We start from the raw sequence: 72,089 nt of genomic DNA, 5'->3' as shown, positions 1-72,089 counted from the left end.
AAACTATTGAACTTGCCCTATGAATGATGCTAGACACATTTAGCAAATTTCATAGGATTCTTTAAGACTTAAACTATCTCAGAAGTTAAATGCATATTGCGTTTTCATCGAAATTATTTACAAAATAAACGTTTGAAAAAGGGGTATGTTTTTTTACTTATAAACAATTGTAATAACTTTTATATTTTTCAAGCTACAGACTTGTACGTACAACCATTGGATAGCTAGTAAAAAAACTCACATAAAAAAAACCTTCTATGACAAATAGGAACGAAGTTAGGGACTATTTTTTTAAAAATCATATCTCCATTGTTTACAAACATTAAGAAGTAAAATTTGCACAAATTTTGAATGAAAATCTAAACTTTATATTGAAACTTATAGCTATAAAATTTATCCAATTTTTCGAAACTTACAGCCCTTCGAAACGAAGGTACTTTCGAAAGATGATTAACCGATATTTCTGTTGAATTGTAAGTATCTTAAATCATTTAAAGAAAGTGGATCGTTGTGTTTTTTTATAATTATTTATTATAATTAATTATTCATTCAATAGTTTTAAATATTACTTACAATTTTCAATCAAAAAGTCATTAAATACGTTTAGTTAAAACTTTTTTGTTCAAAATACACAAGATATTTTACTCAAAGAAGTATAAGTATATTGCTTTCTAAAGACACTACACTGGGACTGACACAATTTTGGAGCGTGGTACTGAAACAGTTTCCCCTCCACTTTCCTATGTCGATCCTTCAAAAGTACCTTCATTTCTAAAGGCTGTAAGTTTCAAAAAATTGAATAAATTTTATAGATATAAATTTTAGTATAAAGTTTAGATTTTCATTCACAATTTGTGCAAATTTTACTTCTTATACTTTATAAACAATGGAGATATGATTTTTTAAAAAATAGTGGCTAACTTCGTTCCTATTGGTCATAGAAGGTTTTTTTAAATGTGAGTTTTTTTACCAGCTATCCAATGGTTGTACGTACAAGCATCACAACATGGTGGCATCATTCATATGGCAAGTTCAATAGTTTAAATAATTAGCCTCAGGGTTATAAATAACTTTTAAACTATTTGACCGATCGGGGGGAAATTTCGCACAAATTTAAAAAAAACGTAATTCCTCGATGTTCAAATGTATTAATAACATTTTATTTTGTTAATAAAAAAATTAATAAAATTTATAAATTAGTGCAAAAAAACTGCTTTTTTGCAAATATTTCCGTAAATTATTTATCAATTTTAATTGAAAAAACGGGAAAATAAAGATATTCTTGATATAAAAAAATGATATAAATATTGTTTATTTAAAATATAAGGGAAAAAACTTATAGACAAAAAATCAAATTGTAACCATAAATTATTGTTTAAAAAAAACGCAAGGTAAAAATAGGAGTATCTTTTTATCTATTCGTCATCTAGTAACCCCCACCTATGTCTTAAAAGCTTCAGATATCTGCGAAAAATTTTGCCGTGATCTCGATGATTTTTGCATAACCAAACTGGGCTATATGTACTTTCTAAGACTCTTGCCCAAAAACAAACATTATCTTGTTAGATGTTTCTTGTTCTTGGGCATTCTTGACTGATAATAATTATTATACCTATTTCTATTTAAAATTAAAACGGCAGTTTGAATCGACTTTAAAAAACACAAAAAGTTTAAAACCTCATATTTGGTTATTTAAATATACCAGTAAATACAGGTAAAATAAGACAAAACGGAAAAAAAATTATGTTATATGTTTAATTCGTTAGGTGTGAAGGAGCTTGCCTTGATCCATATCAAATGTTAAACCAGATAAAATATCAACTATTGCCATGGCACAAAATATATTGTTACTATTATTATTTTATTGGGGGTGGAAGAAATCAAGTAAAAAACAAGTAAAGGGGAGCTCAATTTTTAAAAATTGTATTATTTTATAAATTATTCGCCTCTTTAGTTTGTGGTCAAAAGTCACTTGCAGAAATATTTGTTTAATAATGCATTGCATAAAACATTTATTTCTTGGAAAAGTCTTTTTCACTATTTATCACGAAATATTATTTGGCGTTTGTGTATTTATTTTTTACTTAATACTATTGTTTGCACCTGACAATATTGCATTTTCTAAAACATTGTCTTAATCTCTAGTAACTAACTTGCATCCAATCAAGTATTCGAGCTCTTAGACCAATACTATTTATTTAATGCAATGCTATATTTTCTGGTATGCTTTTGAATCACCGTAGCTATTGTAAAATATTTTTCTGTTAGTAGTCCAGTCACTGTGGAGGAAAAGAGGTCAATACCTCTAAATTTTTTATAACTGAATCGATTTTGCTAAAAATTTGGAATTAGGCTTATCTTACCTCCCTCTTCAAAAGTTATATATGCGCTAGGTGAGATTTTTATTTTTAAGGGGTGAAATCTCCCCTCATTGAAAATAATGAAAAAAATTTATATTAAAGCATTTTATGGATTTAAATCGTGTTAAATTAGGTAATTGAAATATTGTCAATTATAATAATGGATATTGTGTACATTCTCAACCCTTAAATAATCTTAAAAACCACCTCTTTTAATAAAAATAATTGTAAAAAATCGTTTAACAGGTTCAAACGCTTTAGTGCATTTATATCATCTACAATGTAATTATCTGCTTATATAAAATAATTTTGGTTGATTGCAACACTTCAACCCTTAAAAACTACCCCTTTATGTCAAAATATATAAAAAAATCTTTTTAAAGAACTTAAAAAGTTTTTAATGTACATTTATACTCAAAAATTCCTTTCTTATCAATAAAATATTTTTTGATTGGTTGCTTATTTTCAACCCTTAAAAACCACCTCTATGCTCACGAAACAAATTTCCCTTGGGTAAATGTCTAAATAAAAAAATTAAGTATACTCATGATGTTTTTATTGTAAAAAATTATGCATGAAAATACTTTACATTAGAAAGTATACAAAATATATTTACAAAAATAAAAATTATTTACAATATATCAAATTATTCATTGTCTGAAACGTCATTCTCGTCGTGTTCTAACTCCACCTCTTCGTCTATTGCAGGACAGTTTTGACAATTGTCGCCAGAGCATGTTCCACACGTAGCAGAGTTTCACATACAGAAAATAAGTTGATGCTCCAAAATATAAATAACATGTTCCAAAATTTTTTTAGAATAACTCCGTTAATTTTTAAGCTACAGTGTCCATTAAAAAAATATTTTGAAGGTAATTTCAAAAGCTACAAGACTAAGTAGATTAAAATATGTTAAAATTCTTTCTTTTTAAATAGTAAAGGGCCAAAGTGCTGATTACAGGTGTGTCAGCCGCTGTATCTCAAACTTCAATTGGCTATATCTCTATTATTTTTCGAGCTACAACAAAAATAAGAAAATCAAAATTTTTGTTAAGAAAAAAACTACATTTTCACGTATATCTTATAGTTTTAGATTTATTTTGAAAAAATGTAAATTTTTAGATAATTAAAAAAAAGATTTTTTAATTTAAACATGATTTTTTCAAAAAATACGCATTTTAAACAGTCTAAACTTTTAAAACTTATAAATAACACTAAAAAAAATGAATTGTAGAAGATATACGTTTAATTTCAATTTTGATCGAAAAAGTGTTACTTATACTGCTCGTTTTTTTTTAAAACGCTAGAGTGATTCAAATTCTTTCCTTCGTATTTCGCTTTGTTTTAATCGAAATGGCTTTTAACATAGCTCATTTTAAAGGTTTTTTCTAGCTCTTTAAAAAGTGTTGTATGAGTTTTTATCAAAAAAGATGTCCATTTTCCGATATTTGATTTTAAATGCATCGAGTATAGTATCCCAAAAGTAAAAAGTCATCTTCAAACAATTATAAATCGCTTAGTATTGTACTTATAAAACTTAATAAAAAAACAATCTCTTTGTTTTTTTATAAGCTTTATTTTTGTTCATTATAGATTTTTCAATAAAACGCTTTGTTTTTGAGTTATTCGTACAAAATCATTGGAAAACATGTTTTTTTTTGCCAAAAGTTTACTTTTTCAAGTGCGTATAACTCAAAAAGTATTAATTAAGAGAAAAAAATTTATATGACATTTTTTGTTTAAAATTTAATTCTCTATCAATTCCCGGAGTTATTTTGAGTGTAAAAAGTTCAACTCCCTAGATGGGGTGGCAACCACCCTAGGGGTAGAAGCACACATCGGCACCATGTAACTTATGTTTTTTGAGTAATTTACTACACTGTAAAAATTTCAGATAAATCGGTGCAGTTATAAAAAATTTAAAGGGAAAATGCCACAGTAACTGGAGTATAGTATAGTATCTCCTGTAAAATTTAATATTGATTGCACAAATTTCAATAAAATTCCATAGTGAACTTTGTTCGTGAGTTTATCTTTTATAATGTCAAAATATTTTCTTTACTTCCATAAACTATGCAACTACAAAATATACACAACAAAAATATACACAACCTCTTATAAAAAGAGTTAAAGCAACTCTCTTTATAAGAGGTTGGAATGTTATACTTTTTGTCCCTTTTTAAATATTGGTATTATAAGAGCATTTAGCCAAGCTGTGATGATGACTGCCAATGATTTTTATTCCGTCTTCATTTGGAGCTTTTTTATTTCGCTAGTGCTCATTGCGTTTCTTATTTCGTGTTCTGTATATTTTCAGATCCAACATTATTTTAAAATTTTTCCGTGTTTTTCCTCTTTCTCTGTTGGTGGTATTTCTTTTGACTCGTATAATGTTTGGTAGTAGTTTTTTATTATGGTGGTTATTTTTTTAATTTCGGCAATTTCCTTGTTTTCATCATTAATTAGTAAATCTTGTATTTCCTTGCTGAATTTTTGAACTTTATTTGATCTATTATGGATCAATTCTTCTGCTACTTATATTATAGCATTTGTTAAATTTTTATTTAGGATTTTAAGGTTTGAATCTTTGTCTTTTAGTACAGTGTCAAATCCCATGCCACTGGGATCAATCACACTATTTCCTATTCCCATCCATTTATTATTCCCATCCCGAAATCACCATAAATTCTTTCTATTCTCGCTCTTTCTCTACCAACATGTCCATTCACATATCCTCCAATAAAACACTTTTCGTCTACAGCAATCTCGAGCATCTCGCAATCAAGAGCCCTCCATTCAGTTTGACATTTATTATTTTATCACTTCTTCTGGTTACCCTTAAAAGATATTAGTTCCATCATTCGTTGTTAAAAATAGTACCTACTCCAGTTCTGCTGTGACTGCTTGAACTAATGTATATAAACTTGCATCCATCACCAAGATCTCTCGACGCAATACCTTTCGGACGAGTTTCCGACAAAGTACACCAATCCTTCTCCTCTGTATGAAATCGGCGAACTCTCTTCCTTTACCTGTCGTGCTTCTTACTTTAAGAGTTGCAACTCTCAGGACTAGCTTCTTTGACCTCTTCTGTCCTCTAATGGGTAACCTTAACCCACTTTTCGTAGGGGTCAGGCGAGGCCGCAACTACCCGTCGCTTACGGGGAACGCCCTAGCCTCTAACCTGCTTTCTATATTCCTTCTTTCCCTTAGATTAATTAATCTATGTTCTTTCTATAGTTTTAGCAAAGTTTTTACAGTCAGTAATATAATTTTTTAACATTTCATCGAAGAGAAATAAAATTTTAAAACTGAAACTCGGACACAATTTAAAAAGTTTATTCGAAACAAGTTGGGTTGGATGGTAATCCAGTTCAGATCTGGCATTTTACATATAACTGAAGCACTAACATCTGTCTCAACATAGAAGGACCCCAAGACTGCTACACTTGCATCAACTTTTCTCAATTCTTTATGCACATTTGAGTTTCTGTGTCAATGATGTCACTTATTGACATACTAAAATTAACATTGCCACTAAGCCGTCTTCTACAAACAAAATCTCTTGATGCTAACCTGGCGACTAAGACTGTTTCCAATATCATGTCGACTTTAAAAGATAGAAGATCTAACTGCGAAGAAAGTAAGAGCTTTACAGAAGGTAAAGAATTAGCAGACGAATTGGACATTGAAGTGAAGTTACCTAGATTTGTGAGAAGACAGACTAAGAGAGCCAATCATCCAGTTGGCCAAGAAGAATATTACGGACGTTCAATTTCCATTTTATTATTTTTTAGTTAGTGTGGCCACAGCAGAGAGGTCCTTCTCTACGTTAAGAGGAGTGAAGACCTGGCTGAAGGCAAGGATGGGGGAAACCCGACTTAAGGGTCTTTGCCTCATTCATGTTTATTAAGACATTGAAGTAAACACTGAAAAATTAATAGAGCGATTTGCACATCAGCCAGCCAGACGACTCGAATTTGTTATATGAGGTTTAGTGTATAGTTCCCGTAATATAAAACTGGTACACTTTTTTTTTCTCAATATAAACATGTGTTTAGATTTGTTCGTGAATCAATTCGATGTTGCCATCACAGATAACGAAATTGCACTAAATTTAAATAAAAAAGAACGTTCAAAAATATTTAAAGTTTTTTTCAAAAAACCGTATAAAATACATTTAATAACCAGCGAGAGGGTTGAGTTAATGCCTAAAATGTTTAAAGGATCTTTAAACGTAGCGTATTGGCACAGGGAACATTGGAATGCATCTACTGTAATTTTATAATGTGCCTGTCGCACAGCCCTCCTTTTAGCTGATTTGGCACAATATTTTGTTGAATTGGCAACGTTGCCTAGAAATTAAAATGACGTATGTGACAGGTACCAACTGAATTGCAGCAGCGCAAGATAGATCTGAATGGAGGTTTTTCGAGGAGGCCTATGTTCAGCAGTGGACGACTATGGGCTGATAGTGATGTGACAGGATCAGCTTACACAACTCGAAAAACACGATTTTCGGTTATAGGAGTTGTACCAGTTTTTATGACGCGAACGGTACAAGAATAATATTCTCCTTTTATTTATATTTTAATTCCATAAACTAAACTACATTTCTTTCTTTACACTTGTTGGGTTTTATGTGGTTCTACGTTAAAATTTTAAGATCTTTCGTTGCTATACAAACAAAGTCCTATATTTATCCAGGGAATGTAAACCAGTCACACAAACAATAATGGATTAAAACCAACATATTATAAATAACGAGAAAGAGATTGCGGAGGTATGGAGAAAATATTGGCAAAGTCTATATGTAGATGAACCCCAGAATGCAAATCACTCCAAGTATTCTAAAGTCATTCAAGTAATCATTCTAAAGTCAGAGGTAGAAAAAGCAAATAAAAAGTTAAAAAATAGAAAACCTCCTGGCGCAAACCAGATCACCGCAGAAGTTTTAAAAGAGACTGGAGATATTGCTGTAAATGTTATGCATATGATCTGCAAAAAGATTTGGGAAACCGGAGAGTGGCCCAACGACTGGACAACATCCACTTTCATCCCTATATTAAAAAAAGGAACTCCGCTAAATTGCAGCAACTACAGAACGGTAACCCTAATATCCCATGCAAGCAAGGTTCTACTTCATGTAATACATAAAAGACTAAAAGCTCTTCTATTGCCTTAGATGAATTAAATGAGTATTGAATTCAAACTCGTGAATTCAATACTCCTATGCTTATGTGCTTTGTGGATTACACAAAGGCCTTCGATAAAGTCAAATGGCAGCAGCTATGGTCCATACTAGTGGAAATGGGAACACCCCACTACTTAATTCAACTAATTAGAAGTCTATATGAAAATAATAAGTACGCAGTAAAAATAAACAACACCCATTCCGATCATTTCAGAACAGAGGCAGATGTCAGGCAGGGATGCATAATCTCGCCAACTCTGTTTAATATCTACAGCGAACACATTAGGCAAAAGGTACTAGATGGATGGAAGGGCGGAATATCAGTAGGAGGTCAAAAAATCAGTAACTTGAGATGATACTTTACTAATCGCGGCAAATCAAGAAGACATGGAAGACATAATGAGATGTCTGGAGGAGAAAAGCAAAACATATGAACTAAAACTAAATAGGAGTAAGACAAAGATCATGATAGTAGACAAAGCTCGAAATAATCTTTTCAACACATTAAAGAAATTGGGGGCTTTGAAGTAGTAAATAGCTTCATATACCTGGGGTCCCTAATAACAAATAAAGGAGGGTGTGACAGAGAGATACGTAGAAGGTTGACTATTGCTGGAAAAGCTATGATGAAACTGGTAACAATTTGGAAAAATTCTAGCATAACAATACACACAAAACTAAGGCTGATAAGGGCACTCATTTTTCCCATAGCCACATATGCATCTGAAACGTGAACCTTAAAGAAAGCGGATAAAAATAAACTAGACGCTTTTGAAACGTGGGTATACCGCCGCATGTTAAAAATATCCTGGATTGATTACCGCACTAACGGATCGATATTAGAACAACTTAAAGTAAAGGATAGATTGCTTAAACAAATACAACAGAGATATTTGCAGTATTTTGGACACATTGCTAGAAGAACAGGTATGATGGAAAAACTGATAGTCGAGGGTGTTGTTGAAGGAAAGATACCTAGGGGTAGATCTCTAAGCCGTTGGGTAGATCAAATAAAAATATTGATTAACCAAGAGTTACATGAAGCCGAATAACTAGCCCAGGAAAGGGAAGGATGGAGGGAAATCGTGAAAAACCTGTAAAGACCCGATGGTGTCACCACATCCCAAAAGGGATTAGAACTGAGGAGGAGGACAAATAAAATTATTTTAATATCGATAAGTTTTATGCCATTCGTGTGTGAAAAGTGCCTTTAAAGTCACCATTTTAACTTTACGTTTTAAATATTTTCCCCCAGACTCCCCCAAAAAAAGTTCATGTCGCCTCCCGAAAATCAGCCCTGGATCCGCCCTTGCTTGATTGATTAGTTATATTTTTTTTAATCATAGATTTAAGCCATCGTTTAATGTTTAGCACTATATGAAAAATATACACTGCAATGATTTATATTTATGTATTTTTAATACAGTTTTTAAAATATTTCATAAACGCCAAAAAATATTGCCTAAGCATAAAACCTTCTATTTATAATGTATTTATGTATAAAACGTTATATTTATAATATCTTAACTTTTTTATCGGTATTTACCAAACTAGAAAATGTACCTTAAATTAGAGACTGAATTAGTAAACATTGTTAACCGAAATTGTCTAGTCGGAATTACAATTTGTTATTTGTTTTGATTGATATTTATACAAATTAAACAAATGTAAAGTTAAATGTATTGTTTTATTAATACCAAAATTCCTTAAATTTCATATTAATAAATCCTCAAATTTACATAATGAAGATTCAGGAAGAGCAAGCTTATCAACAAACCTAATGTTTTAATTATAAAAAAAATATAAGATCACACTGAGGAGTCAAACATGAAGATGTGATATTATGATACTTAATTTAAGTAGAAATAATACAAACTATAAAAGTTAAGAGACGGGGGAATAATGTGAGAATATAAGAACAAATTTAAAGTAAAGACATATAGTCATGTAACCACTATAAATGAATCAGAAATGAAACGAATACTTACGAATACATTCATCGAAAATAATTGACGTAAGATGCCTCAACTCAGCAGTTGTAGGTATTAGTTCTAGCGACCATAACCTAATATTATGTAAAATTAGAACCATCTTGAAATACTTCACACCCAAGAGAGCGGCACCATCACAAACAAAAGTTCAAGTCGAAGGACTAAATACGGAATCCACGGAATACTTTACAGAAAAAAATATCAGAGAAGATCGCTAGGAATAAAATATAGAAAACGATAACATCGAGGAGAGCTGGCAAAAACTCAAAAATAAGATAATTAACGCAGCAACAGAATCACTTGGAGAGAGGAAAGTAACGATCACTAACATATCAACAAAAAAAACAACAAGGTTTAGAGAGGAAGTGAAGACAAAATGTGAAGAAAAGAAGAAAACTTTTTACAATACAGAACACAACAAATACAACAGGCATATAACCACTATAATCGAATCAAAAATGAAACGAATACTTAAGTTAGACAAATAAAAAGGGAACACTGGCAGAGCTTCTCAAAACAGATGGAACACAACTCTACGGAAGACAAAAAAAATATGGAGAATGATTAGAGGACCAAAAAAAGATATGAATGAACTAATAAAAACAAAACACATTCAGAAGGAAACATGGGTAAACTACTTTCGATCCCTATTTGCTAAAGGTGACGATAATGAACCACCGACACCAGAGGTGAAGACAAACAAAGAAATGCATATTGAGGAGGAAGAGGTAAAGGAAGCATTAAGGAAATTATAAAATAGAAAATCACCAGGAGAGGAGAGAATACCAAACGAACTCCTTAAGTACGGAGGACCAGATCTGACCAAATAACTATTAAAACTAATCAAAAAAATAACAGAAAAAACAGAATTCCTCAAGAATGGAGATCAAGCATTCTAATACCTTTTTTCAAAAATGGAGACAAAAGGGAACTGGAAAATTACAGAAGAATTAATTTATTAAACACAACACTAAAATTAACAACCAAAGTGTTATCAAATGAAACTGAATGAAAATATAACACTAGCAGAAGAACAACAAGGTTCTAGGTCGGGAAGATCATGCACCGACGCTATGTTTATAATGAGACAAGTGCAAGGGAAATCATTAGAATACAACAAACCGGCATATCTATGTTTCGTAGACCTTAAGAAGACATTTGACCAGGTCAAATTAATGGACGTTATCCACTTAATGGACTCAAGATAGATACCTCTTGGAATAATCAAAACGATCGAAAATATCTACCAAAACAACACAATAAAAGTAAAAGTAGAAGAAGAACTAACCGATCCCATTGAAGCTGGCAATGGGATAAGCCAGGGAGATTCCCTGAGTCCTCTATTGTTCAACCTAATTATGGATGAAATAATAAAAAAGTAAGAACACAAAAGGGATAAAAAATGGGAGAAAAACAGCTTAAAATAATCTGCTATGCAGACGACGCAATACTACTATCTCAGATTGAAGATGATTTACAACCGCCAGAAAATTTTACATGTTAATTTCCCCAAAAAAGAAAATGCATGATTATAACGGCAAATTTACTAAGATGTAAATTGGAGCTGAAAGGAGACCACTATTTAACGCAGTTTGTAACTGAAATGTGGATGGATAAATATAATTTAAATGCTCTTTCATCCAACTTCTCGGTCGACGATATGAAATAATTTCTGAAGTCTTTGAGTAAATGTTTTATTGATAACTAATAAGTACACTTGATGGAACTTCAAACAATGACTTCTGTATAATGTCAATATTGTGATTATAAATCCCGGGAGAAGATATCATAATCATTGTAGGAGATTTCACGTCCAAATAGGAAAAGAAAATTGCTTAAGAGAAGTTATTAATACATGATACAACAGGCAATAACGAACATGGATGCGACCAGGAAGTCTGGAAGGAAATCAAATAGACCATGTACTAATAAAAAGACATACAAATAATCGATAATTGACGTTAGATTTCATAGAGGGGCCAACATAAATTCGGACCATATGATAGTGTTTACAAAATGTAAAATAAAAACAACGAAGAATAAAAGGCGAAAAGCTACAGAGAAAATGGGATATAGATAAGTTAAAACAGAAAGATGTAAGAGAAAGATTTGTACAAGAAGTAACTACAGAGATGCAGTTCAAAGATCAACAAACGGAGGAACAGTGGAAAAAATCAAACAATGAATAAACAATGCAGCAGAGATAGTGATTTGCAAAATACAAAATAAAAGAAGAAATAATTGGTTTGACGATGAGTGCAAATTAGCAGTGAAACGAACGAAAAAGATGCTCCATTATGGTGGAAAAGTAACAGCGCTAATGCAGTACACTACAAGAAACAACCATATCAAAAGTGGCTGCAAACAAATGACCCTGATGATAGACGAGCATACCCAAGTTCAAACAAAGAAGTTAAAAATCTAGTGTGAATTTTCAATTTTCTCGGCTGAATCATTGGCCATACTCGAAGCTTTAAAATATGTTAAAAACTCTTATATTAAAAAATCGTTAATTTTTTAAGATTGTCTTTCAGTTTTACAGAACATAAAAAACACTTTGTTTGCCCAAAACATTTAGTAATCCTTATATTTTTTTAATAAAGGATCAATTAAAGCACTTAGCAGACTGTGGCTTTAATATAAAATTTATTTGGGTTAAGGCACATATTGGACTCAAAGATAATGAATATGTAGATTACTTAGCTAAAACCAGTATAATATCAGGCACTTTATTGTCATATTCTTTATGTGTATCAGATGCCATTACGATTTAAAAAAAAAACAGCTATCGACATGGAAAGATCAATGGAATCTTTACTGCTTTACAAACCAAACAAGTTACACCACTTTACAACCAGTTATTCCACAAACTACTTGGTTTAAGAATTTTAAATCTCCACGTAAATATATAACTACCATAAATAGACTACGCTTTGGACATGCGTGTTATCCAAGTCATTTATATAAAATAAATGTGATTGAAGATGATAATTGCGAACATTGCGGAAAACTAGGTGATCTTGATCACATCTTTTTTGAATGTCCTAAGTTTCAACAGCATTTAAACTCTCTCTACAAAAAATTAATTGAATTTAATATGTATGCACCATTCAATATCCAGTCGCTACTGGCTACAGGCTCACAACAAATAGAATTTGTACGCGAGAATGGAATTTTTCATGATCTTGTGGAAATTTAGATTTGTATCCTTTGTTTACCCTAAATGTTATAACACCTTATCCGTGGTCCAGTTTTGTTTGTCTACTAAGAATGTCTTGATGGGCCCCTAGACGAGAAGCAAGTGACCCTGTAAGTTTCCTTGTCGTATATTCTTCTATTAATTATCCGTTAGTTTTGTATTAGGGATAGAGTTGTGTATTTGTCTGATTGGAGAATCTATTGCAACTGGCTAAATGACTAATGTCTTCGCCATTAAAATAAATAAAAAATCTAGTGACTAAAATGTTTTCTGGGAAAATAAATGCGAAGAGCTCAACAAATATATATGGTCAACAAAATCAAGAGAAGCATGGAAAACGGTAAAAAACCTGGCATTGAACAAACAGAAAAGAATTGAGTGGAATAAATTTAATTAAAGGTAGATTTTCGATCGAACATTACTCACAACTTCTGACTAAAACAATACCGCAATTCAAGAACATTATTACAACAACACATGAAGTGTAATATGATGAAGACGATGAAATAACAGTACAATAAGTCGAAGATGTAATACAAAATCTAAAAAATCAAAAAGCATGCGGAACACAAGGTATACCGAAAGAATTACTAAAACACAGTACACCAGTATTCCGGGAATTACTAGCGTATTTTTTCTTCTTATTCTATAAAGGACTGACCGCCGGAGTGGACAAAAGCACATATTGACAACATCTACAAAAAAGGAGATAGAAAGAATTAAACAAACTGCAGGGGGCTAAGTATCATAAATTCACTCTCTACACTTTATGGAAAAATAACAAAGAATAAAATTGAAAAATAGATTACAGATGAAGAGTAGAAGAACAAAATGGTTTTTATGCAGGCAGATCCTGTATAGACAGCATATTTTCTCAAAAGCTCGTTATTGGGAAACGATTACATCTTATATATTATATTACATCTTACATATAATTACACCAAATGAATGGACAAAACATTACACAATGTTACTACAAAAAACTAGATCTGAATAGAATATAAGTATAAGACACATAATATGTTACGATAACAATGAAAGACGAAGTTGAAATCACAGAAGAAGATATAAACAGTGTATTTAAAAAGCCAAAAATAACAAAACAGCCGAACCAAGAAACAAAAATGAAATTGCTAAAATGTGGAGGAGAAAGGGTTGAATCATTTATTCGACTGTTATTTAATAAAATTCAAACCGGATAAGACATTCCAAGTAAATGAAATTTATCATACACGTCGTCCATATTTAGAAAAGAAGACCAAATATTGACTAATAATTATAAAGGGATTAGTGTAATGCCTTTAATTTCAAAAATCTTTTCCGTAGTAATTAAAGATAAAATATGGATAACTGCAATGAAGAACAATCTGGATTCCGGAAAGCCAAAGCATGCATCGACAATATATTTATCATGAAAGAAGTCATGCAGAAAAACAAAGAGAAAAACATAGAAACATACTTACATGACCTTCATAAATTTGGAAAAAGAGCATGACAAAACTATGGTAAACAATGAGAAGCGGAAAATAGATAAATATAACACAAAGATTATTAGAGGCGACAAAAGACAGATAAAAATAGGTAATAAGTTACAACATTCTTTCTTATGGTATGTCCAGCGAACTTCCACTTAAGTTTTGGACATACCATATATGTGAACAGTTCTTATGGACTAACCATAAGACAGAAAGACGGCAGATGGAATAAGATGATTATACACTGGAGACCATATAGTTACAAACGAAAAAGGGGAAGGCCACAAATGAGATGGTCAGATGACTTGAAGAAACACGCAGGCCCGAAGTGGATACAAACTGCCTACAATACAGAGACGTGGAAGAAGGAAGAGGAGACCTATGTCCAAAATTGGACAGCAAGGGCTGTATAGATACAACATACTTTATTTCCGTTAGAACTTTTTCTATTTGATCAGTGATTCTGTGGACTTGGTATAGTGTTGCGTGACTATTTCCAACACCTTCAACAATTTTGAAATCACTGACAGTCACGATATTGGTCGATATGATGTTACCTCACTTGATGATTTTACAGTTTTGCTATCATAGCTATTTCAGCTACCTTCCAGCACCTTGGGAAATATTTAAGTCTAATCCACGCAATTAATAGATTTGATAATTATTGCTTTTTAGAGCAACTTTTTCAAGATTTATTCTAGTATGAGATCATACCCTAATGCATTTTTTGAATTGATGTTTGTCAGTGTTTCAGTTTTAATTTCTTTAGGTGTTACTTATTCCATTATATCTCTAATATTGTCATTTATGTTGGAGGGTTATTAATTTTAAATTGCATATCAAGCCATTTACAAGTATTTTCCAATTAATCAGCAAATATCTCCGCTAATTCTTGTTTACTTTTAGCCAATGCACCATCAGATCTTCTAATTGGTGTTTTTTATCTTATTGGCATCTTGAGTCTCCTTGTGGTTGACTCTCCATAATGAGTAATAACTATCTTTTTATGTTATAATAAAACACTCAAACCTTGGTTTTCAAAACTTCCACAAAATTTATTTTTAACTCTTATCACTACAGCTGTTTCGGCTAATTGCCTTTCTCAAGTGATCTATTTTTGGCATGCGTTTACACTTTGTAGTCTCTAATGAAACATGTTGAGGACGGGAGAACTGTTTGTCTCAAGTTGGTCTATCAGAATTATATCTGTGTTTTTTAATTTGTTGATTTCCATAGATTCTAACAAAGATAGATTAAGGCCTTTATTTTGAATGTGAAGAATTATAAATTCGTCATTAAAAGAATGATTATGATCCAGAAAGTGAAGTGCGTATGTAGAATTTGTTTTTCTATTATTGAAAGCCCTTTTATGTTCTGCTATTCGTTTATTAAAATTTCTACTAGTTTGACCAATGTAAGTTTTTGGGCAGTCGCCACATTTAAGTTTGTACACATCACTGTGTAAGTGTTTTTATTTTGGCTCTTGTTGTTTTTAATATATTTGCCTAGGTTGTTATTTGTTCTGAAAGCTGGTGTTGTTCCTTTCTTTTTTATGTGTTTGGCTATTTTTGTTGATATTTTGCCTGTATATGTAATCGAGCAGAAGGTACTGGGTTTTTTCTTTGGTGGTGGAAATACTAATTTCACGGCTTTCGTGTGTAGTTTTTGATTTAACATTTTATTTATTGTCTGTTTGTTGTATCCATTGTTTACTGCTATTTGCTTAACGATATTTAATTCTGTCTCAAAATTGTATTTTGACATCGGAATTTCTGTTAATCTATGTAACATACTATGATAGGCTGCCAGTTTATGTTGTGTAAGATGGGATTGTATATAGTCGTGTCAGTATGGGTAGGTTTATGAAATATGGAGAAGTCATGTTTGTTTTTAAGTCTGATAATTTTTAAATCTAAAAAATTTATGGATTAATTTTGTTCTGTTTCTATTGTAAATTCAATATGACTATAAAGTGAATTAATATACGATAAAAATTGGTCGAGTTGCCTGTTAGTTCCTGTGAAACATACCAGTACGTCATCTACGTATCTCCACCAATATAAAAACTGTTTAAATATGGAATGTTTTGAAATCCTTGTCTCTAGATGATCCATAAATCTGATAACAATGGGTTTAGAGAATTGCCCATTATAAGTCCTGCACTGTTATTTGTATATATTTGATTATTAAATTCAAAGTAGTCCTGGTTTATGCAAACTTCAAGAAGATGTAAAATTTCAGATTTAATGATTGGATTTGCACTATTTTGGTCTAAAAGGCTTTTTACTAGAATAAAAGTTTCTGTAGGAGGGATACTAGGAAAAAGAGTTTTTACGTCAAATGAAATTAATCTGGAGTTGTTGTAATCTGGTAATTGAAAATGTTGTATTTTATTAACTAGTGCTATTGTATTTTTTGTGGTAATTTTAGGGGAAAATTTAGTGTGTTCTAGAATAATCTCACAGTTTTTTTTGAAAGTTTATATGACGGAGCTGTATAAAAAGAAACTACAGGTCTTATTGGGTGATCCGGTTTGTGTAGTTTAATAAAAGAGTATAATTTAGGAGGCTGTGGGTTCATGATATTGAGGTATTTCTGTTCTACAGAATTTACTATTGATTTTGAATTTTCTAACGCTTTCTTTTCTTAATTTGTTTTTGACACATTTCTGTCGGATCTTTGTGTAACGTTTCAATATTTTGATTATTTAAAAATTTTATTGTTTGGTATTATATTCTATTTTATACATAGCAATAGTAGTGTTACCTTTGTCTGCTTTTGTAAACACAATGTTGTTTTCTAGTGATTTATTTTTAATTGAAATGGCTGTTTTATTCTCTTTGTAACAGGAATTTTTGGTTTCACTACACACATCTGTAATAGATTTTGCAATTATACTTTTTCTGATATTGTTAGCAGTTTTGTTTAATGCTACTTTTCACTTTCTACACCTAAATATTCTAAAGTTTTCTGATTATTATGTTGGGACAAGTTGTGTTTAAATCCTCTCTCTAAAAGTTGTATCTCGCTATTACTAAACTATCTCTCCCCTCCTCAACCTATTTCATTAGAGACTATAATGTTAACGCATGCCAAAAATAGATCACTTGAGAAAGGCAATCAGCCGAAACAGCTGTAGTGATAAGAGTTTAAAATACATTTTGTGAAAGTTTTGAAAACAAAGTTTTCAGTGTTTTATTGTCACATAAAATGAATTTCCATCAAGTAACGAATCCATCAACTATCTTTTTCATAGCTAAGCTCCCTTAAAATTTTTTTACTGATTCGTGTTTAATTTTTTTAAGTTGTTTTGCATTCCCATCATTTTCTTCTTAGCTATCTTTCTTGCACAACCATAATTCTTATCGTTGGGTAATTATTTTCAAGCTGACGTTCAGTTTTATTCTGTTTTTTAATTTCCGAACGAAACTTATCCAATCCGTGGTCTTGTTAAACAATGTTGGGTCCTCTTCTTTCATAATTATTCTTTCGCTTACTATGATTATTTCTGAGGAGTGATCTGATACTATGTCTAATCCCTCTTCTGTTTTAATATAATTTTGTGGGATTTTTCTAGCATTATAGAAATCTAATAGGTCTGGTATCTTATTCGTATCTGTAGGTCAGTACGTTGGTTTGCCAGTCTAAGGCTATGGCTCCACGAGCGACAGATTGTCGCTGGCAGTAGCAGTAAAATTACGGCGGCAGTAAAGCAGTAAAATCATGGCTCCACGAGCGACAGTTTACACCGCGCATTTCGCCGCGTTTTGGTCTTGTAGTGACTCCATGAGCGTTAATATGACGCAGCTACAATCAGTGGTATCTTGTCCGTTTATATAATGTCCGTGTATATAGCAGATACAATAAATAAATAAGTAAAATAAATTCACACCGATAATACAATTATATAGTATGGATAATCTATCATTTTAACAAAAAGTTGCTTTAATATTGGCATTGCGCCGTCGACTTAGGGTTAAAAAACAACGGAAATGGTGGATTCACCCTGTTCTAGTGCCTAGACAGACAGAAGGAAAATTGTTTCTTTTACACAACAAATTAAAAGAATATCCTGACAAGTTTTTTGAATATGACAGGATGTCAGTGTCTTCTTTTAATTTTTTATTATGTGAAATAGATGTCATACGAAAACAGGATACGTCAATGCGTGATAGCCTAAGCCCAGAAGAAAAATTAGCAATTACCCATATTTTATAATCCTATACATGTATCTACCTAAAAATAAAAAAAAATAAAATATTTAACTATTTAACTTTCAGTAGAATAAAAAGGGGCCGCCACTACTTCTTACCTCTGCGTATTCTGTAATTCGCTACTGAATTATCAAGTAGATCGACGTGCGACGGCTCCCATATGTCAATTATATTTATTTATCATATGGGGTTGATGTAATGAATCTTCCTTTTCCAATATCTAACTTGCTTTTTTATGTTACAATAATTAAAAAAATTCAGATGCGACATAAAATCTACTTTGTTGCATTCCTTTATTTATGAATCACGCCAAGCTATCGAAAACGAAACATTAGTACTGAAGGATAATAAAATTTTACTATAAACAATAATAATTATTAAAATTTCATTTATATGATATGATTAGACAACCACTTATATAGAAATGAATCACCAGTTCGAAGAAGGAAATCCAAAAAATAGATTTTCGGGAAATCAATAAAAACTGTTTATTCTCTCTATTCAACTTTTTCTTATTTAATAATGGCATCTATTATAAAGTACAGTTTGATACGGTTAATTGGATTTGAAAAAAAAACATCCATTGATTTGTGTTATCTAGAATACTAATAAAGAAAATATTGGATTTATTTCTTTCCTAGAACTTATAATTTTTTGTTATGATTTGAGAAAAAAAATTGTATGAAAAAACTTTAAAGTAATTTATAAAAACAAAGAAACAACTTAACAAACAGAGAAATAAAAAAAAAAACAAGAACAAAAATATCCGATTATATGGCAATTACCGCTACAAGCGACAAATTACTGCTAGTGGAGCCACAAACGCGTTGCAAATTACTGCTAAAAAATAGGTCCGGATCTATTCGAACGCGACACGACCTTGACGACGCATCTTGGTCTCGAAACGAAGCGACAATCTACAGCGCGTGGAGCCACTCAGTATCACTGCTGTTGTTTTCATTTATCAAGCTACATTTTACTGCTACTGCTAGCGACAATATGTCGCTCGTGGAGCCATAGCCTAATAAACGTTACAGTTATGCTCTCTAGCTGCAGAATATAGTGCACGCCCCTTGGGGATGATCAACCTGGAGCTCTGGTAGGTGTGCTTCGCAGTAAAATCTCCACCTAAAATTGTTTGTCAAGGATTTGTTTAAGTTCGAAGTAATCTTGTTTTTTCAAATTATATTTTGGTGGACGTAAAAAGGAGTGTCATTATAATATGTCTAGTATAATTATAGTGTGGTTGCTAACACTACCTATTGGTTGTTTCTAGTTTCTCCCCAAATAACTTCAGCAGCTCACTCAGCTCAGTAAACTTCCTCTTTTAGTAAAGTCTGCTAGTTTAGTTTAAGTTAGTTATATATCGCATCTGATCCGCAAGAGTACTGAAAAATTTTTACTAATAACTATTACAATATCGTCTGCGAAACCCTGTATTCAGATTCCTTGCTCATAAACCAGATCATCAACGACTATATTCCATGTTTGGATAGTTATTGTACTGAACAAAAATATAGGAATGAGTCGTTGGTTTGACCCAGTGCCACAAATGAAACCATAAATGTGTGATTGTATTTTAGACGAACAAACAATGCCCCAAAAATCAATAAAAAATGAGGCTATTTTTAATGAGCATACTTTGTAATCAATAAATGAAACCCTAATAAAATTCCATACAGCTAATACGTTAAATATACTTGTAGTGGAAATTACGGAGTAACGGAAACTTAAAGATATCAGTGGGTCATTGGTTAGTCACTGCACAAGTTGGACCGCTAAAAAATTTGAATTTTTATATTTGGGAATAGACTTCGTGACATAAATAACTTATTCAACTTTTAAAGCTGAACAATTTATATTTGTAATATTTAAATATGTAATTTGAAGGCAGAATTTTAAATCATTTATGTAGATATGAAATAAATCGTATTTAAATAAACTGTATATTGATCAATGTTGCCAAATTTAATAAGTTTGGATAGACATATGGATATTTGCAGACGATATAATTAATGAACATTGAAAAAAGATGCCGATAGATCTTAGAATAAATATTTTAACTACGAAGATTCGGTTATCAAGAGTCGAGATCTGAATTTATTAAAATTTGAAAATGAGCATTATATAGCTATAAGTAACATAATAAGACTCAAATCATGAATGTGTTGCTTGTGTGAGTCCATTTTCAAAAGGTAAAAGAAATAATAAGTTAGACTTACTCACAATCAATTTAATTTAACTAATCGGACGACCGGTCCGGTCGAAAGCGGAACCGGTCGTCCGATTAGTTAAATTAAATTGATTGTGAGTAAGTCTAACTTATTATTTCTTTTACCTTTTATAATAAGACTCATATGTTTTCCTAAGACTCATATACCTTGCCCGATATAATCCAAGCATAAAGGTGTAGCCCAGTATTACCATACTTTGCCCTGGCTACAACCTTTGGACCGATCCTTTTTCAAATCACTTAAGTCCTACTTTCATGGTGCTTGTAATTATTTCATTACAAACAATCCATCCAGAAAGATCAATCGTCTGTAGTTTGGAAAACTTCTCAACTCTACATGACCAATGCTGCAGCTGTACAAAACGGTGTGAGTGGATTTCAAGCTTGTGACATAGTCCCTCTAGATATGTCTGTAATACCAGCCTACGCCTACCTAGAGCCCGATTCCTCCGGTGCAGTGTCCATTGTCCAAGTATTAGCGCACACTCTCGCTAGTGCACCAACCGGCGAGGTCGATCCTGTTGCCTCCAGTGCAGAACTTATCGGCCAACACGTCAATGCTGTAACTAGTGTGCCAACAAGTGACACTGTTGATTCTTCTGTCTCCTGTGCAGTACCAAGAGCTCAATTTGATCTTGTTATTATCTCCAGTAATTCTAGTAGCCTTACACCGTCAAAAATGGCTCCTTTTAAACTTCTAGAACATATATCACCCGCCCCTTCTCTCACGCAGAAAGTAACCGTTAAGAGATGTTTGACGACTGTTTCAAAAGTATTCAATTCAGCTCAGAACATTGCTGTTGTAAAAAGAAAGGCAGTTGAGCAAGCAATGAAAGATAAACAAAAAAAGAAAAAGAAACAAGATCAACTGAGAAAAAAAATTGAATCAAAAAAGAAGTTAATCAAGCCAAAAAAGGAACCATCTGGCATAGTGACACAGTTTGAAAGTTCAGACTCAGAAAGCTATGATTCTGCAGATGTAGTCCAAGATGACGGTATGTCAGTAGAAGAATGGGATGAAGATGAATGTGTGGGATGTGGAGAGGGTTGCAATGAAACTACAAAAAAAGATGACTGGGTGAAGTGTGTACAGTGTTCTCGGTGGTTTCATGAAGGTTGCTCTAGATTTGAAGTAAAATATGGCTTTTGCGGTACCAGGGAAATACATGATGGTGCACCACCACATTATAGCCTAGAAGTTAGAAATTATCTAGATGAAATTTATCCTCAAAGGTGGATTGGTAGAGGTAGTGTATACCCATGGCCAGCACGCAGTCCCGAACTAAATCCCCTAGACTTTCACTTGTGGGGCTACCTAAAGTCACTTGATTATAAAAAAAATAATAAATAACCGTCAAGAGTTATGGCAAAATATTGTAGAGGGAGTTAACGTAATTAGGGCCCAAAGAAACTCATTATTTAAAATGAGACAAAACTTACACAAAAGATTTCGATTATGTAGTTTATCTAATGGTGCACATTTTGAACACTTATTGTAATTTTTTTTCGTTTCGTTTTGAATTATTCACTTTGTTAATTGTTTTATATTCACTTCATTGTTTAATTTAATTTCTGATTTTTTTAAAATTTGTTACTGAGTCAAAGGTTTAATAAAAATAATTGTTTCAATCATATGCATTTTGTTTGCAAAAATTATCTACTACTAATACATTTAATATTCACTTTTATTTAAGACCTTTTGAATAATGTTTGAATTTACATAAGTTTTTGTAAAATTTTTTTATTTTATGCACGTCTCTAAAAAATACGTTTATTTCGAAAACGGTGTACTTTTTTGATTTGAAACAAGAATACCTTTTTTGTGTAGAATTGAATGTTATTTCATGTTTCTTTCCTAGAATGTTTATACAAGGCGGGAAAAAAAATTATGGCCCCATTAATGAACCAATGTTTTAGTAGGTGGCGCCACCTAGTGTCATCGGTAAAACTAATATCATTTTCATATTAAGCATACTAAATAATAGCAAGATGCCAAATTTTACTTAAATCGGTTGAATAGTTTTTAATATATCCCTAAAAATAATATAAAAAAATATTATTGAATCACCCTGTAGAACGAAAACTAGCAACATTTTGCCTAAGCAATTTGAACTCAAACGCTTTATTTTGATGTCAGCTATCACCCATTAGCTAATGTCCAATTAATTATGGGACACCCTGTATACAGCAAACGATGCAACATATACCTATATACCTAATTATGTTTCCCTTTCTGCTCTCCCTTACCTATAGCGAAAATTTGTAACGGCGAACGCGTGTATAGAAGTATAACTACTACACCCGTTTTTTTTTCTATAAAAAAAAATCAGGTCTGAAAGGGTTTAATAAAAAATCCACTATCGGATATACGTCTACTATATAAAAACAGTTCCAATACCAAACTCAGGGTAACTAATTTCACTTTTAGTCACCCTGTATACAAGCTGTAATATAATGTCAGTGAAAGAAAAATATTTACCTCTTTATGGCTTCTACGCATGCCTAAAAATCATTAACACAAAACAAAACATTAGTATTTGGTTAGTACTGATGAAAGATTTCTGTAAATAAATAAAGTATTTTTTGCCAGTAAATAAAATATATAACAGATTAGATAGATTAACTTATTTTAGTCACAAAATATTACGTTCAAAGTTACCTTTGTATAAAATACTGTAGTTACCTACTAATATCAATAAAATATTAGCATACTTTTAGTTGTAATGAAAACTCTTTTCAATTGAAAAAACACATTTTAACTCTATACAATGTTATTTAAAAAACCAACATCTCGTTTACTTCAATATATAGTACATATTTACGCCTATATGGACCCATTAGACTCTCATAAAATATAGTATATACCGGGTGTGTCTATATTCTTTATCACAGAGAGAATAGATATTTGATATAGACCTTAAACAGCTTTATTGTTGAGTTAAAAATTTTAAACCAAAATTAATATTTTAATATAGATCAAAAACACTAACGAATATTTTCTCAAATTTAGTGAACAATAAACTCTTACACTTATGGTACAGTATGATAAGCGAGAAGTGTCGTGTTGCAAACGATGCACCATTTACCTATATACCTAATTCTGTTTCTCTTTCTGCTCTCTCTTACCTATAGCATTACATATTATGTAATGATTGTGTAGATTGACTCCCAAATGAATTTGTAACGGCGAACACGTGTATACAAGTATAACTTCTACCGGCAGTCCCACTGAACTACCATACCCGTTTTTTTTTAAATGACACAAAAAATCATAAGTTGATTTCACTGTATACATAGCTAAAATAATTTACTTCTTTTTACGATACATAAAACTTAACGATATTGTTATATTGCTTAAAACCGTATCGTATAATATTTTAGAAACATATGGCAACAGCGAAATCTAATTAAGAACAGATGCGCAAAGCGAATTTAAAAAATTGTAGTGTTAATTATGGAATATTATGCTAATTTTTTTTTTAATTAATAATATAGTATCTTTTAATTTATTGATTACATCGATAAATTCGAGAGATTACTGATGCTTAAATAAATCTATAAAATTATTTGTAGAAAGAAAGTTGTGATGAATTATACACAAAAATAAGTTTAAATCTAACGGGACAGAAAAATACATAAATAAAATCCAACGGATTTAATTAGATTTTGTCCCATGTGTTTATATTAGAGATGCCGCCAATATTGTTTGGGTCGAATACAGGATATTCGGCCACACTCTTGGTCGAATCGCCGAATATTTGGCGGCCGAGTATTTGACAAAAGACGTGTACAAACGTGTGCCAAACCACAAACTAGTACAATATATACGCACACACTGGAATTCTACCTATTATTTAATGGAGCGATTATTACCGCAAAAGCCAGCTGTCTCTTTGTAGATAACAGATAACGAATCTTTAAATAATTTAACACCTCAGTGAACTCTAGTTGTCAGAGAAGAAAATGCAACTGAACCTCTAAAAATCATACGAACAAGACAAATTTTGCTGAAAATGTCAATTTTGGGACCCCAAAAAGGAATGCAAAAAAGTTTGCCACTCCTAGCGACTTTCTCCCAAAACTCTCCTTCATAGAGGGGAAAACGGAAAAAATGGATTTACCAAGAATCTGTACACCGCCTAGAAAAAAATGTTTCAAACAATAAATAGATGAGATTTTGCAGAAAGGATCCAACTGACACTTTGCTAAAACTGAGAAATTAGCCAAAAACTTTACGATCAAATTTTAAATTCCCTTTTAATAAGATGTAAATTGGAGCTAGAAGGTCAGATAGTAGAACAAGTGATGGAGTTTAAATATCTAAGCATCACATTTTCTAGCTACGGTAAGCTCAAAACTGAAGTGGAAGATCAAGTGAATAGAGCAAACAGGGACGCAGGTTACCTGAATGAAACAATATGGAGAAATAAAAATAACGGGAAAGAAATGAAAGGCAGAATTTACAAAACAGTCATCAGGCCAATAATGACATACCCGGCAGAAACGCGACCTAACACAGAAAAGACAAAAAGGATGTTAGAAACAGAAGAGATAAAAATATTAAGAAAAATTGATGGTAAGACACTATGGGACAGAGCTGCAAGTACAGATATACGACGTAGATGCAAGGTGGAGAACATCAAGAACTGGGTAAGCAATAGAAGAGTAGCATGAAACGATCATATAAGCCGAATGACAACAAATAAAGTAGTAAAGATGGCAAGAGACGGTTCCCCGATAGAAAGACAATCAGTGGAACGACCACGAAAACGATGGAACGAATACTTACTGGAGACACATTGAAAAACAATAATTTGTTCTATTTAAAAATCTGGAAGTCATGTGAAGCTACCCAAATCATCTTCCAAGTACACAATCTTCATGAATAAGATGCATTATAGACATGATGTCTTGTAGTTTTGGATTGGAGCTTTTTTTGCCGTTGGGCCACATTAAAGGCCCTGTTGCCCTACCGATTTGTTTTAAAAGAGTTTTTCAAAGAATACTTGTTTTTACACAAACATTTGAAATTTTTGAATTGCTTATTTCAAGGCTTTACCTTTATAATCATTATCTTGATTACTATTTCTGTTTTTCATATTTTCATTTTTTATCAAATTAAGTAACTTTGTTTCTCTACCTTTTAATGGCCTATCTTTTCTGTTTTCAAAATCTTGAATGGTTACTTTAGTTACCTACTCCACAGATTCTGAACTTCCTCATGAAGTTTCATGAAGAACACTTTCACGGAATTTATTATAATTTATTATCACTACAAGTCCAGTATAATTCCTATACACAAAAAAGGAGATAGAATTGAATGCACAAACTATAGAGAAATGTCCTTGTTAGAATCTAAGAGAACACCAGGGAGGATTTCGCAAGGGAAGATCAACAACGGATCAAATTTGTATGCTAAGGCAAATCCTGATCAATTGCTATGAATACATTTCAGCACAAGTAGTACTTTTCATTGATTGCAAAGCCGTATACCATACAATAGACAAAAACACATTAACAGAAACGCTAAAAGAATTCTAAGAACCAGAAAAAATAGTAAGATTGGTAAAAATGGCAATTAGACAAACCATTTGAGCTGTGAAATGCAACGGTATAGTCTCAGAAGAATTCGAAGTGAAAAAAGGTGTTCGCAAAGGAGACCCTTTGTCTATCTTGCTATTCAATATATTCCTACAAAAAATTGTAAGGGTTAGTGGAATAAAAAGATCCAGCACTATTCTATACAAAGAGCATCAATGCTTAGCATACACTGATGATGTGGTTGTAATTGCAAGAAATGAAAAAGAACTGGCAAGTATAGCAAAAAACTGATTCGGGAAAGCTCTAAAATGAGACTGAAAGTTAATATTGTTAAAGTATGGAAATCTTGAGCAAAAAGGTAGTAAACACCAAGCGCACTTTTAAATTGGAGGTTGAGAATTGATCAGTTATAGAATTCGAGAAGGTGGATGAATATATATACTTAGTACTCTTATTGATCACACATGTAAGGAAGAAACTAAAATCAACCTGAGACTGACCAAGAGCAACAGATGTACTGGAGCCATGAGCAAAATAATTAAGGCCAAAGATATATCTCGGAGTACAAAAAAAGGAGTATACAACACTATAATTAGACCCACAATGCTATAGGGTGCCGAGACATGGACTATGAACAAAACCATACAGAACAGATTGGAAGAATGGGAAAGAAAGATACTTAGTAGAATAGTTGATGGAAAAGTAGTAGAGGGAGAATGGAGAAGAGGAGCTAATGCCGAAATGTACCAATTGTATGCTAACTCTATAATACCAAAAGTGATGAAAAAACGTAGACTAGAATGGCTCGGACATCTAGATAAAATGCAAGGTAATAGACTAGGCAAGAATATTGTTTGTAGAGTACCTGAGGGCAAAAAAAGAGAGGAATACCAAGAAAGAAATGAAGAGATGTAGTGATGGAAGATGTCAGAGAGACGTGAATCAGAGATTGGAAACTGATAGCTAAGAACAGAAAACGATGTAAATGATCCATCCAGCAATGGGCCTAAAAGGCCTGCATTTTTTAATTTGTTAATTTAAATAGATTCTAATAAACATAGATAAAGACCTTTATTTTGAATGTAAAGAATTGGTCATTAAAAGAATGATTATGGTCTAGAACTGGAAGTGCGTATGTAGAATGTATTTTTTCATTATTTAAAACCCTTTTGTGTTATTTTATACGTGTGTTAAAAGTTCTACCAGTTTGACCGATGTAAGTTTTCGGGCAGTTCCCACATTTAAGTTTGTATACACCACTGTATAAATGCTTTTTCTTTTGGCTCTTGTGGATCTTAATATACTTGCCTTGTGGATATATGTAATATACTGTGGATCTTAAGTTGTTGCTTGTTCTAAAAGCTGGTGTTATTCTTTTCTTTTTTATGTGTTTGGCTATTTTTGTTGATTTCTTGCCTGTATGTGTAATCTAGCAGAAGCTACTCAATTTTTTGTCTGGTGGTAGAAATAATAAATTCAGGGCTTTCTTATGTAGGTTTTGTTGTATCCATTGTTTACTGTTATTTGCTTAATAGTATTCAGTTCTATCTCGAAGTTGTTTTTTAACATGGGAATTTCTATTAACCTTTGCAACATGCTATGGTAGGTGGCCAAGTTATGTTGTGTACGATGGGATGATGAATTGTCTATAGTCGTGTCAGTATGGGTAGGTTTATGAAATACGGAGAACTTATGTTTGTTTTTAGGTCTGATAATTTTTAAATCTACAAAACAAGTTTTTTCTGTTATTATTCAAGGTCTTGTAGATTTTTATTATTTGGGTTTTTCCTTTTAACGAGTCAAGTTCGTCCACTATCTTCTTCTTATGGTGTCTATCCATTACGGATGTTGAACACAACCATGGCTATTCTGACTTTGTTGACTGCTGCCCGGAAAAGTCCAGTAGTGGTTAAGTTAAACCATTTTCGAAGGTTATGCAGCCAGGATATTCTTCTTCATCCTGGACCTCTTTTCCCATGCACTTTACCTTGAAGTATGGTCCGAAGTTGGTCATATCGTTGTTCATTATATGAATACTATTTACTGTTTCTAAAAGTTCTTTTTTTCTTTTATCTAAATACCTCACTTTCCTGAATGGTCATGAATTCTTTCTTTTAGATTGTTATTTGCAGCTTAAGTTTATATGCTTCCTTCTCTATCCTTTATCCTTCGCAAGGATGTAGTGACGTTACGGTATTTGATGAATGGTTGCTATCCATTCTTCTCTCTCCTAGGCGCGGTGTGCTGCCTCAGACAGAGTGTAACCGGTAGCGCACTTTATTTGGTCTGACCATCGGAGTGGCGATCTTCCTCGGGTTCTTTTACCATCTACCTTGCCTTCAACCACTAACCTCTCCATGCCTTCCATTCATCTGGTAATGTGTCCAAAGTACCTCAATATATTTTGGTTGATGATTGTGTTAAGCCTAGTATTGATGTCGAGTTCTGTCAATATTGAGACATTTGTGCGATGTGCTGCCCAGGGTATGCGCATCATTCTACGATATACCCACATTTCAAAGGCGATTATACGTCGTGAGTCTGACTTTTTAATGGTCCAAGTTTCTGATGCATAGGTAGCGATAGGAAAGATAAGGGTCCGTACTAGGCGCAGTTTCGTGTTCTTGGTTATGTCCGTATCTTTCCAGATTTTAGTAAGTTTGACCGTTGCTGATCTGGCCATTGTAAGGCGTCAACGTATCTCTTCTTCGCATCCACCATTGTTGGTGATAACAGAACCTAAGTAATTGAAACGACTTACCATTCAAACCGCGCTACGTTTCGTATTTCCGGCTCGTTATTTCTAATTTGATCAATTATCATTACCTTGGTCTTCTGTATATTAATTTTAAGTCCATATTCACGACTAATAGTATCTAGCCTGTTCATGATGTATTCAAGGTCATTTTTGTTGATGATGCTAGAACTAAAGTGTCGTCAGCATAGCGGAGATTGCTGATTTTTCGGCCTCCGACTGATATTCCTCCTTGCCATTCGTCGAATACAATGCATATGAAGTGTTCGCTATATATATTGAATAACGTGGGAGAGATAATACATCCTTGACGAACACCGGCTTTTAGTTTAAAATTATCGGACTATATGTTGTTGAGTCTTACGTTTGCTGTGTTGTTGATATACAGTTGTTTCAGTAGGTATAATAGATGTTCGGGGGTACCCATTTCTCTCAGTATTCCCCACATTTTATGCCACTTTACATTATCGAACGATTTCGAGTAGTCGACGAAGCACAAGTATGTTTCTAGATTAAATTTTCTGGATTTTTCTATAATTTGTCTGAGATTGAGAATACGTGCCTCTTTCAGGGACAAATCCACATTGTTCTTGTGGGATCTGTGATAAAAGTATTGATTTTAATCTCTCGTTAATTATGTTAGCAGAACTTTACTTGCGTGGGAGATCAGGGCTATAGTGCGGTAGTTATTACAGTCAGTTGGTGAGCCTTTCTTATAAATGGGTATGAAAGTGAGCTTACACCAATCATCTGGCCATTGTCCTGTGTTCCAGATTTCATTGCACAGTTTGAACATTACTTCAATTCCTATGTCTCGCATTTCTTTAAGTGCTTCCGCCGTGATTCCGTCTTCTTGAGATTTTCCAGTTTTTCATTTTTTTATTGCGGTTTCTATTTCCGATTTTAAAATATGTGGTTCCTTTTCGTCATTAATTTCTTCTGGATTCACGTCTTTATGGTCACTATGGAACAACATTTTACAATATTGTTTCCATGTCGCTGCTATGCCATCTCTGGATTGATGATGATCGTTACCAAGTTATCTTTAATTATCTGCGTTAATGGTTTGAACTCTTAGGTTAAGTATTTTACTTTGGCAAACAGTTCTCTAGATTCTTGACGGTTTATATACATAGTACCTTTTTTACTAATGTTCTCTTCTTGTTTTTCTTCCTCTTTATAAGCAATTCTACTTGTTCATTGGCGGATTAATACCTCTATAGAAGGTTGTCACTCCATCTTTTGCGCATCATCCGAGACTTCTTCTGCCAAATGGTAATAATCTCTTGCTATTTTGACGACAGGTGTCTCCTCCATTCTGCTTATGTGGTTATTCCATTCATTTTTTCTATTTTGTGCCCATTCATTTATACACTGTACGTTACATTTTCTTCTAATGTCTTCACTTCTCTTTCGATCTCTGAGCGTATTTCCTGTAATTCTTCTCAGTATTCTCATCTCTGCCGTTTTCAGTAGCCTTTGCGTTGTAGCTGTGTCGGGTTTTGTTTCTGAGGCATATGTCATTATTGGTCTTACACTGGCTTTTTAATTTCTGAACTTCATCTCAGTGTTAATGTGTCTGTTTCGTCATATAATGTCATTCTGCCAGTCTATTTGCTTTTTGTACTTGATCCCTCGCTTTTTTGTCCAGGTCTCCATAGCTAGACAGTGTAATTCCCAAGTATTTGAATTCCATTAGCAAAGAACCTGGTTGGTTCTTTGCTGACTACTAGTGTTCTAGTTTTCTGAGATAAGATTGTCATATTAAATTCTTTTGCTCTTATGTCAAATCTGTGGACCAATCTTTGTAGACTATCTTTATCTTGGGCTATCAATATTGCGTCGTCTGCGTAACAGAGTATTTTTATTTCTTTGTTTCCCATTCTGTATCCTCTTTCTTTGTTAACGCTTTTGATGATTTCAATCATAATCAAATTGAAGAGCATGGAGCTCAATGAATCTTCTTGTCTTAGTCCGCTGCCTATTTCTATAAGTTCTGTAAGTTGTCCATCTATTCTGACTTCCATTTTATTGTTTTGGTAGATATTTTCGATAGTTTTTATAATATTTAGGAGAACTTTTCTATTATAAAGAAGATGGATTACATCTTTGACTCTTACTCTGTCAACCGCTTTTTTCAGGTCAATTAGACACAATTAATTCTATTATACTCTAGTGATTTCTCAGTAATTTACTTTATAACGAATATTGCATCTGTTCACGATCTTCCACTACGATAATCCTGTTGTTTATCTGCTCAACATATCCTCTGATTTATTAGCACTTGTAAAATTTTAGTTCTGAGTTTTAGCGTAGTATTTAACAAACTTATACCTCTGTAGTTTTCTGGCTGTTTTTTATCTCCCTTTTTGAATATTAGAATTAGTTCGCTTGTTCTCCATTCTTCCGGTATTTTGTTGTGTTTTATAATTTTATTAATTAATGTTGTTAATTATTGTTCTGTCATTGCTGCTCCACAATATTTTAGTAACTCGTTTGGTATCCCTTCTTTACCTGCTGCTTTTCTGTTCTGCAGGTTTTCTAGTATTTTCCGAACTTCGTGTACATTTATATTAAGTTCTTCATTTGTGGTAATTTCTTGTGTGATTGACTACCTAAAACAGCTCTGCATAGAGCTATTTTAGGTAGTCATATGTTCTCAACCTTAATAAATAACTACCCATTTAATGGAGGTGGTAATTTTGGTTATAGAGTGATAGTTGATGCTTGTTAAATATTGTCCCTACACATATTTCGCTGCTCACTAGTTGTTAAACACTCATTTATTAGATTTTTGGTTTAATGTTTAATGTGGTTTTTGTGGCGAATTATTTTGCCGTCTTTCTTCTTCTTGCTATCTGAGATTCTAGCTCAGATCTTTCTGTGACAACCAGATAGTAATCATATAACACTAATTGCTGCCCTATTTACATATTATTTTTTGCTCCTTATTAGGTCTTATTATAATATCTTCAGTTTATTTCAAATTTCTGGTATATGATGTACTTTGATTCCTTCTTAAGTTCATTTTGTGATTATTTAAACTTCCGTTTTAACAAACAATATATTAATGACCTACAAAGTCTCCGTATTTGTCCATACATGGTGTTCTTTTAGACTGTCATACAAAATGGATTATTTAAATTGCATAGTGTCATTACTACTTTGTATTATTTTTTTACATAAATCAAAATCTTCGTCCACTTAGTACCACGTTGTTCATGACAGACACGATTTCCGTTATACAGGGTGCTTCTTATAAATTTCTATTTTGTATAGAATTCACACTTCGGAAAAAAAGTTATAAATATTGTTTTACATATTATTTTACTTTAATAATTTTTGTTGTCTTCAACTTAACATACTTTAGCAGTTTTTCAGTCAGGATTTTGTTGTTTCCTTTTTTGAATTGATTTTCTTTTAAAACTTCTACCCTTTTTTTCAGATTCCCTCTAAACCCAATACATTTAAGTACCTAACAAAGATACATTCTTGATGGTCTTTTCTGTTTCCCTCTTTTTTACCATCATCAACATTATCAACCTACTTTAAATATATTAGTACATGTAGTAGTCTCCCTTGTTTGTATTCAAAGTGCTCGGTAATGTGCTGTGTGTAATGTGTTTATCTCTATTAGATAGTCCTACTATCTTATATTATTATGTGATCTTGTTTTATTTGACATTTGTAACGCGAATTTTCGTTCTTTCATTTGTGTTTCTTAGCTTGAGCTTTTAGCGTAACGGGCGTGCATGATTTGGACGCTAAATTTAAAATTCGATACTGAAAAATAAAATTACCTGTTTCTGCATACATGATTTGGACGCTGGGTGTAATTGAAATGTAAATGGAAAGTCAGGTAATAAAATTCTAGAGATTAAGCATGATAAGGTTTATTTGTCATTTTGAAATAAATACGTCATACATTTTACGAAATGGAATCGATCGATACAGTTAGTTTGGTACTCATGTATCCTATTTCTAACGAACATAATTTTTTTTCTACTCTTTGGATCTTTAAGTCTATTACTTTCACTATTACAGACACTATTAATTTTAATGTAAGTTTCAGTTTGAAAATTTTTTAAAACATCAATAAAGTGGAAAATATTTGGATGAGCATGGTAAAAATCATCAATTAAACGCGAGTGGAACGATTCACAAGCATTAGTTGTTAATTGTAAACTCTCACTCATCGCAGCCCACATCTCCGACGGAAATGTTGCGTGGTCGCCAATGTAGTTGTCCAATAAGTAGTCGGAAAACTTTTCAATTTTTGAATCCTTTGGTTGAATAGCCATAAAATCATATATAAAAGATTCTTCGACTTCTGAGGGAGGTAAAAATAGCAGCCCAAAAATATATTTCAGCCATTTAGATATTTCACTGTCTGCCAATTTATATTCCCGAATTAAGCCACAACCACCGATATTACGATACCAAGCTTGCATAAGATGAAAACGGCACCCTTTAATGTGCACATTTGGAAATTCAAAACGCGCAGCATTGTGGATAGCAATTTCAAAATCGGAGAAAATGATTTTTGGATTGAATTTTAGACCAATTACTTCACATTTGCGTTTCAAAACATTAAATAGTTTTATATAGGTTTGTTCCGATTTGTCGGGAAGTAAACAATAACACAATGGTATATAATGTCCATTGATAAATACATGTATGGTAAAAAATTGCTTGAAATATTGAGCACAGTAACTAAATGTACCGTCCATATAAATCGTTTCACTGCCGCACAGAAAACGCATGTTAGTGTTACATGAGAAGATGATAATGTTAGAACTTAGTTCAACCGCAAATATAAAATTCTCGTCTTTAAGTGTTTTGATATTCATAATATTTACCGCAGCAATAGTTTCTTCTTTACTTTTGGGCAGTTTCGGTTGAGCCATTCGCCGTTCACTGTATATTTGATTTCGTATTAAATTAACGTCTTTAACAGACATGTGGCTCAAGCAATCTACATTTTCTTTCAACGCACTATGTATGATTTCGGACGGCCTTTCGGTCAAATTATCCTTAGCCTTCCTTTTGGCACCGCTACGCACAACCTGTCTATTAAGCGTCTTGATATCACACTCGTGATTATGTTCTAGATTACTTCGGATCACTAACTTTTCTTGCCCTTTCGTGAATATTTCGCTTTACACGACCGTTTTACGCACCTTCAATACGTTTCTCCCGATTTTAGTACTTTATCTTGAGAAAAAGTAAAACTGTTCACTTTGAGCAAAATTTTACCACGATTACTTACTAACGTTGAAATTTCCATGTTCACTTTTCACTATTCTCTGACAAACTAATAACTAGTAACTAAGTAAATTTCAATGACCATCATTAAACCCTAATTATATCTAATATCTGGTACCTGCGATAATCCTTCCGGCAGCGTCAAAAACAAGGGTACTTTTAAGACCCTCAGGTACTTCAGCGTCGAAAACATGCCCGCCCAGCGTAACACCTACCTTCGATCATTCGATTCTTCTAATTCCTTATTCCAAATGAACAGCTTTTTCCACAAAAAAGATGAACTTTGCAAAGCATAGTAATTCCAAAAACGAAATAGATTATATAATTGACACAAAAGAGAAATCGTCCAAGATTTGACTATCCTAAACAAATTCTATATAAGTAGTGATCATCGAATGGTACGCGCTAAAGTTAAAATATGTCTGGCAAGGAAAAACATCGATTATTGAGAAAAAATGAAATATACACATGGACACAACCCAGTAACGTCAAAATATTCTAACAAGACATTAAAAACATATTAAAATCAAATTCAAGGACACCTCCTACTGAAGATATAAGTGTTCCTAATGAATGCATTACACAAGCTATCCGAGAAAGCCAAAACAAACATTGTACAAAAATAAAGAATGAAGAGAAGCAGTGAAACCAAAACCCTAACGAAATAATGCAAAAATATCTTCTTCTTTTTTTTTCTTTTTATGTAGACATGAGTCTATCTGTTTTTCAATGTGCCTCCATTAAGTTGCATTCTACTCTTCTATTTCTTACCCAGTTGTTGATGTTCTCCACCTTGCATCTACGTCGTATATCTGTACTTCTAGCTCTGTCCCATAGTGTCTAGCCATTAATTTTTCTTAGTGTTTTTATCACTGCTGTTTAAAACATCGTTTTTGTCCTCTCGGTGTGTCGTGTTTCTGCCGATAATGTCATTATTGGTCTGATGACTGTTTTGCAAATTGTGCCTTTCATTTATTTCCCGATATTTTTATTTCTCCATATTGTTTCATTCAGAAAGCCTGTGGTTCTGTTTGCTCTATTCACTTAATCTTCCACTTCAGTTTCAAGCTTTCCGTAGCTAGATAATGTGATGCCTAGATATTTAAACTAGATCACTTGTTCTATTATCTGACCTTCCACCTCCAATTTACATCTTAGTTAATTTGCTGTTGTAACCATGCATTTTGTCTTTTTTGAGGAAATTAACATGTTAAATTTTCTGTCGGATATATTAAATTGGTGCAGCATACGTTGTAAATCGTCTTCCTTTTGAGAGAGTAGTAGTGCGTCGCCTGCATAGCAGATTATTTTAAGTTGTTTTTCTCCCATTTGGTATCCTATTTTAGTTCTTACTTTTTTTATTATTTCATCCATAATCAGGTTGAACAATAAAGGACTCATGGAATCTCCCTGTCTTATGCCATTACCAGCTTCAATAGGGTCGGTTAGTTTATCTTTCACTTTTACTTTAATTCTATTGTTTTGGTAGATATTTTCGATCGTTTTTATTGTTCCTAGAGGTATTTTTCTTGCGTATAATAAGTGGATAACGTCCTTGAATTTGACACAGTCAAATGCCTTCTTAAGGTCCACAAACTGCCGGTTTGTTGTATTCTAATAATTTTTCCTGCACTTGCCTCATTATAAATATAGCGTCGATGCATGATCTTCCCGATCTAAAACCTTGTTGTGCTTCAGCTAGTGTTATAATTTTATTCAGTTTATTCGTTATCACTTTGGTTGTTAATTTTAGTGTTGTGTTTAATAGATTAATTCCTCTGTAATTTTCTGGTCTGATTTGTCTTTCTTTTTGAAGAGAGATACAGATGCTTGATCTCCATTCTGCAGGAATTCGGTTTTGTTCAATTACTTTTTGGATTACTTTTAATAGTTGTTTGGTCAGATCTGATCCTCCGCACTTTAGGAATTCGTTCGGTATTCTGTCCCCTCCTGGTAATTTTTTATTTTTTTAATTTCCTTAATGCTTCCTTTACCTCTTTCTCCTCAATATTTGTTTCTTCATTCGTTGTCACCTCTGGTGTTGGTGGTTCATTATCGTCACCTATAGCAAATAGGGATCGAATGTAGTCTACCCATGTTTCCTTCTGATAGTGTTTCGTTTTTATTAGTTCGTTCATCTCTTTTCTTTGTCCTTTGATCATTCTCCATTTTTCTTTTTGTGTTCCGAAGAAGTCGTGTTCCATCTGTTTTAGGAAGCTCTGCCAGTGTTCCATTTTTATTTGTCTAACTAAAGTATTCGTTTCATTTCTGATTCGTTTATAGAGGTTATATGCCTGTTGTGTTTGTTGTGTTCTGTATTGTAAAAAGGCTTTCTTCTTTTCTTCAAATTTTGTCCTCACTTTCTTTTTAAATCATTGTGTTTTCTTTTTTGATATGTTAATGTTCGTTACTTTCCTCTCTCCAAGTGATTCTGTTGCTGCGTCAATTATGTTATTTTTGAGTTTTTCCTAGCGTTTCTGGATGTTATCATTTTCTAATATTTCATTCCCAGCGATCTTCCCTGATATTCTTTTTCTGTAGAAGTATTCCGTGGATTCCGTATTTAGTCCTTCGACTTTGATTTTGGTTTGTGAAAAAAAATATAAAAGAGAATATAAACGCAAGCAAAGAAGAAATAAGGAAGATGAATCAAGAAGCATACAAAGCAATTAGAAAATAATATACAGTAAAACTTCTGTTAACGTACACCTCCTCACAACGGAAACCTCTTCTGAACGGACAGTTTGTAGGTCACTGAACTTGGGTAAATATTAAGACACCTCTGAACAACGTACCCTCTTCACAACGACTCCGGGCAAAATTTGCTTGCAGTTTTTCTAAGAAATTATTTTAATTTTACCATCCAACAATGGACAGTCAGGTAAAGGCGATTAAAACGAATTGGGGCTCTGGAAATCCAAGTATGTACATAAGTTATTGTAACCATAAAACTAATTATATACATTATACAAGTAGGTACCTACTTATAGTTAAAGTACTAGAGATACATCGAGTTTAATTTCGAAACACCCGCATCCTTTGTACACATTTCTAATTTAGTTTCTAATATCATCATCATCATCCAGACTTCATTTATCACGTCCACTGCTGGACATAAGCCTCCCTTAAACTCCTCCATTTTTTAAACAATCCCAAGGTTTTCATTAATATGTTTATCGTAAACCCACTCATACCAATCGTTACTTGCAGGTTAACTCTTAACACCTTTACAAAATAATAGTCATTAAGACCTTTCTAGATTAATACGCCTTTGCGATAGTAAGTAGACCGGCTGAGCTTAATTTAGACAACGCAATGGAGAAAATTTTGGTCAAATTCAAAGTATTTCAGTTTTTTTTTTATTTTAAGCCCTATTTTAATGATTTTTTTAGCACACTGTGTAAAAGTTTATAAATTTTAATTTAGTATAGTAAGTTTTTTAATAAAATTTTGTATTTGACTTATTATATGGGGTTAATCGAAAGGTGGTTTTAGCCGTTTTACGAAAATCCGTTAGCGGATTTTCGTAAAACCTTGTTTTTCGGTTGCAACCATGTCTTCTACGTATTATGTTTTTTGTTTCATGTGAAAATGTGGATTGGTTCATTTTTAGGACCGAAATGACTTTACCACCCACAATTTACGACTTTTCCTATTATTACCATTAACTTTTGTATTAATTTGTAATAAGACGATGGGGGCTTTCGTGACTGATATCAAAGGAATGTCATATCGACACCCCAAAAGTACTGTATTTAAATAATTATGAGAAGCAATGACATGATCTTGGTTTTAATGGACAATGATGATAATAACAAAATATAAAAAAACAACTTAAATATTACTTAACCTAAATACGTAAATAACAAAGAAAAACTACTAAGAAATAACTTAATACTTTGTATTGCATCCCCTAGCCGCTATAACTGCCTGTACACCTCGGCTCATGCTGTCTCTGAGATTGCGAATATTATCTTGCTGGATGTTTTGCCATTTCTCTTTTGAGCCAAGCGAAGCTCGTTAATTGAGGCTGGTGCGACTTCGCGATCTCTAATATTTCTACCAAGCATGTCCCAAACGTGCTCTATTGGGTTCAGATCTGACGAACACGCTGGCCAGTTCATTTTATTAATAACAACTTCCTCTAAATATACATTGCAGAGTGGGGTCGCGCATTATCTTGCGTTAATAGAAAATCATCACCGATATATTGAGAAAAGGGTACTACGTTATTCGCTAAAATTTCCTCACTCTACCTATGTGCAGTCAACAAACTCCCAATAAATACCAATTCAGTGTGCGCCTCTCGGGATATTCCTGCCCATACCATCACCGAACCCCCTCCATGGCTAACGCGGGGATTGAAAGCGCACTCCGCAAATTTCTCTCCAGTTCGACGCCATACTCGTTTTTTTCCATCTGATGAGTGAAGACAGTATCTCGACTCATCCGTAAAAAAACATTACTCCATTGTCCTGAATTCTAATCCAAATGTACCCTGGAAAATTGTAGTCCAGCCAATCTGTACCGTGGAAGTAATTTGGGCCCAGTTGCTGGTCTGCAACGTTGCAAACCAAATTCATGTAATCTTCGACGACCTGTAAATACACTTACATTATTGAATCGAACCTCTTGAAGCTAATTTCTTGTTTGCACAGCTGTTAAATGACGATCCCACAAAGCGTTGACTCGTATAAAACGATCATCTAAAGCGATAGTTTTGCGGTTCCTGCTACTTCCCGCTTTACGCTTGTTTGTTCCAGTTCGTATAAAATGTTCCACTACCCTTTGGATGGTAGCACGAAGAGTGTGTAGTACTCTATAGTGTATTTTTATGTATGAGAGAGTAATAAAACAATAAATTATGTATGCAAATCCCTAAACTGTTGATACGGGTGACTCAATGAAAAACAGATATTTGTCAACAAGTTTACAGAAGTATATAGGAAAACAATTTTAAATTGAGTATGACCACCAGGTATAAAGGTTGGAGCAGAATAGAATACAATAGTTGTGAGGATTACTAATCCCTAAATAAGGTTGCCAGTGTCGGAGTGATGGAAGTTAACAGGTACTAATGAATTTGCAAGAAATGTAAGATGTTTATTTTATTGGTTATATATAACCAATAAAAGTTTAATAAGTACCTACCTATTTGCAAAATAAAGTTTAATTCTTTAGATAAAATAAAACGTTTTATTTTATCTATTTGCAAAATAAAGTTTAATTCTTTGCCTATTTGCAAAATAAAGTTTAATTATTTAGATAAAATAAAACGTTTTATTTTATCTGAAATGAGTGCATTCCACGAAGTAAGGGTTTCAACAATCAAACATTTAATTCTTTAATTCCAGGAATCTACGACAGTAATTGACTAGATAATTACCTTCTAAACTTATTCCACAGAAAATGTGATAGTGGGTTTTTCCATTTTGTATATAGGAAGGTCCAAGTGGCGTATTCAAAATTCTTAACAGTTCACTAAAAGTAGGTACTTCAGTTGCAAGGTGCAGTTTATTGTGTATACTAGTGTTATGGAAAATTTTGAAGTGCCGTGTAAACGCCGAAAAATTGGTCCTCTAACAGTTAATGAAAAAACATTAATATTTAATTGTTTTAAATCATTTACAGACAAACGTTTATATGAAAGTGTTGATGAGACCGTTGAGTTAGTTAGCAGTACACTTGGTGTTGGGAAATCTACGATTTACAGAGCTTTTAAAGAAGAGAAATGTGGTAGTTTTCAAATGCCACGTAATGCTCCAGGGAAACCAAAATTTCAAATAGAATATCATTTTAAAGAAGGATCCCAGAAAGTCTATTTTATTAGAAAGAAGCGATATTGTCATATGGAGAAGACATTTTCTAAGAACCATAAAGGAAATGAGAAACCAAAAAAGAAAAATATTTTATCTTGATGAAACATGGATCAACTAGGGTCATACACCAAATAAATTTTGGCAGGATAAAACTGTTACAAGTCAAAGGCACGCTTTTGTAAATAACTTATCTACTGGTTTAAACCCACCATCAGGAAAGGGACGCAGGCTGATAATAGTACACATTGGCAGTTCAGACGGTTTTGTTGAAGGTGGTTTATTAACTTTTGAATCAACTCGTACCGGTGACTACCATGAAGACATGAACGCTGATGTCTTTCAAGAATGGTTCGAACAAATGATAAATCTTCTTCCTAAGAACTGTGTAATAGTAATGGATAATGCAAGTTATCACTCCAGACTTATAGAAGGACTGCCCACAACCAAGTGGTTAAAAAAAGACTTGCAGAATTGGCTGAGTTCAAAAAATATTACGTACCATCCCGGATCTATAAGAAAGAAACTTTATTCGTTGTGTGCCCTTCATAAAGAAAAATTTTAAAAATACGAAATTGATGAAATTGCCAAAAATCGTGGAATGACAGTACTTAGATCCCCACCATATCATTGTGAATTAAACCCGATTGAACTGGTATGGGCACAGATAAAGAGTGAAGTTTCAAGAAAAAATACCACTTTTAAAATTCATGATGTTAAACAGTTGTTTTTGGAGGCCGTAAATAATGTAAAACCTGAAAACTGGGAAAAGGCAGTAAATCACACTATTAAAGAAGAGGAAAAAATGTGGAAGCTGGACAATATTATTGATAAAATGATCGAGCCAGTTAATATAAATCTTGGTTCTGAAAGTTCATCTTCTGAATCTGATTTGGATTTGTAACAAGTAGCTGTAAGTTTTATATTAATATTTTTATTCGTCTATTTAACATACCTTAGACGGTTTTAAAAACTCTTTTTCTCTTTTGTAATTTTTAAAAATTAAAAAAAATGTGAATTTTTTAAAACCCTTTTTAATGTAGGCCAGTCAGTTCTAATATAGTGTGTGATAAAAGAGGTCACTTTTGTTTACATACACATAACACTTTATAACACTGAAATAATTCATTTATTTTTTACAATTATTCAAAGTAATTTTTCAATTAATCTTGAGCACGCGCATGGAGTGGTCGGAGCTACCAGTTAAAATTATACTAATTACTCTCTCGTTCATAAAAATAAACTATAGTCAAATATTCATAATTTCGCCCATCTTCAACCAGAGCAACGGCTTTCGCACAATCTTCGACACTAAGAACCATGATCAATCATAGATAAACAGAATGTAAGCGCCAATATGACATAATGATAAGAGTCACCAAAGCCACCTCGTCGTATTACAAAATAACTCCAAAATAATAATAATTTAGAAAGTCCTAAATTGTGGGTGGCAAATTCATTTGGCTCTAAAAAATGAACCAAGGCATATTTTGCCATGAAACAAAAAACACAATGCTTAGAAGACATGGTTGCAACCTAAAAATAAGGTTCTACGAAAATTCGCAAACGGAATTATTCCACAGGATGTTTTAAAGTTAGGATAATAAAACCACGATTTAATTAACCCCGTACAATAAGTCAAATATAAAATTTTATCAAAAAACTGACTATACCAAATGAAAATTTATAAATTTATACAAGGTGTGCTAAAAAAATCATCAAAATAGGGCTAAAAATAAAAAAATTGAAATACTTTGAATTTGAAAAAAATTTCTCCGTTGCGTTTATTTCGCATAAGATAATTTCACGACTATTAACCTGATCTTTTAGTAATCAGTTATTATCATTATTCATTATTATACACTGTGTATGTTGTAGTAGGTATATTAAGTAATTGCCTTGTTATTATATACAGTCGGCTTCATTTTCTTTCTCAAAGAATCACTCATCCTTTCTTTAAATCACTAGTAAATAAATGTTTCTTTTTTATTCATATCAATGTTTTTTCGTTTTGTTTCACTAAAAATTTAATTTATAACTTTTTGATTTCAAGTTTTTTATTTGAGGTTAATTGACAACGTATTTTTATAGCTGTCTTTATTACTTTATCAATCTTCTATTTTCTTAGATAAATTAATTTAAATGTTCTTATTTTGTAGTTTATGATATTATATTTCTTATAAGTTCGTAGAAATAAATTTTATTTGCCTATTAATGTATCTAGTTCTAGTATACTTTCGTTGTGGCCACCCTGTAGATAAAGAAAACCTAGAGCCTTTCGACAGGACGTTCGTTCTGTCTTTATTTCAATTCACCATCCTCACTACCTTTCTTGGATCCTATATAAACTATTCAACCATTACAGTGTCACGTAATAGTGACAAATCCCCGTAGTGTGGCGGACCTTTGAAAAACACCGAAGCACGAAAAGTCATCATGAAGGCAGTGTTAGTTCTACCAGTTTTCTTCTGTTTAGTGAACAGTGCGCCGAAATTAAGGGTGGGTGAATTGTGGTTTTATTTCTCTCGTAATCTCTTTATAAAAAGCGGTTATTAGATTTGAAATAATAGTTTGTGTAACTAGTGCGTGATACAGAATTTTTATATAAGTGTTGATTTCAACACACGTGTATAAAATTCTTCATGCATATGTTGTACATTATATTATTTCTACGACTTTGTATTCGGTAGGTGAGTTTCGAACAAATGGCTAGGTAATCCCATATGTTAATATAGGAGACTCCAAAGGTTTGTTTAATAGTATTTGTTATACTGTTTATTAACAGTAGTAGTACAATTTGATGGGTTACTAAATCTAACCAATCTGAAATTGTTTTATAATAATTAAGTTTTTTTATAATGAAATGCAATTATTCGGTTAAGATTTGTAGTGAATGTACCTCAACAACATAAAAACTTCCCGAGTTTCATATTGTAGTACCGAATTCGATTAATATACAATTTCTTATGTCTTTCAGCCAAGAAATTTTTTTACTGTCTACATCTCTTTTGTCTTCTTTTAAAACTAGAAGTATTCTATATACATTTTTCTTTTTCCAGTGATATCTTTGTTACGGATGTTAGAAATCACCAAGATCACTCTAACGTTCGAAGATATTTTAAACGGTTCTTGTCAGTTGCGACCATCATATCATCTAAGGTTCCTTATCCTAGATATTCTCTTTTTGACATAGTCTTTCTCCCTCTATTTTTCCTTAGAAAATGAGACGAATTTTGTGTTCAAGATATTGCAGTTTTTCTTTTATTACTCCAGTCGACAAGGACGAAAAGGCCACTGAACCTCTAAAAAGCATATAAACAAGCTGAATTTTGCCAAAAATGTCAGTTTTAGGACACTTAAAAAGTATTGGTTCTTACCAAGAATCTGTACGTCATAAAAAATGTTTCTAATAAAAAATGTAGCTAAAATAATTTTGAACAAAAAAGTTTATTAGCATTTTTAAACGTTAGTTTAAATTTAACCGTTCCCTCAGAAACAAAGATTGAAGCAATCGGCGTTTTTGAATCTCAGTTGAGCACTCGAAATCAATGCTTAATAAAATTTGTATCAGCTCGACGCTAAAAATTCAATATCTTTTGATCCGAGTGTCGTATCGACAAAAATCAAGAGTGCAGCTTTTGTATGCAATTTTTATATTTTGCCGCAAATGAACTCAGATTTTTATAAAGGCGTGAAATAAATAAACCTTGTGCGATTTTTGCCATTTTTTATTATTTTCATGTGATCAATATAATATATCCCTTTCATTGACTGGCCAATATGAAGTTTCTATAACTAGAACCCAATCTTCAACATCCATAGCATTAAATTTTAGTTTTGAGTTTTGGCATCAAATGTGAGGCATTTGAAATATGCTTAAAAAACGCTGAATTTAAACTTTCACATTACAAACGATCTAAAAGGTTTGAAACTGCTCTTTTTTAATTACACTAAACTCTAATTTCACTATTTGGGGAGTGAGTCATCGTTTGAAGGCGTAGAAGTGGGGAAAGGCGTATGAAAATCCAGTGGCGTACACTCACTTTTATTTCAACGTTAATTATATTATATTGTTTAAATATTATTGTTCAAAATAGGCCACAATACATTTATCTGCAGGTTTTTACTGAAGTTTCCATCTCTATATCCAAAGACCGTTTTCAAAGATATAAATTATAGTTATATTTATTTTATTTATTTATTATTATATATTTATATATTCTTATATTATTTTCTTTTTTTTTTCTTAACTTTAAAAACGATCTCTGTAATAGAGATCGAAACGTCAGTAAAATAAACATGTAAATAGATGTATTGTGGCTTATTTCCAACATTCTCCCTAAAAATACGGAATGCCACAAGCAAAAAGCCACAGAAAAATAAATATTGCTATCATTTGTATATTTGAAAGCGATCTCTTTATATAGATATCGAAACGTTAGTAAATTAAACATTTCAATTAAATATATTGTTACTTATTCCCAACATTATTTCTAAATATACAGAACGGCAAGCAAAAAGCCATAGAAAAATAAATATATCTATTACTTGTATATTTGAAAACGATGTCTTTATATAGAGATCGAAAAATCAGTAAATTAAACCTATAAATAAATATTTTGTGGCTTATTCCATACAGTCTCCTAAAAATACAGAATGCAACAAACAAAAAGCTATAAAAAACAAGTAATTTTGCAGAAAGCTTACTGATGCCACCAGGCTGTCGCGGAAGTTACGCTAAAACGTCTTTTGACGTGACCCGTCCTTAAAGAGTTACACAATGAAATTTTTTTAAAACAAATTTTAAGACAGTTTCCACACCACCCGGGGGGTATGTCTTGTGGCGCGTCACTTTTTTTTAAATGGGTGTTCGCCAAGAGCCATATTGTCCCATTAAATAAAATAAACAAAACACTTAAACAGTATAAAACAAAACAAAATAAAATCCTATAAAACAAAATAAAATTCTATAAAAACAAAATAAAAATAATTTTGGATGTAACAAAACATTGTACTATTCTATTTAAACACAAACACTATACACACTTACTATGTTCTTCTCGTTTTTCTTTTGTTTTTGTTTTTTTTATGCTGATTTTCCTACTAAACTATTAGAAAATATTATTCGCTGTCTAAATCTGAAGATGCAGTGCTACTATCGCTGTTATTATCTTCACCTGGTGTAATTATAATTGGCTCTAGTAAAACTTTGACATGAGTGTCAAGTTCCCACATACGATATTTTTCTTTAATTATGTGGCCTATACATTTAGCCCATTTCTCTGGAGTTAAGAGATAATTAACCAGATAAGTTCAATGGGATTAAGTTCGCAATGATAAGGTGGTAGACGTAGAACTTTGACACCATAATCTTTTGCAGTTTCATCCACAACAAATTTAAGATATTCACTTTTCCTTAACCGTGCAATGTCAAGTAGTTGAATTTTGAGCATTGATTCTTCGTATGCAATCCCATTTTCTGTAAGCCATTCTTGAATTCTCCCTTTCCGCCATGCCGTCGTCGGTAATTGTCCTAGTCTGCGGCTATGATATGGCGCATTGTCCATAACAACCACAGACCCATATTAAAATTTTGGTAAGATTCTCTTAAACCAGCGCTCAAATACTTCAGAAGTCATTTCGTTATGATAATCACCTGTTTTTTTCGACTCAACTTAAAGCAAACCATCATCAAGGAACCCTGTACCACTTCTTATATGGGTGATGATTAAACGCCGTCCCTGTCCCGATGGAGCTTTTAATCCTGTAGACCAGCCTTCTATAAATGCTTCGCGTTTACTTTTGACATTTAAATCTTGCCAAACTTTTCCAACTGTATGACCTTCGTTAATCCAGGTTTCATCCAAATAATATATATTTTGCGTCCTGTGCTGCGAATTTTTCGTATTTCTTCTAAATATTTTCTTTTCCATAGAATAATTTCATTTTTTTCTAATAGCATACTTTTTCTGTTTCGTTTTACTTATCGAAAGTTCATTTCGCGTATGGTTCTGATTAAGACCCTACGAGATATCTTGGGTAAAGAGTCATCGTTTTCGAGCTCTTGAGAAATTTTTTTCAGTGTTGGAATTTCACTCCGAAAATAAAATGAATGAATTTTTCGACGTAAAATATTCCTTCTCTCGTCATCGAAAACAATGCTTTTCCTACCTCTAGTTTTACCTTTTTCTTGCTTTTTATTTTCCGATGTATTTTTAAGTACACGATAAATCCAGCTAACGGATAGTTTTGTTAAACTGCTACAAATGTCGACCACTTGGCTAACATTTAATGCCATTTTTCTGCCGACAATTCCTTCATAAACGTTTCGTATCATTACCTTCTCTTCGGACGTTAACATTTTCCGTCTCTTTTGCGGCTTTTCATTTTTGGAATCAACATCAGAATTTTTCTGTCTTCTCTTGGAACAACTCGGTTTTTCGTCCATTGTATTTCAATAATCTGTGTAAATACTACATATACAATAATTTCAACAATTCTGTATAAAAATATAACTAAAAATTTACTATAAAACACAAACTATAATACTCTTATTATCAATAACACGTTTTATCAATACTACAATACAGTATTGTTAAAACAGTATTGACAACAATAAGTTTACAAACTTATTACATAAAATATACTCAAAAAATGCACTCCCCATAGAAACGCCAATGTAAATGAACCATTTCTTCGGCGAAAAAATAATAAAAACTAGTTTTACGGCATGTCTGGGTCCGAATTCCGTAAAACGGAATTTCCTCGCTAATTCCAACATTGCCAAACGATTGAAAAATAATGTTATAAAATATCGATTTTTATTTTATAAATTTAAATATGTAACGAAACGGAACATATAAATAAAATTTATTTCATTACAATTTTGTGCTTAATTTTTACTATTGAAAAAATCATGTTTTTTTGTTTTTTTATGACGATAATAATCGCTGCGTGGAAGAATACAGGTTTTGTATGACCATAATTACTACTTGTGAACAAGAATTGGCTACACTATACGACAACTTCTGGTCAAGTCTACTATAGAGAAGCACAAATAAATATACTACTTTATATATTCTGTAATTTCATATGAGGAAACGCAAATTGCAATCGAGAAAACAGGCAGTTTTCGAGGGCCGCTGTGTACATTTAAATTTGAGGATATTAGGCGTCTAAACCATGAAATCACTCTTCTAAATTGAGGGTTTCTACTATAGTACGCGTTTCAAAAGTACTTAACTTCTGCTATAAGTTACACCTAAAACCGTCTTCGTGGAAGCATTTTCCGTGACGTGCGACTGTTTGTAACAAAAAGTTTAAATTCTGCGTTTTTGAGTCATATTTTAAATGCCTTCTATTTGTTGTCAAAAATCAAAATCGAATTTTTATGTTATAGCTTTTGAAGACTGATTAAAATACATGACTGAAATATTTACTAAAAAACATTATCAAAAAGATAATAAAGTTTAAAAGAGAAACTTTTAAATTACCAGGCATCTAAAAGTTGATTACTAACAGGTATACAATTAAAATAATAATAAAAGCATAGAACATACCCACTAAGTCACTACATGTAAAATGTATTTTAAAATTTAAAATTTCGTTTGTTAATGTTGGTTCATTATTTAAACAATCAGTTGTTTTAACATCATAGGCGTTCTGAAATTATCTATTTGTTTATTTTAAATTAAATTAAAATATATCTTGTTTAAATTTTTGACATGTTTTTTATTATTTATTGCATTATATTTTTTTTATTTCTGTAGACTGTAGGAGCTCCCTCTTTTTTCTGTTATGTTCACTTTTTAAGATCTTAGTTTTGTCCAAATCATAATTATGTTTATTTTCGTTTTCATGTTTTGTGAGGGCGGTTGAGTTTTTTGTCATATTTATAAGAACGTATTCTTGAGTTAAGTAGCTGACTGGTTTGTTCAATATATACCCCATTGCGATTCGAACAAGGAATTTTATATACAACATGCGAATTTTTAAATGAGGAGTTTTTGTTTTTAGCTCTGTAAAATTCTTTTTCTGCAGCCGTCCCGAAAATAAAACTTTTACTCCAGTCACTGTGGAGGAAAAGAGGTCAATACCTCTAAATTTTTTATAACTGAATCGATTTTGCTAATAATTTGGAATTAGGCTTATCTTACCTCCCTCTTCAAAAGTTATATATGCGATAGGTGAGCTTTTTATTTTTAAGGGGTGAAATCACCTCTTATTGAAAATAATGAAAAAAATTGATATTAAAGCATTTTATGGATTTAAATCGTGTTAAATTAGGTAATTGAAATATTGTAAATTATATTAATGGATATTGTTTTCAACCCTTAAATAATCTTAAAAACCACTCCTTTTATTAAAAATAATTGTAAAAAATCGTTTAACAGGTTCAAACGCTTTTGTAGTGCATTTATATCATCTACAATGTAATTCTCTGTTTATATAAAATAATTTTGGTTGATTGCAACACTTCAACCCTTAAAAACTACCCCCTATGTCAAAATATATAAAAAAATCTTTCTAAACAACTCCAAAAGTTTTTAATGTACATTTATATTCAAAAATTGATAAGAAAGATCAATAAAATATTTTTTGATTGGTTGCTTATTTTCAACCCTTAAAAACCACCTCTATGCTCACGAAACAAATTCCCCTTTGGCAAATGTCTAAATAAAAAAATTAAGTATACTCATGCTGTTTTTATTGTAAAAAATTATGCATGAAAATACTTTACATTAGAAAGTATACAAAATATATTTACAAAAATAAAAATTATTTACAATATATCAAATTATTCATTGTCTGAAGCGTCATTCTCGTCGTGTTCTAACTCCACCTCTTCGTCTATTGCAGGACAGTTTTGACAATTGTCGCCAGAGCATGTTCCACACGTAGCATTGCAAAATAGACCTAGTGTACGACAGCCACACGCTGAGCCGCAACCCTTTTTGCAATTGCAAAAAATCAGTTTCAATAGTTCTTCTGGTGCAGGTGAACTTGTCATTTTTATTGGTTGTAAAATATCATCACTCTTGAACCATCCCCAATCCGTTATATCAATCTCTTTGTTTCCAAGCCATATCTGAGTTTGCAAATAAACTCTTTTGATATGCTCATTCAGGGCACTTACAGTTGGTACAAGAGATGATAATTTAACTGCACTATTTTTAGTTGTGGCTTTAATAAACGATTCGTATCGCATTTGTTCAAGTAATGATGAATAATCTTCGACCTTATTCATTTTGTTCATGTGGGTGTCTTTGGCAAGGCCATACAGCAAAATTGTACAGTATCTCCCAGCTTCTAAAATGTCTTCGAGATCTAAAGTACTCCTGTCATTGGCACTCATTGGCGGCTTGCCCACGCAACTTCAAAGGAGTGTCGGTTCTCTGTGTTCGTTAGTTCTCTGAAGCAAATGTTCAGTTTAGAGGTGCCTATATTATATACATAACATATACATGTATGTATGTATGTATTATATACATATTTGTGTGAGTGTTAGTATGTCTGTTACCAGTTTTTCGAATATACTTGAATAAAGCATTTATATATACAGAAAATAAGTTGATGCTCCAAAATATAAATAACATGCTCCAAAATTTTTTTAGAATAACTACGTTAATTTTTAAGCTACAGATTAAAATATGTTAAAATTCTTTCTTTTTAAATAGTAAAGGGCCAAAGTGCTTATTACAGGTGTGTCAGTCGCTGTATCTCAAACTTCAATTGGCTATATCTCTATTATTTTTCGAGCTACGACAAAAATAAAAAAATCAAAATTTTTGTTAAAAAAAAACTACATTTTGGTATAGAACCATTTTTCACGTATCTCTTATAGTTTTAGATTTATTTTGAAAAAATGTAAATTTTTAGATAATTAAAAAAAAAGATTTTTTAATTTAAACATGATTTTTTCAAAAAATACGCATTTTAAACAGGCTAAACTTTTAAAACTTATAAATAACACTAAAATAAAATGAATTGTAAAAGATATACGTTTAATTTCAATTCTGATCGAAATAGTGTTACTTATACTGCTAGTTTTTTTTTAAACGCTAGAGTAATTCAAATCCTTTCCTTCGTATTTCGCTTTGTTTTAATCGAAATGGCTTTTAACATAGCTCATTTTAAAGGTTTTTTCTAGCTCTTTAAAAAGTGTTGTATGAGTTTTTATCAAAAAAGTTGTCCATTTTCCGATATTTGATGTTAAATGCATCGAGTATAGTATCCCAAAAACAAAAAGTCATCTTCAAACAATTATAAATCGCTTAGTATTGTATTTATAAAACTTCATAAAAAAATATTCTCTTTGTTTTTTTATAAGCTTTTTTTTGCTTATTATAGATTTTTCAATAAAACTCTTTGTTTTTGAGTTATTCGTTCAAAATCATTGGAAAACCTGTTCTTTTTTGCGAAAAGTTTACTTTTTCAAGTGCGTATAACTCAAAGAGTATTAATTTAGCGAAAAAAATTTATATGACATTTTTTGTTTATAATTTGATTCTATATCAATTCCCGGGGTTATTTTGAGTGTAAAAAGTTCAACCTCCTAGATGGGGTGCCAACCACCCCAGGGGTAGAAGCACACATCGACACCATATAACTTATGTTTTTTGAGTAATTTACTACCCACTGTAAAAATTTCAGATAAATCGGTGCAGTTATAAAAAATTTAAAGGGAAAATGCCACAGTAAGTGGACTATTTCGGTATGATTTATTAAATCGAAAGTACCATTTTACACAACTCGTACCGAAAGTAGCTACTTTCGGGACTGATTTTTTCACTTTCGGGACGATTTTAGGTAGCTAGGTAACGGCTTTGACAATAACATCAACTTTGTATTTTAATATGACAACGCTTGTCATTTAAGATTCATAGTAACTTTAAAGTGTTTAATAAAAGTTCATAAGTTAAGTTTATCCATATCTTCTTTTTAACATACAAAACGGTTGCAGAAAAAATATTGTATGTAACAAGAGCCAAAAGTAATTTTACGAGACTCGCAAGATTCCAGGACTCGCCTACGGCTCGCCCTGGAAACTTCCTACTCGTCTCGTAAAATATCCCCTACGGAACTTGTTACGTAAATTACTATTTCAAAAGATTGGGCCCTCTATGAGCTACTTTATGAGCTACTGTAATGTTATTTTTAGACAGAAACTGATAAACTGATGTTGCAAATTGTACTGATAAACCTTTTATATAGGGGAGAAACATATAATTTGTCTTTACCATTTTAGTTTTGTTGTTATTCATGTTATTGTAAAATGTATGCAGTTGCGATTTGAAAGTGTTTTCGATAGGATGGTGTGGGTATAAATTAAGTTTAAGTGCTCTTTTTGCTTTTTTTATAGCCTAACGTCTATTGATAGGATCGGAAAATCTGATAGCTCTGTCAGAAAGGCCGATAACTAAAGAGTTCTCTTGAAACAAGAGATGATAAGGGTTAAAATTCATTCAGATATCTCGACGACCAGGTTTTTTTGGTGTATGATGAAGTAGTTATAGTAGTATTTTTTCTATGTAAAGTGAGGTCCAGAGAATTGATTTGATATTTTTTTTAACTTCTTTTTCAAAATAGATATTTTGCTAAATGAATTCAATAACTTTCACCAAAAACTAAATTTCACATTAGAAGTTGTGGGCTAACCTTTTTTTAATAACCCGCTTTAGAGAAAATACATCTACATCTACATTTGTCATTTCTTTTTCAATTTTATTTTTTATTATTTTTCCATAGTCTTGAAATAGAATGAATTTATTTTTTAGATTTCATATTGCAACTTAGATTTCATGTACTGTTATTTAATTGTTGTAACGGTGTCGTGAATTGCGGTCTTGCTTCAGTCATAAGTTGTGAGTCATGTTCGATCCAAGATCTTTCGTCTATTGAATCTATTCTACTCACTTCTGTTCTGTTTTTTCTAAGGTTTTTACTATTTTTATGCTTCCATTGATCTCATCGACTCTCTATAATATTTGTTGAGCTCTTCGCATTTACTTTTTTAGAAAACATTTTTTGTTTTAGTTACTAGATTTTTTACTTCTCTGTTTGATCTTGCGTATGTTCGTCTCTTCTATCTGGGTGATTTGTTTGCAGCCACTTCTGATATTCTTGTTTGTTATTGCGTACTGCACTATCTATGTCATTTCTCAACCACAATGGAGTATTAATACTATAAAACTGTATATCCCTCTCCAAAAATTAACTAACTTTGGCTTACTTATAAAAGAGTCAAAATCCAATTTCATTCTTCATTGCCAGTTGTTATTTGTATATCAAGATATATTCAGAAGTTAATATTTTCGTTATTTAAATTTTTTTTGTGATTGTTTAATATATTTTCTGAAGACTTTTTTTTCATGTCTTTGAGATTAATGTTAATCAAATGTTTAGCTTTTTTAATCTTCAGTTCCATTTTAAGTTTCAGGTTATAACTCATTGGCGCCCATTTTGTTTGCAGTTTAGCTACATTCAGTGTTTCTTGTTTTTCTTTTGTCAGACTGTTATTTAATTGTTATTTACCTTTATTTATCTATCTGTCATTGCTCTGTTGTTCTTCTATCATCTATATCCCTACCCATCCCCAATAAAGCTTCTGAATTAAGCAACGTGGTCTTCTTAAGTTTTGTTGAACGATCAGCTTTCTATTCATGTAATTTTGATAGCTTTTCTGTTACAATGTTATCTTGTTTTCCATGCCTACTTCTTTCTTCTAACTTATATTTGAACATTCTTGAAGATGCTTATTCCACCATATTGTAATTTTTATATTTCTGTAATTTACGGTGATAACTTCATATATCTACACTGCTTTTTCTGTTAGAATTCTCTTAAATTCTTCTCATCTCTCTTCCAACATTGTTTTATTCTAGTTAGTGTTTGCTCTGTTGCTTTTATTCTACTAGCTTATTCTGTGTATCTATTTCCTCGCATTTTTAAGTTTTAATGTTATTCATTTATATATCATCATCATCATCATGTGCAGCTTTATCAACCGTTTCTAATTACGGTGCAGCCTCCCTTATTTCAATGTTATTCTATATTCGACGATGTCTTAGTTATACGTTGTTCTAATAATTTGCGCTCATTTGCGCCCATATTTTTCTATCTTGTGCTATTCGAGACCACGTTGTTCCTGTTAATTTTCTAATATCCTAATCCCATTTGAGATTTGGGCGCCTCTTTGGTCTCTTAGCGTTCCTGGGGTACCACATAGTTGTTCTAGTGGTCCATCTGTTATCTGTTCTTCTTGCCATATGTCCTGTCCATTGCCATTTCAGGGATTTTATTCTTTGGATTACATCAGTCACCTGGGTTTGCCTCCGTATCCATTCAATTCTTTTACGATCCCTCTTTGTTATCCCTAGCATACATCTTTCCATTACTCTTTGAGTTACTTGGAGTTTCGACGTTATTTCTCTCTTTAATATCCAAGTTTCACATCCATATGTCAAGACGGGTAATATGCATTGATCAAATACTCTCTTCTTGAGGTATAGTGGCATTTTGGACTTGAAGACTATGGAATTTCGTCCGAATGCTGACCACGCTTGTTTTATTCGCCTGTTGATTTCCGGAAGTAGTGATCCCGATTTATGTATGAGCTGTCCCAGGTATATGTATTCATCTACTACTTCTAGCGAGGTTTCATTAATTTTTATTTCCACGTTGGCGATCAGATCATTGCACATTATTTTAGTCTTTGCTAGTTTCATTTTTAGGCCTACCTCATTGCTGGCTGTATTAAGGTCATTAATTTGCAGTTGTAATTCTTCAGGACTTCTAGCAATTAGAATGATGTCATCAGCGAATCTAAGATGGTTTAGGTATTCTCCATCTATACATAGACCTTGGTTGTTCCAGTCTAATTTCCGGAAGATATTTTCTAAGGTTGCAGTGAAGAGCTTAGGGGATATGGTATATGGATATGATATTATAAATATCATTTATATATATATATATATATATATATATATATATATATATATATATATATATATATATGTATATATATATATATATATATATATATATATATATATATATATGTATATATATATATATATATATATATATATATATATATATATATGTATATATGTATATATATATATATATATATATATATATATATGTATATATATATATATATATATGGTTTCAGTTGTTTTCCGGGTTTGACTCCGCGTTAAATATTTTTGGTTTTTAGAAAAACCATTGTTTTGACGACGTTTCGGCAAGGTCACACTTGCCATTGTCAAGTCAGATTCTGCTTCGTCTTGATGTTACAGGCGAACTGATTTCTCGGTCGCTGCACGCTGAGTTTAAATATCTTGTTGCGCTTCTTGTCATTGGTCCTGTGCGCAGAGTGGGCGTGGTCTTCTTCGCTATTTTAATTTTTACGTTTTTCTGCAGAATTGTTTTCCACGTATTTGGGAGTCTTTGGGCATCATCTCTGGTGTTTAAATTTTTCGGATGTTTTTCGATCTCTATGGCTTCTCTGATTACACGTTTGGCCTTATTTTCGATGTTGGCTAGCATTGTTGTTCCATTTAAGTCTATTTTATGTCCTGTGTTTATGACATGTTGTGCTAGGGATGAAGTTTTTTCTTTTCTTTCGATGGCGTTTCGATGTTCTTCGCGTCTAACCTGTATCCTTCGATTTGTTTGTCCGATGTACGATTTATCGCAGTCTTCACATGGGATCCTGTATACGCCTTGATTTTCTAATGCAACTTTTGTTTTTGCTGATGGTAATATGGTTGCTATTTTTCTGTCGGTGTTAAAAATAGTTTCTATTTTGTTTTTTCTTAGAACTCTGCTGATTTTGTCTGTCGTACCCTTTATATAGGGCAGGATAGTTTTACCGACTGGTTTTTCTTCTTTTTCTGGATCTTTGCTGTTGTTTCGGGATTTATGTGCTTTTTCAATCATGAACATGGAGAAACCATTTTTTCTTAGACTTGTTTTGACTTTGTGCATTTCTTCATTCTTATGGTCCTCATCTGCCAGTTTCTCAGATCTTGTTATTAAGGTTTTTATTACCGAATTTAATTGTGCAGGATGATGGTGTGAGTCTGCGTGTAAGTACCTGTCACGACAGACAAAATCAGCAGAGTTCTAAGAAAAAACAAAATAGAAACTATTTTTAACACCGACAGAAAAATAGCAACCATATTACCATCAGCAAAAACAAAAGTTGCATTAGAAAATCAAGGCGTATACAGGATCCCATGTGAAGACTGCGATAAATCGTACATCGGACAAACAAATCGAAGGATACAGGTTAGACGCGAAGAACATCGAAACGCCATCGAAAGAAAAGAAAAAACTTCATCCCTAGCACAACATGTCATAAACACAGGACATAAAATAGACTTAAATGGAACAACAATGCTAGCCAACATCGAAAATAAGGCCAAACGTGTAATCAGAGAAGCCATAGAGATCGAAAAACATCCGAAAAATTTAAACACCAGAGATGATGCCCAAAGACTCCCAAATACGTGGAAAACAATTCTGCAGAAAAACGTAAAAATTAAAATAGCGAAGAAGACCACGCCCACTCTGCGCACAGGACCAATGACAAGAAGCGCAACAAGATATTTAAACTCAGCGTGCAGCGACCGAGAAATCAGTTCGCCTGTAACATCAAGACGAAGCAGAATCTGACTTGACAATGGCAAGTGTGACCTTGCCGAAACGTCGTCAAAACAATGGTTTTTCTAAAAACCAAAAATATTTAACGCGGAGTCAAACCCGGAAAACAACTGAAACCACATATAGCTCCCGCGGAAATTTCAAATTCAATATATATATATATATATATATATATATATATATATATATATATATATATATATATATATATATGTATATATATATATATATATATATATATATATAACAAGTAAGTCTTCTACAGCTGGCGCGGCTTCTCGCATCCTAATTTCCAGCGTTTTCTGTCGAAGCAATCTTCAATTGTTAGATCTCTGGCGGTCATTGCATCGTCGACATCGTCTCTCCAGGATCGTCTTGGTCTACCTCGTTTTCTTCTAGTTGGCGGAGTCCATTCTTCTATTTTTTTTGGCCATCTATTTTCAGGCATTCTCTGAAGGTGTCCATGCCAGTTAAGTCTTTTGGCTTCGATTGTGTCTATTATGTCTAGATCGATTTCCATTTATCTCCGAATATCTTCGTTTCTCACCCTATCAAGTCTAGTGAGCTGGCAACATCGTCTCCAGTAGTTTATTTCCATGGACTTAATTTTTAATTTGTTTCTTTGGTTTATTTCCCAGAGTTCGGCGCCATACAGCCCAATACTTTCTATTATTGTTTTATAAATTCTTCTTTTATTTTCTTTTGTTATTTTTTTATTCCATAATAGTCCGTGTAGCTGTCTGGTGGCTGATCTTGCTTGGCCAATCCTGGAGTGTATTTCTTCGCTACTTCCTGCTTTTGATGTTATTTGGACTCCCAAGTATTTAAAATTGTCTTTTGGTTTTATAGTTTTTCGATTTGTAGGCTTTCTGGTTTTTCTCCTACAACTAAGTACTCAGTTTTTTGTATATTAATTGTGAGGCCCCATTTGGTATACTCATCTTCCAGTTTTCTAAGCATGTAGCCTACATCACGCTCGTCTTCAGCTAGAATGGCTTGGTCGTCAGCGAAGTGTATCGTGTACAATGTATCATCTCCGATTGGGATGCCCATATTGTAGCACTTTCTTCTCCACACTGAGAGTGCCTCATTTAGATATATTTTGAAGAGTGTAGGTGCTATGCAGCAGCCTTGCTTTAGGCCCTTACTAATAGGAATTTCTCTAGTTAATCTATTTCCAGTTTTAATGTTTGCCGTCATATTTTTGTAGAGCTGTTGTACTGATTGTATATTTTTTTTGCTTATTCCTCGTTTTTCCATTGCTACCCAAATCATTGAAAGTGGTACACTATCGTATGCCTTTGTCTGATCTATAAAGACTATATAAGTTGAAAGGTTGTGAGCTAATCTTTTCTCGATAACTTGCTTTAGAGAGAATATACTGTCCATACAGGATCTGCCTGCACGGAAGCCATTTTGTTCTTCAACATCTGTCATCTCTTTTTCAATTTTGTTTTTTATTATTTTTCCATACAGTCTTGAGAGTGAATTTATGACACTTGTCCCCCTGTAGTTTGAACAATTCTTTCTATCTCCTTTTTTGTAGATGTTGTTAATATGTGCTTTTGTCCACTCCGGTGGTAAGTCGTGTCCATTATAGAATAAGGTGAAGACATACGCCAGTAATTCCCGTAATACTTGTGGGCTATGTTTTAATAATTCATTTGGTATACCTTGTGGTCCGCATGACTTCCGATTTTTTAGAGTTTGTATTGCATTCTCGACTTCCTGTACTGTTATTTCATCGTCTCCACTGAATTCCAGTTCATATGTTGTTGAACTGATGTTCGTGAATTGAGGTCTTGTTTCAGTCAAAAGTTGTGAGTAGTGTTCGATCCAAGATCTTTCTTCTATTAAATCTATTCTACTCGTTTCTTTTCTGTTTGTTCTCAGATTTTTTACCGTTTTCCATGCTTCATTCTTTAAATTGTATCTTTTGTATATACTAAAAAATGTTAGTTTATACATATTAGTTTATGTTTAATTAGTTTTGAGCAATATCCAAATTTTGCTCGCAGAAATTATTTCCCATTACTGCATTTATATAGCATTTTTCATATAAAAATGCTTACACCTCATTCAAGAATTAATACGTCAGAACCCCACAGTGTTGCCAAAACATCAGAATAGTTAGTAAGTGAGGAATTTTTAAAATGTCACCCTTTTGTCAAACTATTATATTAACAGTAAATACACTTAGTTTTAAGACTACTGCAACACACTAAAATACATAAAAAACATTTTAATACTAAATTATATATTCTACATTATAAACTTACCTCTTCTAGGGCTTTAATGGTAAAAACGTCCAGGCATTATTTCTTGTTCAAAATAATCTATCTTATATGAAAGCTTATCAGCTTTCTACATACTATTTATTTGTTTTTGCATAGCACAATCACAATACACAACCATAATTAGTTTTTAAAGCTATTAATCTAAATTTAATATGTATTTGTAAATACAATTTATTAATATATATTATATTATGATCAAATTGTGCAAGAAATCAAAACATAAACAAAATTCTTACTCTAAAAAAGCGGCAACAATTTATACACTTTTGCCACACGCTGAACTGTCAATAAAATTTGAAGTATTCCCGTATCAGTTGCGTACAATTGTCTAATATATTTAATAATAACAAATGTTTTTGATTATTTAATCAATATAATTCTAAAATTTCCAATATAATGATGATTACATTATTCTGATTATTACACCATGTTGACGTCTATGAAAGATCGTTCAGTTCCGTATTATTAGCTGTGTTAGGAAAATTTGAACTCTAAGGTTGATGTTCTGGAAATTTTAAATACAAGTGACGTCACTTTGTATAACTCGTGACGTGCAAGTGTTTTACTTTGAAAAATGGTATATGTAAGATTTTTTTCCTGATCTCTTCATTTATCTCATTCCTCTATTCTGATTTCTACCTATTCTTGAATTCCAATCATCCATTATTATTAGCTCTTTAATTTGTCTTTTTAATTTGGTCAATTATTCCCGTACTGCTTTATCCAATGAATTCCAATCTTCCATAATGTATAACACATGATGCTTAAAGTGATCAGTTTATGAGAAAAATAAATACAAAAGCAAGAAAACTGGATTGAAACAAAAAATATTTTTTTAACAATTTTATTACAAACATTTAGAATGAATAATAAAATGCGTTAGGTTTTCACGGCCACCGTCTAACTTATTAAACTGTTGGTTCGGGCTGTTAGGCAGTTGTCTTCTGAGATTAATTCTCGACGTTTTGCCAACACTAGGGGTTTCCATCTTCTGGAGATGTTACTGCTTCGCAGCAGTACAAGCGAAGAACATCAGCTCACAAGCGAAGCAGTTACATCTCCGGAAGATGCCAACCCCTAGTGTTGGCGAAACGTCGAGAAGTAATCTCAGAAGACAACGGCCTAACAGCCCGAACAAACACATTTAGAATGAACATTTTACTACCAAAAATTTTTACAGTCATTGTTTAAAATAACTGCCATTCACTTCCATACAATAGTAAAATATATTTTGAAATTCTTCTCTGACATTGTTTAACACGTCTGTATTTAATAGTCGACGTTCATCTTCTATTCTTTTAATAGTCGTAATTCATCTAGAGATTCTGGTTGAGTAGCATAACTTTTTGGTTTTAAATACCCCCATAAGGAGAAATTTAGTGGTTTTAAATCCGGTGACCTAGGTGGCCAATCCATCATCTGTCCTCTTCTACCTATCCAACGAGCGTGAAAAGTTTCGTTTAAAAATTGTCGCATAGGTAGAGCAAAGTGTGGAGGAGCTTCATCATGTTGAAATACAACCAAATCTTCGGAAAGGTTATCATCGTTTTCTACTATTGTTCTAATACGATCAACCAGTTGCCTAAGAAACTCAAGATACGGTGCACCATTTAAGTTTCCAGTGATAAAGAAAGATCCGATAATGTAATCACCTACCACATCCTACGTTTAACCTTTGAGGATGCTGTGTGTGAAATTCACGCACAATATGTTGATCACTCTCAGTCCAGTATCGGCGATTATGTCTGTTCACCAAACCATTTAAATTAAATGAGCATTCATCCGAAAAGCAAATATTGTTTACCAATTGTGGATTCTTAATGATGCAATGTCATTAATTCGCAAAATTCGAGACGAAGATTACAATCTTCTTCATTTAACTCTTGTACCAATTTTATTTTGGTATGGACAAAAATTAAATTTATGGAGGACTCTAAAGGCTGTAAAAGATGAAACACCGATTTCTCTGCTTAGTGTTGACAGTGACTGTGATTGCTTAGCCTCTAAGTTAACTTATCCTAAAACGGTCACTTGGATTGCTTCGTTATTTGCAAGTCCCTGTCGGTTATGTTTTTTATTGCAAACTAACCCTGTGTCTCTAAATTTCTGCATCAGTTCAATCACATACTTATGAGTTGCATGACTATTATGGTGTGTTTCATTAAAAATTTTAGCAGCAACTCTTGCACAATTATTATTTTTATAATATAAACCTCCAATTTCGATTCTTTCTTTCACAGTGTAAACCATTTCACCGATCAACTTGCACAGGTATCAAAATGGTCTGTTACAAGTTATAACAAGTTGTCATTCGCTATTAACCGATTAAAATGAATGTCCAAATAATATCAAAAACCTTTGATATAACTTTAATAAAAAGTGAAGTTTTTTGTTTCTTGGTTTTTGAAGGTACAAATAGTATGGTTAAATATTTAAAAAGTTATTTTGTTACAGTCAATTAAGGTGAGAGAGATACTATCTTATTAAATGAAAGGTTGTCCATCTCATAAACTAATCACCTCAAGCCGAATGTATTATACATTTTTAAAATCATTACAAAAATGAGAATCCAACTATAAAATAAAAAAGAGGGGAAGTAATTAAAAAAAATAAAGGGATGGTACGGGGGGTGAGAGGGTGCATTTCCCAGCAAGTTTTTTTTGCGCTTTTCCTAAAAATTAGAAGTTCATTAAGTTATTTAAGGTTATTAGTTTTATCTGAAATTCATCATCATCATAATGCAACCTGTTCTGTCCACTGCTGGACATAGGTCTCTCCCATTTTTCGCCGCTCTTCACGGTTTATCTAAAAAGCACTGTATATATACTCGTATTCAAGATTCCTTAATTCTTTTTCTCAATGGATTTTGTGTTTAGACATTTATTATTATTAAACTTATGTTTTTTTTACTATAAGCAATTAATTTCTATTGTAGTACAACCTAAAAAAAGCAGGATTATAATAGAAGTAATTAAATGCATGCTAAGTAAATTTTATATTATTTGAAGAACTATTGTATTCTAATATAGATATATAACAACCAACAATCAAGATTGATCTTTTTGTTTAGCTTACACCTCAATTCCTAGCACCGCCTTCTTTACTGACGTTGCCCAGTAACGCCACTAGTATAAGAACTGACATCAGTGACTCATTTCACTGTGAAGGAAGAGACTATGGATACTATGCTGACGTAGAAAACGACTGCCAACTGTTCCATGTGTGCTTGCCAGTCACGTACTCAGATGGAAGAAATCAAACTTTCAGGTGGAGTTTTATCTGTCCGGAGGAAACAGTTTTCAACCAGGTAAGTCTACTATTTGTATCTAATCAGGTATTTTGTTCCTCTATCGAAGCCTTCTGTTCTATTTTTTAAACCGGACGTATTGCAGTTAATTGGCTGATTATACATATTTTATTAAATATGATTTGGAACAGTTCGTGCTGTAAAAAGAACTATTCCAAATTAACAGTTTTTTTAAAAAGAAACCACAAAGAAGATGGACATGGCAAAGTCCTAATAAAAAACTCAATACGAAATAGATTTTATTATCACGGACAAAAAACACACCGTTAAAGACATCACGGTTCTAAACAGATTTGTTACCAGTAGCGACCATAGAATGGTAAGAGGTAAAATAGAATAGAAATAGAATACGACAAGCTTAAAGAAGGAGAGGTATAATATGATTAAAAAGAAGAACAATTCAAAACCATAAATGAAACCATCAGATGTAGATAGTTTTCAGCAATATATTTCTGACATACTTAGTAGTCCTGAAACAGAAAATAATATAAACTACTTAAATAATAAATTAGCAAATGCCTTACTGGAAAGTCAAAACAAATTCTGTCCTAGAACTCAAAAAGAAGAGAAGATTAGCCAAAATACCAGGCAACTAATGCAGAACAAAAGAGAAGCGAGACGGAAACTAAAGCCGATAAACTACAAATATAAAATAAAGAAATATCCAAAACTGTTCGACAAGACACTCGAAAATACAACCAAGAACAAATCGAACATACAATTGAGAACAATAGAAGTATGAAAGTATTAAGAAAAAGACTAAGAACGGGGACAAGACAGAAAATAAGGATTAAATATAGAAATAGTGAAATGGTCATCTTACCACCAACAGAGAAGAAACTCTTAAAATAGTTGAAGACCTCTACAAGTTGCTGTACACAAGCCAACATAAAGCAAATAGCAGACAAGATCTATCAGAAATATTAACAAGGAAAAAGGGCATTGTCAACCAAGCATGAGTACTACTACCAGAAATCACAATAGGCAAAATAAAACTAGCCCTAAGAAAAGCTAATAAAAACAAATTTCAGGTGTACATTGTGTAGTTACTAATGCAATCAAAATCGGAGGCACTTGCCTACTTAAGAAAATAAAAAACCAAGATGTGCATTTGGGACAGTAATATACCCGACAAATGGCACAATGTTGAGGTAATTCTATTGTACAAAAAAAGAGATCCCCATGAATTAGAAAATTATAGACCTATAAGCCTTCTTAGTCACCTATGCAAACTCCTTACAAGAATAGTAACGAATCGTCTTGAGAAGCAACTTAATTTCTACCAGCCAATAGAGCAAGTGGGATTTCATACCGGATTTGGAACAAATGATCACCTACAGAGCATTAAAACAGTAATAGAAAAGACTATCGAATACATTCGAACACTCGTTCCAGATTTTGTAGAATTCCATAAAGCCTTTGACACGTTAGAATTTGACAAAATCCTGGAAGCACTACAAGCATGCCGCATTTACTACCGATATATAAGGTTAATTACCAATACACAGAATAACGCAGCTATGTCGGTGAAACTACATAAAAACACGGATCATATCCCAATCGGCAGAGGAGTCCGAGAGGGTGATACCTGTTTACCGCAGTACTAGAATATGCTTTTAAAAAACTTAACTGGGAAGAGAATGGTCTTAACATTGACGTTAAAAGATTAACAAATTTGAAATTCGCAGACGATATAGTTTTGTTTTCGGACAACCTCAAGGAGATATGTACAATGCTAGATGAACTTCAGTTAGTGTGTGCCAGTGTGTTTTTTAAAATCTCCAAAACAAAAGTCATGACAAACCTAGTACCTAGCAAAATTATCAATATTGGAGACAACGAAATAGAGCTGGTGGAAAAATACATATACCTTGGACACATTTGGTGTAAGAAAAATATATGTTAAATTGAGTTTAAAATATGTTATAATAAACAAAGTAAGAAAACTTGGACTGTAGGTGAAGATTTTACAGGCTCTGTACATATTGTTTACATTTAACTCTGATGGTAGATAAATTTTCTTTTTGTCCGGTGTCCGTGTATAAAAACTTTGGCGGCCTTTGAATGAAGAAATGTGAGCTATTATGATTTCTATATCAGTCTTCTTAGGCCTATTTGTATGCTTGCCCCGGGCATCTTTTGGAGAACATCTGCTCGTTGCTAAGCTATTTCTAATTCAACGGATCTGCATTTCAGTAACACCAAAAATACTACGAAGAACTTTTGCACAAATACTTACGTCTTTTCCCGGTAGTCGAATTTTATACATAAAGGAAGCTACATGTGGTGAATCTTGTTGATGTCGAGCTTTGTTGTATCTTTATTTCCACTGTCACTGTTAGTACTGTGGGTTGGTAAAGCTGCTTGTGGAATACGACTAAGTTGTTTCTGGACAGGAGTAACGCTAATGAGGCTTAATAAATATGAATCCTGCTGAATATGAATTTTTGGTATTCATATTAGTAAACATATTCAGTAAGTTAGAACGTTGTTCCTGTGTTATTACATAGAAGCATCGGTAACGTTTACACCTACAACCAAGATTGAAGTCATAAGCATTTTTTTACAACTTGTTATTATCGAAAAACTTCAGTCATTTCCTGTTGTTTGACCTAAAACATCCTTATCACCTGCCTTTATGCGTTTTGTGAGCAACTTCATGTATTTTAGCTTGCTTTATGGTTTCCCTTCCATTTTTCTGTTTTCGTGGTTGATCTGTAGTACGAATTTCGCAAATGTCGCATCTATAATATTAGAGGTATTGTGTTAAACAGTTTCCGACATGCTGAACTATTTTTCTAATACAAAGGAAACAAACACCACCTGCTAACAAAGTTAACAAAGAACGCACATACCTGATAAATTTATAGACAAGATCATCCACGCTTAGCCATGACCGTTGACTAAGATGTGACAAGTGTTTTTACAACAAAAATCAGACATCTTTGATTTTTACACAACTGAATGTGTGAGATCGATAAAGAAACTAGTAGTTCAAGATCCCAGAGCGATCATACATAACTTATTTTCACACATATGAAACCTTAAAGTCTGAGTAGCGTCTCGTGTGCTTTGAATACCTGCGTATTTATGAAACTTGCTGAGTGACACCTGGGCAGGTACCAGGTGAGAAAGGTAACTAAAAATAAGAGCTATTTAACTTAAATTTACATAACTGATTTTTATACATATTTTGTAGAATATTATTTTGAAAATACTGTAATAAGTGTCAGACACTTGTCATGGACCAGAACTTTTGTCAGACGATTTAAAGCTCCACTAAAATTAAATGAACTTTACTTACTTTTACATGTCTGATTTTTAAATATGTTATTAATGGAACTATAATAAAGTTATATTTAATCAGTCAGACAAATTAAAATGACCAAACATCCCTCAGACACAAAAATTAGTTAACCAGAAGTATGAGCGCGAGAGTGCTGTGCGCATGAGCCTCACAGTAAAAAATTCAAATACATTAAGAATACTTACTGTTTTCGATCCGATTAAATATTTTTGCATCTCTATTTAAAAATCAGACAAGTAAGTAAAGTTCATTTAATTTTAGTGGAGCTTTAAAGCGTCTGACAAAAGTTTTGGTCCATGACAAGTGTCTGACACTTATTACAGTATTTTCAAAATAATATTCTACAAAATATGTATAAAAATCAGTTATGTAAATTCAAGTTAAATAGCTCTTATTTTTAGTTACCTTTCTCACCTGGTACCTGCCCAGGTGTCACTCAGCAAGTTTCATAAAAATACGCAGGTATTCAAAGCACACGAGACGCTACTCAGACTCTAAGGTTTCATCTGTGTGAAAATAAGTTGTGTCTGATCGCTCTAGGATCTTACTCTATAGTATTCTATGCGAACAATATATAATGTCAAATTTGCAAAAAAATGGACATGTGTTGTTTTTCAAATAAATACTTTAATTTAGAACACAAGGAATTTTAGAAAAAAACATTTAGCGAACATAATACTTTTCTAACCTAGAGGCACAAAAATAGGAGAGACGCAGTTCTATAAAACTATACATTAAATGTTTTATTCGCTTTGTCGTTTATCCGTCCGTGCATCCAAGGCGATGTTTAGGCTTTTTAGCAAGTTTGGATTCAACGTAGACCAGAAAGCTAGCCTGCTGCACAATATTAATCTTTATTCGGTTTTGGGACTGGAAAGAGTAGCATTGAGTGAGCAACTCAATCCTCCCGATAGCACATTAGACAAAGTTGATAAATCAAGTTTTTATTTTAAAAACAAGTGAAAGATTTGTGGAGATATAAAAATAAGAGAAGTAGACGAGTAATCACCGATCCAGAGTCACTTTTAGTGGTTCGCCAGAAAATATCAGCAAAAACTTATCTTGAGAGTTATTAACCAGAAGACAAACGTTTTGGAGCTATCAATGAACATAAAATAGACAGGCATTTGGAACATCAACACTGGGTAATGGAAGATTGGCAAAATTTATTATTTTCGGATAGGTTAAGCTAGGCTTCAAGTTACCAGATCTGTAATGTTTCGGTGAGAGATCTTCGATGGCTTTTGGCTGTGTGTTTTTTATTTATACATGATACTAGATCAGAGTTTCCAATGTTTTTTATGGAACACAAGGTGTGACTATTTTACAATAGTTCTTATTTCCGCCGAACTTTAATACCATAGGGCAGTTATTCAATATGATCAAAGTACATACTAGAGCTCGTTAACATTCTAATAAACTTTGTTTCAAATTAAGAAAATAACATTGCGCTTATGGAGATCAGCAGTGTTGCCAAAACTCTCAGGCAAGTGTTGCTATTAGATTGTCGATAAATGATTCATTCTAATCAGAGCCGTATTCAGCACTGTGTAGTTTAGTTAATTAATTTTACTAATAAAAGGATATGTAGATATAGGAATACAAAGTAATGCATTATAAATACTTGTTTCTTTAATTGACAGATATAGGTATGTAATTATTATAGGCTTAATAAAAATAGTTAACTTTTACTATTATTTAAGGTTACATATTTATTAACGCTTTAGATAAGATGTAACTAAAAAACACAAGTGTTTAATTTTAGTTTCATGATGTAAGTAACAGCAACAAATATATATATATATATATATATATATATATATATATATATATATATATATATATATATATATATATGTTATATTTTCGAATTTGGCAGTTTGTGTCCGCCGATTTGCACACTATCACATAATTTACTCACTGCATATTAACATTATCCTCATCTTCTCTATCATCGCTATTACTTTTATTACTGTCACTGTCAACCGTCACATTTATTACCACAGAATCAATATCGTCCACCAACCCGTCAATATCCCAAAATTTTTACTCTTCCTTAATAGCAAGTTTACAATAGTTTTTCCAGTAGCGGCGGTCTTAAACTCTGTGTCTCAAGTCTTTTGACTTGACTCCATACCATTTAAATTGGATTTAACTCACAATGGTATGAAGGTAGTCTCAAAATGGCAACATTTTTCTCTTTGCACATCTCGTCAATTTTATCTTTTATGTATTTTTCTTTGTATATGTTTAATGTTTTTTAGTTTGATCTTTATTGAAGACTTGTCTCGGAATCACTTTTTCTCTCCTCGAATGGTACGAAGCGTTGTCCATTACCACAACAGTTTTCTCTGGAAAATTAGGAAGCAGCTTTTCCCTAAACCATTGTTTAAATATAGGACCATCGGGGGCCTCGTTGTGTCGGCTGTTTTAGGCCTGTTGACAACCCCTTAACAAACGCATCCCTGGTTGAAGTCACTGAGAGGTCCTTCCATTCTTTGGAAACACTATGTCCAACATTCACGCACGTTTTATCAAAATAAACGACGGTGTATCCTTGAAAAATAATTTTTTTATCTCACGCAAATACTGATGCCTCCATTTTAGAATATCGGGCCGTTCAATCATGCTTGACTTTACTCCTTGTTTGGAAAAAACAGTTTATTTCATGGAGTATTCTCCACATTGTTGTGCGTGACATGTTTGCTAAATCTTTGTCTTTTTTAACCAGTGCATAAACTTTAACAGTTTTCAATTAACATTTAACTGTAAAGTCAGAATAACTATAAAGAACCACAAAGCATTATTATCATTATGTAGTCAGAGTACGTCAGAAATTCTACCATGTAGAATATTATGTGTACCTTGGCACCAACGTAAATACAAAATGGGAACAGGCCACAGAAATTAAGGCGAGAATAGAACGAGCTAGAGCAGCATTTAACAATATGAAAAAGCTCTTCATAAGCAAGGGTTTCTCTCTTCCCCTAAAACTACGTCTAGTTAAATATTACATTTTTCCGATCTTACTATATGGTATGGAGGCCTGGACGCTGACAGAGACGCTCACGAGAAAACTAGAAGCATTGGAAATGTGAGTGTACCGACGCATTCTTCGTATATCCTGGACCGAACATGCCACCAACATAGAGGTACTCCAAAGAATCGGAAAGGAGAAAGAAATCGTGAGCACAATTAAACAAAGAAAGCTTGAATATCTAGGCCACATATTGAGACATGATAAGTACCGTCTACTGCAATTGATTGTCCAGGGGAAAGTAAGCGAGGGCCAGGTAAAAGAAGACGCTCGTGGCTCCAAAATCTACGGAAGTGGTTCGGGCTCACATCGGTCGAACTATTCAGAAGCGCCGCAAACAAGATCAGAATTGCCATGTTGATAGCCAACGTTCGCAACGGACAGGGCACTTGAAGAAGAAGAAGTCAAAGAACGACATAAAATCTCGGACATACGCAAACTGTAGCTGGACAACCGCGCTACACAAAGCGGTCCGTTTAATTGTTTATCTTTAATATCCGGCAAAATGCATGATTTAGCTAAGCAATATTTTCTACTGATTTTTATGATTCATAATATTCTCACCGAAAAACAAATAAACTGTCGTTACTATAATTAAAATAATATAAAATAAAATTATCTTTTGTAAATACTATTTATTTAATTTAAATCATTTTCTCTACTTTTATTCTCTTGTTTCGAATGGGAACTTTTAGTCAATTACGTTAAAAAACATTAATTTTAATTCATGTCTGTGGAAATGAAAATACAAACAATACAACCCTGAATCGTGCTTGTGTTCGTCGTGGCATCGCCGCGCTTCTATCGTCTATAAGAAATACATGGCTCTATCTCCGCAATATTATTTTCTTAACGTGGAACGCTCTATAGCAAAATAGAACAACTGATTTAGGCAGCTTTACATGAACACAAAATCTGTCCCAAGACGGAAATATCCTAATTGAAAGCATACCTCGTCGGATTTGTTCTTGTATTTGAGTTAGAGGTAGCAATACTGTTTATCGAACGAAGAAAAGTATTGTTTTTGTGGAAATACCGAAAAACTTGACTAACAGGAATTGGTATTTTACCACTTACATACTTTATGTAATAATTTTGTATTTTAAACTGGTTGGTATTTATTTAACATATCACATTTTTGATATTACCCTCCAGTTTGTATTAAATAAAATTATAGTTAAACTGCTTTAAATTTCAAAATGAATTTTTTATTTTTAGGAAATGTTTACATGCACCAGAGCTGACGAAGCCATTGATTGTGCAGAATCACCTCGGTTTTACGAGTTGAACAGAAACTTCGGCAGCGAAGAAATTATAGGAGAAGTCATTGATTCTGTTGTACCTTCGACGCCAGAACCTCACTACCTTGAAGAAGCTACCGCTCTTCCAGACGTTCCTCAAGGTCTTGGCCGAAACCTTTCCAGAAGAGGGGGAATTAAGCCAGATCCAAAAAAACAATAGAAATTTTAGAATTATAAATTTATACTTCAAGTTCAAGCTGATATGTCATTTTTAATTGTCGTGAAAATCAATACGAGCCGTAGTTTTGTCTTCTATTACAGTTACTAAGTCGTTTTTTTGTTTTATCTTAGTTACGTATTTTGATAGCCTTATCAATTTTACTACACGTAGAAGTGCTATCTAGAAATCTAATGTTATCTCTTTTATTTTATTACATTTCGTTACTTGGCAAAGAGTCATTGTAAAATCTTTTTATGCCGTGGCATATTAAATTTGCTCAGATCGGACAAAGTCCTTAGACTTCTGTTCTTGTCTTAAGACTTCTTTGCCGCCTTAATGTCAAGGAAAAATTCAATAGTCCTTTCCAGCAGAGTTCACAGTTAGTCTAACGAGAGTTCTCTATTATTTTATCTTTTCCTTAAGTTTTTTTCCGTAACACAAGAGTGTGATTTGTAAACTTAAGGAAAACTCTCTTCCTATACTAGTCATTATAATATGTTTAGATTACTTGCAGATTTTTACATAATTTAGTCTGCAGTTTTTTCATAGTTTTTTTGGGATAGACAGAGTAAGTGTAAATGTTGCCTTTTATATTCGATCATAGGAAATAAATTAGCAACTAAAATGAATAAAAACATACTAGAGACTTCATTTCCTGTAAAACAAATATATAGAAATATACTTTTATGCGACATGAATGTCTAATCAGCTTGAATTGATTATTTCTAAGTACATTACCCCGATGGCAGTGTTTCATAAATGTATAAGACTGTTAGCAATAGTATTTTTTAAGAAAATAAACAAGTTATAATTGTTTCTCATATAGACTGCTACTTTTGTATCAATATTTGTTAAAAAATATTGACTGATTTTAGATAAACGAAGGCAATTGTACAATAGGTTTAATGAATTCTGCCATCGTGTGGGTATTTCTAGCATTATTAGCATTCAAATATTGTTTCAAGCTTATATTTAAATTATAAATTTTTGACAGAATTTATTGTTTTAATTAAAAAAAATACGTATAAATACCACATTTTTTTCCACATAAGGAGCAATATAAGTACACCTTTGAGAATACAAGAGGACATAGATTGACTACATACTAACCGATAGAGAAATGCACCCCTCAAAAATCTTAAGGGCAGATCTTAAGGGCAGATAACTTCTGCAGAAGTAGAAAGTGATCACAAATTAGTATTGGGGAAATACGATTGTTAAATTTGAAAATAAGTTCTTAAATTAGTAATGTGTTTTTCTAGTTGCTCACTTATATCCATAAAGACTTGTTTACACTAGTAGAGTTGTGAGGAGAGTAGAGTAGCGAGTAGAGTCGACTCTACTCGCTACTCTACCAAAAATGGCTTAAACGAGTGGCCTCGTTCACACGAGGAGAGTTACAAGTATAGTACTTATGCTAGTATACTGTGGAGTAGGTGTTTGTTTAGTACAAAATGAATTCAAGAAGAAGAAAATTGATTCAAAATTGTTTAGCTACTGTTGCAAATGCATTTGTAACTGAGGTCGCTTTGTAACAAAGAAAAGAGTGGATGAGAGAGTTGCTTAAAAGAAGGAATACACACGGGGCCTTAGCTGTTTTATCTTCATAAGAATATATTTTTTATTTCTTATTGTAACCTGTAACTTGCCCTTGAGCCTTCAGTTTTTTTGTTTCTTTTTGCACCTTTTATGATTGCTTCCATAGGAGTGAACCATTTCACGTTCGGAACGTATACATCGGCTGAACCTGAACCCCATTTTTTTATTTTTGTATTTTTAAACACTCTTAATTATAAGTGCACCTTATATTCTTAATTTTTTGCTTGAGCTCGTTTACTCCAAAGCCCCCTTTTGCCATTCTTTCGACGATTTCATCCTCCGCAGCTTGCCTCATAGTTTTATTTCTATAGTGTACACTACCTAAATTCCATAAACACTGGTATTCGCCATACATCTCTACAAGTTTTAAAGTGAAAGTGAAATGAAGTTGATCTTCGGTGAACTTCATTTTCACTATTTACACAAAACACAACTCCAGACGGAATCACAGCGTCCCTATGCACTCTCCTACCTACTCTACTCTACCAGAATCAGAATTGACCGCGTTCCGTGGGTAGAGTGCGCAGGCGAGTGGATATTTTGGCGGTGGTGGTGGTAGTAGAGTAGAGTTACTTTGCCACATGTTGCTAGTCACTCTACTCTACCACGTACTATGCACTCTACTTGCTACTCTACTGCGCTGAGCGTTTTTACGGGTGGAGTTACTCTACTCTACGAAGTACTTGCACCTACACAGCGTTCACACTCTACCCGTGTAAACGGGTCTTAAGTCCTCGTCCTCCTAAATACCGCGGTAATGATTCGCTGAAGATTTTCTATATCCGTTTTTGTAGACTTAACAATACCAAATGAATAGCTAAGCGCGGAACATGCATAGGTGTTTAGTGCCTTAAACAAATTTTTACAATTAAGATGTGAATGAAGCAGCTGTTTTACCCTTCGTATAAACTCAGTAGTTATCTCAGTTTTCATTTGCTTATGGTCAATTTTCCGCACTTGCTTTATTCCGAGGTAATTTGTACATATCAGTTTCACCGATGGACTCGATGTTCTGGCCGTTTTGCATATCGAATCCACCGGGTTAAACCTTTGCTTTGATTATATTTAAGACAATGCACTTGTCAAGGCCAAAGTGCATACTAATGTCATTAAAGAAATTTTCCACTGTTTTCAGCATCTGATCCAAGTGGCTTCGAGTGGAAGCCAATAGTTTTAAATGATCCATATACAATAGATGATTTAGCTTTGCCACAACAGTAGTGTTATTTTTGATGCTAAAACCTGTATCAGTTGAGTTTAGTAGCTGGGATAAGGGGTTCATTGCTAGACAAAATCAACTAGACAAGTGGGCTCAACGAGTCTTCTTGAAATAGGTTCCGGTTGATTGCAATATTTTCAGTTTCGA

At 32.6% G+C, this 72,089-nt stretch overlaps 1 protein-coding gene across 1 annotated transcript; it reads left to right on the top strand.

Moving 5' to 3' along the window:
• The first annotated feature begins 42,386 nt into the window (after positions 1–42,386).
• LOC140449397 (uncharacterized) lies at positions 42,387–70,122 on the top strand. The gene is made up of 3 exons (XM_072542556.1): positions 42,387–42,542; positions 61,083–61,319; positions 68,882–70,122. Exons 1-3 carry the CDS (start codon positions 42,480–42,482, stop codon positions 69,122–69,124), a joined length of 543 nt encoding a protein of 180 aa, XP_072398657.1. The 5' UTR covers positions 42,387–42,479; the 3' UTR covers positions 69,125–70,122.
• The last annotated feature ends 1,967 nt before the right edge of the window (positions 70,123–72,089 follow it).

The sequence above is a fragment of the Diabrotica undecimpunctata genome, chromosome 9 (assembly GCF_040954645.1).
Source record: "Diabrotica undecimpunctata isolate CICGRU chromosome 9, icDiaUnde3, whole genome shotgun sequence".
NCBI classification, from domain to species: domain Eukaryota; kingdom Metazoa; phylum Arthropoda; class Insecta; order Coleoptera; family Chrysomelidae; genus Diabrotica; species Diabrotica undecimpunctata.
The sequence above is the reverse complement of the archived record's forward strand: the minus strand, read 5'-3'. Positions and strand labels throughout refer to the sequence as shown.

What these genes read in the sequence shown, in the direction of transcription:
- LOC140449397 (XM_072542556.1), top strand. Translation starts at nt 42,480, where the DNA reads ATGAAGGCAGTGTTAGTTCTACCAGTTTTCTTCTGTTTAGTGAACAGT. An exon ending in ACAGTGCGCCGAAATTAAGG is followed by an intron (nt 42,543 to 61,082) that starts GTGGGTGAATTG and finishes CTTTTTGTTTAG; the next exon opens with CTTACACCTCAATTCCTAGC. An exon ending in AGGAAACAGTTTTCAACCAG is followed by an intron (nt 61,320 to 68,881) that starts GTAAGTCTACTA and finishes TTTTATTTTTAG; the next exon opens with GAAATGTTTACATGCACCAG.